At 38.1% G+C, this 72,089-nt stretch overlaps 1 long non-coding RNA gene across 1 annotated transcript; it reads left to right on the top strand.

Annotated features, from left to right (window-relative positions):
* The first annotated feature begins 20,642 nt into the window (after window positions 1-20,642).
* Window positions 20,643-49,623, top strand: LOC137851511 (uncharacterized). Its single transcript, XR_011093255.1, has 5 exons — window positions 20,643-21,368; window positions 26,719-26,832; window positions 37,457-37,562; window positions 37,915-40,975; window positions 46,799-49,623. It is a non-coding gene; the product is annotated as an uncharacterized lncRNA (long non-coding RNA).
* The last annotated feature ends 22,466 nt before the right edge of the window (window positions 49,624-72,089 follow it).

The following is a 72,089-nucleotide window of genomic DNA, read 5'->3' as shown; positions in this document are numbered from 1 at the left end:
AAGTGCAGCAGGCACTGCTAAGGTGAATTATGAGAGGTTAACAATGAAAAGTAAGCAATGTGTACTGAGCCGATGACTCATACAGATCCTTTCAAGAGATGCACATATTAAAAACAGCTGGAAAATATCAGACAACATAAAAAATACACCATCTTTTTTCTAACCTCAGATATTGTAAATATACTTGGGATTTTAGTACTGATCATATCTAATTTCAGAGGCAATGGTGGAAAATATTGCATCAAAATAGTTACAGTGTGACTTTTGATTTATCTCACTGACACCCATCAGATCCTTCAATGCCTTGATGACAAATAAGCACACAAGAAGACAGATACGCAAACTACAATTCAAGTGATTTATGTGGAGTGTGGAAGAACTCCATATGTGTGTATAGTCATATTTTCATTTTGGCTTCTATATGCTTATCTGAAACTATTTCTATGCCTGATTTATAAGGCATCCAGTAGGTTTCTGATTGGTTAGCATCTTCGAGGCTGACTTAACTTTAGAAACACATCCATATCCTTGGACCATCCTACAGAGTTCACAGAATGTACATTCTTCATGCTCTGCCTCATTATGAGTGTATGTTCCCCATGTTATATCAAGAATTGGAAAACGAGGAGGAAACAGTTTAACAAGAGGTCATTTGATTTGAAAGGAATGTCAATATATTTCTGCTTCAAATGTATCTCTGAAATGAGAGCTCAAGCTTCAGAGACACTTTCCCAGGAAAATACGTCCCAATTAATCTTTCAGTAATGTTAATTGGCTAGATATAAATTTAAATGTAATAAAATAATAATACCTAAAAATAAGCTAAGAGGCCTAATAACTTTTATTGATCAGGGTTTTATTATATATACATCTATTCAATTCTGATGAATGTCAAATGAAGTAACTAATGCCCAGTTACTAATTCTGTAACCAAATACCAACTACAAAGCAGTGATGCAAAGACTAATTTCCATGTGTGCAGATGAGAATGTAAGCCGATTTTGTGACTCACCGAAAATCATGAAAGTAATTATCTGAAGAGATAGGATTGGAATGCAAGAACTTCTGGACCCCAGGTCCACCCTTCGACCACATTCAGATTTACTTTGGATGAATGGTGAGGGCTATAATGGGCACTTATGCAGTTTGTCATGTAACACAGCTGCAGAAGCCCATCTCTGAATTTTCCCTGCTTATGTTTGGCACTACCACGATATCCTTGAATTAAATAAACAATAATTAAACATTATTAAATAAATAAAATGATAGCATGGAATATATATTGCTCGGAATGACTAATGTAGGTACTTGTTACCATAGATATGATTGGGTAGAGAAGTACGTCCATGGCATGAGTGAACTGCCAAAACAGCCTGCAAAAAATAACAACCAAATGAACACCTACCTAGCTCCTAAAACCTGAAAGCACCCAACCCCCCAGATGTGGAATGTATATTTAACTACACCGGACAGTCATTTCTTGTGACTTAATGCACAGATATACCATTGCAAAGGTTACTTTCCTTAATTAATCATAGTAGTTCTCCTTTGGAGATCTTTTCCTTGTCACACCATTCTCCATTATTTTCTTGCCTTAAGCAACTTTTGAACCTCCAAATGTTCTTGCAGTCTCTTCCATTTTACTGCAACTCCCTACTCTGTTCCAAATTGCTTTAAATTTAAGAAAAAACCCTCACAGATCTGCATTTTCACATTCAGAGGAGAATGACACATAATGACTGTTCCTGTACCAACAAACAAAATTATATGGAAGCAATGCCATGTCCTTAAAACCAAATGGACTACAATGATTCACTTCTATAAAGCTTTGTTCTCCGTTCCTTCCCCTGCAAGCAACAGGATGGTTTTCCAATCTGTCCCCAAATCATTGACTTTTGCTAGCTATCAAAATATGTTTGGAATTGTTGGGGGTGTATGTACTGAGTCTGGCTGGGATGTTAACTTTCCCTGCAGCAGCCCATACAGTGCTGTGCTCTGCAGTTGTAGCTAGAACAGCAGTGGTATCACACCAGTGTTGTGTCTGCTGCTGAGCAGTGCTGGCACAGCATCAGGACTCTCTCTAACCCTCCTAGGGGGTGGGCAAAAAAGTGAGAAAAGAAACATCACCAGGGCAGCTGACCTAAACCAACCAAAGGGATATTCCATACCATGTGATGTCACACTCAGCAATAAAAGGTGGAAACAGGAAGAAAAGGGGAGGGGTGGGCTCTCGTTGTGAAAATGTCGCTCCTCCTCCCGAACACCAGCTACGTGTGTTGAGGCCCTGCTTCAAGGATGTGGTCAAGCATCACTCATTTGTGGGACTTAGAGAGTAATTTCTTTCCTCTGCACTTCCACATAGCCTTTATTTGTTTTGTTTTGTTTTGTTTTTTCTTTTTTTTTTTTTCCCTTTCCCCCTCCCTTTTCCCCTTTCCTTTTTTTTTTTTTCCTTTAGTTAAATTGTTTAGTTAATAATAATCTTTCCTTAATAATTATTTTTTTTCCTTTAATTAAATTACCCTTATCTCAACCTGTGAGTTGTTCTTTACTTCTTCCCCTCCTCATCAAGGGAGGGGGAGTGAGAGAGCAGTAGTGGTGTTTAGCTGCCTAGCACGGTAAAACCACCACAGTGTAGTAGTTGTCACAGGACAAAACTACATTTGATGGCGTTAAGGGATTTTGGAGCAAGTTAGCTGGTAGCAGATAAATGCTATTCAGTTAAATTGGCTTTATTACTTTCTTTGAGAAGGATGATATTGGAATTGATTTGGTTCCTTGAGGTTTTAGCCATTCTTCTCTATCAACTCTATCTCCTCTTCATCTCCTCTTCTTCTTCATCTTTGGTGCAATCTTTTTTTCTTCCCTCTCCTTTTACTTACCCAAGACTTACAATACTTGTCTTATTTGTTTTCATTTCTTACTCACCTGGTTTACCATGACTTTATTTATTTATGTATTTATTTGTTGCATGTGTAATCTGACAATTCTAACTGTAATGTCTACTTTTGGATCCTTCCACCCCTCCCTACTTTATACATTAAAGAGTATTCTGATCACTTCTACAGGCTAGACTATGGATGTTTGACCAGTGATTTGTCAGCAGAAGAGTCTCAAAAGAATAGAGTGAGGAATCAATGGAGAGTCATTACTTATTCTTCCTCTCTGGCATTTATCACTTCTCTTCTAACACAAGCATATTCACATGCCACCATCCTATGCTGCTGTCTTTGCTATGTTTGGTGGATGGGTGTTTCCCCTATAGAATAGGGAAAAGCATTAAATGATCAGTGTAAGGCAGTAAGATATTTCCATACTATCATGTTCCCTACCTATGAACAGGAAATCCCTTTACAACATTTCAAACAATGGATAAACTTATAAACATAAACCATATAAATGTAAACCATATGAAAAACTCCACTAAAGCCAACCCATGAGACTGCTGATCTGCTGGTATGCCATGAAGTACACTCTAAGACTTCAGTATAATAACTGGTCTCCATTTAATGACAGATATGCTGTCTCAGCTACTTTCCTCTCCATTATTCTCACTCATCAACATAATGATGTTATCTGGGTACCAGGTATCAGTTGTCTTAATCACCCATCTTCTTTGAGCAGGGTGGTGGTTATTTGATCTCACTTTGTATAGGTGTAAATCTATCCAGGTGCTAACTATGTTTGTGTGAATTTTGACCCAGAGGTGTAGAGGTGTATGAACTTGAAAAACAATGTAGCTCACTTTAAAGACCAATGACCTAGATTTTTCCAGGGTTGGCTGGTGATTTTCATTCTCATCTGAAGACTCCTTTCAGACTTAAAAAAAAAAAAAAAAAAGAGAGAGAGAGAAAGAGATTATGTGGTTCTTTAAAATGGTTTTTAAAATTTTAAAGCTGAACACTGAACAATCAAAAGTAGCAACTCAGCATTACTCAGAATTATTATTCACTTTGAAAAATGTAAGCTCATTGACCAGCAGCTGACACTCAGCAGTCTGTTAATGAGGGTGGCTGGCAATCCTTAGCACTCCTTTGTACTTTACATAGTATGTCCCTAATGGGCAGTCTGCCATTTTAGATTAAAGTGGGAACTTCAAAGAGCTTTAGAATCAGAATCATAGAATCATAGAATATCCTGAGTTGGAAGGACTGATCCCACAGGGATCATCGAGTCCAACTCCTGGGTCCCCAAAGGACCACCCAAAAATCAGACCATGTCTAAGAGCAAATGCTTCTTGAACTGTCAGGCTCGGTGCTGTGACCACTGCCCTGGGCAGCCTGTCCCAGTGCCTGACCACTTTCTGGGTGCAGAACCTTTCCCTAACCCCCAGCCTGACCCTCCCCTGTCCCAGCTCCATGCCGTTCCCTCGGGTCCTGTCGCTGTCCCCAGAGAGCAGAGCTCAGCGCCTGCCCCTCCGTTCCCCTCGTGAGGGAGCTGCAGGCCGCCATGAGGCCTCCCTTCAGCCAGCTCTGCTCTGCGCTGAGCAAATCAAGAGACCTCAGCTGCTCCTCATATGTCTTCCCCTCCAGATCCTTCACCATCTTTGTAGCCCTCCTCTGGACACTCTCCAACAGTTTTATATCCTTTTTGTATTTGATGCCCCAAACTGCACACAGTACTCGAGGTGAGGCTGCACCAGCACAGAGTAGAGCAGGACAATCCCTTCTCTTGACTGACTGGCAATGTCATGCTTAATGCACCCCAGGGTATGGTTGGCCCCTTTGGCTGCCAGGACACACTGCTGGCTCATGTTCATCTTGCTGTTGACCAAAGCCCCCAGATCCCTTTCTGAAGAGCTGCCCTCTAGCATCTTGTCCCCCAGTCTGTACGTATAACCAGGGTTGCCCCATCCCACGTGCAGAATCAGACACTTTCTCTTGTTAAACTTCATATTGTTGACGATTTCTCAGCTCTCTATTTTGTCAAGATCTTTCTGCAAGACCTCACTACCCTCAACAGCCAACAGTTCCACCCAATTTGGTATTGTCCATGAACTTGCTCAAAAAACCTTCAAGTCCTTCATCCAAATAATTTATAAAAACATTGTAGAACTCCCAAAATAGTGACCTGGGGAACTCCACTAGTAACAGGTCGCCATCCTGATGTAACCACATTTACAAGAACATTTTGGGCCCAACTCATCAGCCAATTGTTCACTCGTATTATTGTGCCTATATCTAACTGCATTCTGGTCATTTTGTCCAGAAGGGCACTGTGAGAGACAGTATCAAAAGCTTTACTAAAATCCAGAAAGATTACATCAGCTGGATTCCTTTGGTCAACTAATTGGGTGATCTTGTCATAAAAGGAAATTAAGTTTGTTAGACATGACCTTCCCCTTATGAACCCATATTGGTTGTTACCAATGTCTCTGTTGTCCTTCAGGTGTTTTTCAATAACTCCCAGAATAATCTTCATAATTTTACCAGGCACTAAAGTGAGACTCACAAGCCTGTAATTAGCAGGACCTTCTTTCTTGCCCTTCTTGAAAACTGGGACCACATTTGCTAGCTTCCAGTTGACTGGGACCTCTCCAGATTCCCAAGACCACTGAAAAATATTTGAGAGAGGTCCTGCAATGACTTCAGCCTGCTGTATGTATACAGAGCTGAAAATCTGTGTCTAGATGTCTTACTGGGCTCTGGCTCAGTAATGTCCACAGAGGGTCTGTTAGAGCTTGGGTAATACGCATACAACCAGGCTGTCTCTGGTGGGCTTCAGCTTGTGCAAGGATTTGGACCTTCAGCAAGACATATGAGGTATGTTGCTGTTGCAGCACTCAGCAAGTGTCTGCAGGTTGAAGTGCAAAGACAGCACCCTGTTTTCTTTTTTTTTCTGGTTGGGCAGATAGTGGACTAAAACAATAGACTGCATAAACTGTTTCAATAAAAATATCCCAGAATGTGGTCTTCTGAAGAACTTGAAGCCTGGGTGAGAAAAATTTGAGGAACTGGTTACTGCTATCACCTGCATCACGGTCATTCTTCTTCGAGTTTTCTGTGTTTGGAAGAAACTTCAATATTTATTTATTTGTTTGTTTGTTTCCAGAAATGCCTGTGTCAGATGGGGGTATGTGAAAATACTTATCAGACATTTTTTGGAAAAAAAAAGATTTCAGTGCGAAAGGAAGAAATAGCATCAAAGTGCCTGTGCACGCACATCCCCAGGCATGCCCTATATGCACAAAGGTAGTAAGATCCCATATAACTCTCTATGTTTCCCTCTTGGTGATAAAAGAGATAAATAAGTATTTAATTAGGCATGTCAATGGCAAATGCCAGATCTGATGCCCACAGTGGTTCCCATAGACTCACCGTGGCATCACAATGCCACGCAGAAGGCAGAAGATTCCCCAAACTGGCACAGCTCTGACAAGCTTTTCAGGTTCTGTATGGACTCCTTGCAGTAACTTTCCTCCCAGCAGGCATTCCTGGTGCATGTCAGGTTTAGACCATATTATGCGCCATCCCCTCAGGCGTGACTAATATAGCAGTGTACCAGCCTTGGTGGGAGGTCACAACACAGAGATTAGCATGTTGGGGCAAACATGTGGAATGGTGCCATTGCAAGCAGGGGAACAAATCCTTTCTTTTTCTTAACAGGATGAAATAAAACAAGCAAAATTACAAAAAGTTACTCCTGACAAGCATAAATTTGCACTTTAATTTCATTTTTTATTTGCATTCTAGAAGTGGTGCAGAGTTACTCTAGACTGGGGTGTTTTGGTGTGAACTGAAGCAGAATCTGTCCATGTCTGCAGTTGACTGGGTGGTTCTGCCTTTCTGTGTGCCACAGAGTGACTGCATAAATCCATTTATACACTGAAGATGAAGCTCACCTGCTATGCACTTGCTTGGCAGAGTGAAGGCAGCCTCCTGCTAAGTAATCTTTCCCAGGTAGCAGAATTTTTATGGTTCCTTAATGCTTCATCAGGTGTTAATCGTAACGTTTTACTGTCTGAATAACACACGTATCTCCCTCAAGAAAGTTTTGGTTCACATCCAAAAATTCTGTTCCCAGAGTAGACAATACACTTTGATAGCAGTGACCACATTTTGCCCCATGCACAATTTCTGGGCTCGGGAACTAAATAAGAAATAAATTTGTTAGCTGCTGCCTTTGATATTACTGAAGTGCCTGTATTTTATTTTCCAGGATACTGCTGCTGTGGAAATCAGTAATTCCAGAGAAGAATAACCTAATTCCTCTCACTCATTCCTACATGAAAGTGTAGCTTGATTAAGGTTAAAGAAGGTTAAAGGGGTGCATCTGGGGTGAAAATCAATGCCTTGCTCATGTGATCCAGAATTGGACTGATGCAGAAGGGTTCATACTAGCTTGAGCAAATTTCTCTTCAATCCTATAGAAAATGGAGCAAAGTATATTCCCTTCCTCTACACCATGGACTCTAAACTGATCCATGTCCAGGCTCTCAGCCAATATTTTTAATAGGTCACCTAAATGACTTAGAAACTAAGACCTCATTTTCAGAGGAGATGGTTTATTAAGCACCTTTCTTTTAAGTGCTTGCTGAAAATGGGATTTAGTCTCCTAAAACATACAGTAAGTTCTAAATATTTTTTTCCCTCTACAGTATGCCTTTACAACATTCAGCTGGTGAAGCACTGCTCTGTGAAATATTCCAGGCCCAAGTTTTGATTTGTCTCTGGAAGAGCTGTTTTGCTCTGTATAAGGTCAAAATAAATTCTTCTGTCAAAAAAGTCTTTGAGGTAGCTATTCTCTGTGTTTTCACCTGTAAAATAAACATAATCTTATAATGGCACCCTTTAGTCAATGTTCCTCAGAAAATATAGGAAAAAAAATAATAACCATCCCTTTCATCCCTACAATTGCAATTTTTAGCCTTTTTTTTTTCACCTTTTGATCTCAGAATGTTTTATGAAAGAAATAAGAGCAGTGAGTGCCTAGCCCCAGAATCATTGTGGTATCAACTTTATGGGCTTGAGTTCAAAGTCTCACTGTAAATATGCCATTTTCACACATGGATGATGCTGAAGTACACAAGTGCAGATGCCAAGATTTTCATCTGGTGACTCCGGGGTTTCTGGCTGGGAGTGTGCTCCAAGGAGAAGTCACTCTACGGTTTGGATGTTATTGTAGCCAAGTATATGGGGTAACAACTTCAAGACTGAGCCTCCGAGGGCCACAGAGAGAGCTCATGGCTAATGGTCTGTGAGCACCAAAGAGTACATCATGATTTCTCAAAGTAACTTACACATGGGCTTCTGGCTTAGTCATGTCAAGTTCATGCCACTTCCTATGACGCAGCCATTGCCATTGCCATTAGTCATTGCCTGTTGTATTCACCATACATTGCGGACAAAAAAAAATCCTTTCTCTTATGAAAGATGGGTAAGAGAGGTGGAAGAAACATTCCCACTTTATCCACCTGGTATGTGCAGTTGCCTTTTGTGTGAAACAAGTCATGTAAAGAACAAAGCTGATGTCACAGCATTACAGAGAGGAATGGGGTGCGTATGCCACTACCAAACTCAGAGGGGATGTCAAAGGACTCTAAGGCTGAGAAAATCCATCTCCAGCATTAACATTGTGGAGGCACAAAGGCACTTCTCTGAAATCTTTTTGCTGTCTAACTAGATACCACAGGTTTAAATGCAGCATCCAGGAGAGGCTGTTTTGGATAGCATGATATACTGTGGCCATACTGTGGTTCTCTTGAACCTACGTGGAGATTTCGGGAAACTGCCCAGAGTTTTACCCTAGTTTAGTGCAATTTGCATCATTTTTGCAGCCATATTAACTTCTGGCTTTGTGTCAGTAGATTTTTTAAACGGAAGGGAAGTGCTAAATTCAGTGCAGTCCTTCACATATTTTTCAAGTATCTTGAAAAACATCTGATCCTAGAAAAGGCATTTGTGTAAAGTACACCCTGAAACTGAGATTGATCCAGGCCTTCAGCCAGAGGGTCTTGAGGGCTTTTAGAGCTAAAAGAGAAACTAATCATGTCATGCAGAGACAGAGGTATGAAGATGAGACATGTTGCAGGAGACCAAAGAGACTGTTTATATTTTAACCTTAGTTTTTCCTGGCAGGTTCAGATTGAATCTTCTTTTTTTCTTTTTTTTTTTTCCTTCTTTCTGCCTTCACTGTTCTGACAGAAACAGATAGCCACAGCCCAAGAACTCTTACAGTTTTTGCTGTTTTTCTTTAAACTATGAGGATGTATTAGGAATGGTGTATTTTCATGGATGTCTCCTTTGTCATTATGCAGACTACTTTCCCATCTGTTTGCAATCTCAAATCACTGTAGTGGCAGCAAAAGTATGGAAGCAGCTGCTTTTTGAAAGCCACAAAGTCTCATCATTATTTTTTACTTAATCTTGGCTAAAGAACCTACCTGACTCTGTTCCAGGTTAAATCCTGGGGCAAAACTTTTCACAATCTGTGGCAAATAAAGTTATTTTGTCTTCCTATCAGTGTTGGCTTAGCTGGCTGCTAGCTGTTCAGTCTCCTAGCTCTCCTTGCTGCTGCCCCATATGAAGGCTCATTTTGCCTGTGCAGTTATTTTGCCTGTGCAGTTATTTTGCCTGTGCAACCACATAGTTCAGTCCCCTAAGGAGACAGCTCCATTACCACCAGCTTTGCAACTCCTTGTGTCTTTGTATTATCAAAAATGTCTGTCCTGTGTGGAAGCCATTGACCAATGGGAAAGATAGTAATGACTTGTCAATGAACTCATTACAACAGCTATTTTACTTTGGTAAGTGTAATGGTAAGGGCAGTCCACAAAGAAATATCACTTTTTTTTTTTTTTTGTCCCTAGCTGCTTATTGGAAAATTTCTTTCATCTCCCAGAGCCTATGAAAACTTTGTCACCTGCTACATCATGCAGGAAGAGGACCTCAGATTCACTGCATGATCTGTGGAGAAATACTTTTTGATTATTCTCAATCTCCTTCCCTTCAGTCTAATTTGATGTCCATAGTTCTTTTTCTGAAACAGGTTGTAAATAATCTATTTTACCAAAATTTTCCATGTCAACAATAACTTTTACAGACTTCAGCTCTGTCTTATGGTACAGAATGCAGTTTCTCACTTTGATTGCACCTGAGATGATTCTCTAAATCTTTTACACACGTATATAACCTTACAAGATGGGAATACCAGAACTGTATATAGCATTTAAAGTGTGGGAAAAATATGGATTTACACAGCAGCACAGTAATATTCTTTCTTTCATTCTCTACCCCTTTTCCAATAATTTTTAATATTTGACTTGCTTTCCTGACTGTTGCACCTGAAGTTTTCACAATACTGTCACAACGTCAGGATCTCACAACTGAATGTTAAGGGACAGCTCAGATTCTGTCTTGCTAAACATGCAATGGGGATTTATTTCTATTATCTCATGTATCACTTTACGCATACATCCATGGAGATTCACCTGGCAGTCACTGAGTCTTGTGATATCTACATATGGAGAATAGCCCTTTTTTTTTTTTCTTTTATAGCCCCAAATATTTTAATATTATCATCAAAGTTTGTTAGTTCATTGCCTTTCCCAAACCATCTACAATTATGTCCTAATATGGTTAGAGTAGAAAGCATAAGAAACAGACAAGGTGCAGTGAGAAGAATGGTTCAGAGAAACCATTGTAGACTTTGCCTCTGAACTAAAAGCCCCCATAATTCCTCCCATGATGGCCTTGAATCTGTCTGCTTGTATTTTACAACGGTGCTTACTTTATGGTGCTGAGGGACATGGTTTAGTGGGTGACATTGGTAGTAGGGGGATGGTTGGTCCAGATGATCTTGGAGGTCTTTTCCAACCTTCATGGTTCCATGATTGTACTGTGAGGGAAACAACCAGTGCTTGAAACTCTCACAAAGTAGAAAATTGACTCCAGCAAGAAGAGATATCAGAGACAGTGATTAGTTTGGCCCATGCGGGTGTTCAGTGGCAAAGGAGGGAGGATATCACACCACAAACAATTCAGTCTCTTCCACCTGCTGAAAGACAGTGGCCATATCCAGTGTTATTTTCTAGCATCATCCAGAAAGAAACACCAAACGTACCTATAATTTGTTTTCCTCAAAGAAAGACCTGCTCATGGGATATTCATATCCAAGGATGTTTGAAGGTAGTCTAAAGCAAGTTTAATTCTCAGGCTTCCTGACTCATGTGCATAAATCCTCAAATCACATTTTTTCCCTGGACTGAGTAAAACTCAGTTCTTGTGTCATATAATGGCTGCTAAATGTAATTATGGGAATAATACCATGCATGTTATATGTATTCTAAATCTAGCTAAAATACTGATCAACCAAAGTAACAATAATAATGATATCACAATAAAAGTACTAAACTACCTAGCTTCTGCTTAGGGAAAAAAAAATGCTAATTCCCAGAAATTCTCTGTATTGATACATTCAAATAACTGCTCTGATAAAAGAACACTTTGAAATCTGCTAAGTCAAGCACTTAGAATTTAAGAGAGTATAGTTCAGGTTTCTTTCCCTTCGTTTCCTTGTGCAAACAGTCTGGAATTAAGCACTTGTGCATGTATTCTACACAAAACCTTTTTTATTCTTGCAGGAAAGCTGTCTTAGAGCCTTTGCAGAGCAAGGATCTTGAGGTGTCTGTAGAGAGGAATGAACAAACTGAAAAAGCCATAATTTTGTTGCCCATGTGAACTACAGCAACAGAAAATGGCCATCCCTTAACGCTGGATATGTACAAGATTAAAGGTCTGTATATCAGTATATTTTGGAGCTGAACCAGGGACTTGCTCCAACAGTCTTTGCTCTCCCCTCTCCTGACAGGTACCATAACAGTATGATTAAGGTGACTGTAGTAGCCCATATATAACAATCATGACAACTTTCATAACCTCAGGATCACTGCAATTTTTACACTGCTTCTTCAAAATACTTTCCTAGGGCTGAATTCATGCTGCTGAGATAGCTAAACAATACAATTCCATTTCTCAGCTGTATTTCTTTCAGATTTAATTATGGCTCTGAATTCTCTTGATTTTCAATTCTTGTTTATTAGGTAATTACAATTCCCCTGGAATATCTGCAGTTATTAAAGTGTACTCCCAAACTTGCTTCTAATTTAATATAAATTTTAATGTAGAGACTTATGTTGTTCTTAATAGTTAAACTTTTATACATGAGCAATATAAAAAGACATCCTAGAAAAAGAAAGCTAAAGACCAATTTGGTTTTATGTGCCACAAACAGAGAAATATTACCGTATAAATTATCCAAATATCCAAGGTATGGAGTGCGCCTTTGCATCTTTGGGAGTTTAAACTTAATTTTGTAGACTGGATTTACAGATATGCTCAGAATGAGTCTGGAAAAGCTGATGCAGATTTGTTTTTCTCTTAAAACTGGTTCCTATGAATTTTCCCTCGCTCTTGCTCAGCGGGGAGTTTGTCAAAACAGCAGACACACAGAGACTCCTCTCTGTTATGTCCTCCACCTCACACTGACCTTCTTATCCCCCTCTCATCAGCCTCTTCCTCCTTCCCACCATATTCCCTTCATCTCTTCAACATCTCTGGAGATTGCTCTTTCTTGGCTTCTTTCCTGAGTAGACTTGATGAGAAAGAGAGTTGGTGAGAAATGTGTTGTTTTTCTAATTACATTAATGGTCAAGTTTTGACCTTTATTGTCTGCTTTTGAAGATTTCTTCCCTAGATGTAGCGGCAATTTACTTTCTCCTGAAGTAGACCCTCATACAGAGTGATATTAATTCAACATGCCTAACTCTTCTGCTCTCATAGGCAGTCAGACCACCTCTGCCCTTAGTAAGGACATTTTTTTTTGCCCAAAATGCTACTGCTTTTCCTCTGCAGAGGAAATGTTACTTTTGAATAAATAGTTGTCAGAATCATTATTATTTTTATTATTTTGCACATTCAGAAAGAAAATGGATTTCCCTGGGAAGCTTAGTTTCCCTTTTCTAACAGATTACATTTGGAATTTAAAATTACATTGTTTCTTCTCATTCCATTATAACAGCTTCTTTGAGATTTACTATATATATATATATATAATTCTTACATGGAGAATATATATATGTGTGCGTATAATATATATAAAGAAATTCCTTTACAAAGAATTGAAAAATATATTAAACAGTCCATAGATATCTCTAGTTCAGTTGGTTGCTAACTGCATGAGGAACTCCTCTCTTCTTTTCTTTTACTTTGTCATTGTATGTCCCTGAAAAAATTTACTTCAGTTCTCAGATTCCAGTTTGGTTCTGTTATTTTGGGAAGAGGAAGGTGGGGGATGGAGTTCCAGTTTAGGAAAGGGAGCTGTGGAAATACCCATACTTCTGTAAAACTCTCTGAGATCTTTGTGTGAAATGTTGTGAAAACCTTGAACTCTTCTTGGATCACTGACCCATTTAAGAATGCTATTACAGCTTACTGAAGGAATGTGGAATTTCTGTGTGTTCCCAAAGATTTCCACTTTATCTGGTACAGCTTGTATGAGTTTACTTCCTTCTGGGCAGCTGGAAGGCAATGTCCAGGCTTCCAGAGAACTATTCAGCTAATAGGATTATAGGGAGGTAGACAAAGGAAAAGCCTGTTTTTCAAGGTATTTAACAAGCAGTCCAAAATAGAGTAAACATTCCCTCCCTCTCTTGCAAACTGCTTTGTTCAGATTTCAAGATACATTCCATTTTATTGAATGATATTACTGAATCTAACAGTGATAGCCAAGAATTTTTCTTTAGATATGTATAGTTCACAAATCTCTAGAGGTACAGACTTTCAGGGAAAAGAAGAATTTCCTTGGACTGCTGCATCTTGATACATGAATCCTGACATTTGTGCAACCCTGTTACAAATCATCTGTTTTTATTCTACAGAGGTAATTAGCTCTCCCTATTGGGAATTCCACATGAAAAAAAATAAAATTCTCTCAAGGTGATCTGGGACTTCAGAAGAATTCATCTTTTTCTCTTGTCATGAAGTCATTATGATACAAAAAGTCTGTCTCACTGAACACTGTACAGACCACAGGAGCCACAGTAGTTTGATGGCACCCTTGAAGACTGAGATCCCATGCAATAACATCTCAGCATCTTCTCCATAGCCATCCATTTAGGATGACAGTTTTTCAATAGGATGACAGCTTTTCAATAGAGACATAAAGGTTGTCCTTCTTCTTGCCTGTCCTTTTGTAAACAAATAAGAGATTTCTATTGCCTAATTTTAGTGGTCTAAAAGCAAATTTTCTAATCTAGATTAATCTAATCTTATCCATATTCACATTGGGGTCAAAGAGATACAAGACCCACTGAAAACATAGCTCACTGCACCTTGAGGTTGATGTCAGGTGAGAGGGTAAGTGGTCTTCTCTCCAGTGCTGATGCTCTTCCTTACCATTAACTACGAAGGGAACCTATATAAATACCCCACACTTTCTTCAATTTTAAAGAATAAGACAAGGTATTTATATCTCTATGAGCAAAGTATGCATTTGCAGTGTTTAACTTTGAAATGACACCAAATATGCTCAAAATGTTAGGAAAATCCTGTGCTTTGTGTGCCCTTCTGTGAAACTTTGTGACTCTAGTAATGCTTAAAAGCTTGTGGGGCACTGCACAAAATGATGGTGGAAGAGGAATTTTCAAAAATACTAGTTTAACATAAAAGCATACATTTTAATAGCACCTTTAATGTCCTTTCCATCCTTTCCCTGGGTGAATTTGATCTATGCAGAACATGCTTATCAAATCACATTCCTAAGTCACTTTGGATGGGTGTCGCAGAGCAAACCTGACCCTTCTCTTTCTCTGCCACAGTTCAGAGAAATCAGTAAGATTAGTCAGATACATTAACTTAATGTGCTTGAATAAGTATTCTGCAAGACTTTGTATAATAAAGAAATAATACTAATGTGTAGGTCCCAGTGAGACAAGCACATGGCATAAGAGCATTAAGTCAAGAGAAAGATGACCCAGAACCACTCACAGCTGAAAAACAGCTGACCACATAAGAGGGTGCATTACACTTAGAAGCAAATGAGCCCCCAAAAGAAGTTTTCTGCATAAATACAGATACAACGTGATACTCTGTTCAATGTCCAGTACAAATATCACAGATTAACTAATGATAAATTGCCCTTTTTCTTCTTAATGATCTCTTCTCATTGGTCAATTTGCTAAATCTTAATAATGCCTCTCACTCCTTGTCAACTTAACATCATGAGATAAACTATAACATTTTTTTTTTTTTAAGTCAGATTTCCCCACCATCCTGTGTCCAGCGGCTGCTAACAAGAGTTATCTGTAGAGAATATAAGGAGAACTCATAGGAGAACTGCAAAAATAGTGACTCTTCCTCAGAATACTCTCCCAATTCCTGTTTGCTGCAGTGAGAATTAATAGAGTTCAGGAGTTTGGTAACAGCTTTAACAGAGGAGTTGTAGTACATTGGGCTCAATTTTTTCAAAAGCACATTAAATTTCCAGAGTAGGATAGCTTACTATAGCTTACTTTTCATGTTTTAAATGCAATTTATTTCAAAAGTTGCATTTAGACTTTTTTTTTTTTTTTTTTCCCAGCTCCTTGTATTTTACTTTGTGATTTCAAGAAAGGATCACCTCCTCCAAGCTCAAGAGTAATACATCCCAACAAAGAAGAAGTTAGGCAAAGATGCCAGGAGGCCTCCATGGAGCTCCTGGCTAAAACTGAAACACAAAAAGGAAGCCTACAGATGGTGGAAGCAAGTACAGCTAACCTGTGAATAATACAGAGGCATTTTCTGAACATCCAGGGATTGAATTGAGAAAGCTAAGGCCCAGATAGAATTGAATCTTTCCAGGGATGCCAAGGGCAACAAAAAGGGTGGAGCATCAAAGCATGGAGCACCTCTCCAGAGGCTGAGAGATTTGGGACTGTTCAGCCTGAAGGGAATGTGCAATGAGAACAGAGCCAGGCTCTTTCCAGTGGTGCCCAGTGCCAGGACAAGAAGCAATGGGCACAAATTGGAACACAGGAGGTTGCATCTGAACATCAGGAAGCACTTCTTTAATGTGTGGGTAATGGAGCACTGGCACAGGTTGCCCAAAGAGGTTGTCTCCCTTCTTGGAGCTCTTCAAAAGCCATCTGTCCATGGCATGGGCACCCTGCTCTGGGTGCCTTTTCTTGAGCAGGACTGTTGGACCAGATGAGCTCCAACCTCAACCACTCTGTTATCTTGTGAGTACATGATTTAATAATACCTTAACCACATTGCCAGTTACTGATTCAGAAAAAAAAACAACCCACTAGAGAATGAGTAACAATGATGAAACTGTAGAAATATCTTGTTTTCTTTAATTCACTGATATATATATTAGCTTATAATACATTTAAAATATCTTATTTTAAAAATAAAAATAAAGTTGAAATTCAAACTAGATACATTGACTGGAACAATTTTTAAATTAATTGTACAGGAAATTGTAGCAAATCATTTTCATGAAAGGACAAAAAGGTTTAACTGTTGGCTTTTACCATAGAGAAGAAGAACAGACTTTTTCCCCCTTGTAAAATAAAATAGTCTTTTTTAACAAGCACTTCAAATTGAATGATTACTTTTATATTTCCAAAACATAATTTGAAATGAAATGTTCTCAGCTTGATTTTACCTGAGCAGAGCTAAAATGAGTGCTTTTCCTTCTTTTATTTGCATGCAAATTGAAAAATAATGCTCAGCCAAAACAGCACAGTGGCAATTGGCCACAAATGATATCAAAACACATAAATTTATACTGTATCATTTTGATTAAAGTACAGAATAATTTTGAAAGATCTTATGAAAGAATCACAACTTTCTGACAATTACACAGTATATTTGTAAACTAGTTTCTGTAGTTGAAAAACTTTTTTTTTTAATTTTTGTTTTTTATTTAAAGAAGCTTTATTAGACAGTTTTGCAAGCATGACCAGATGCAAGCAAGTACTTTGTCTTGTTGAACTCCTTTTTTTCAGACACCCAATGCAAGAAAACATACCATTAATATTCTTTTTTTTTTTTTTTTCTTAGTTCTCCTGCCTGGCATTTAACATGTCATTGAACCTGATGGTTGACTCTGAAGTGTTTTGCTGTTCTTATGGATGTTATTGGTTATGAATATTTATTACTTTTGGACAAAAAATAAAATCTGTACCTCTCAAGAATGTGGCTCTGTGAGCATGTTTATAGAAGTATTGTTATAGCAACCACTACAGGTAATTGGAACCAGAATGTCTTGAGCCTGTGAGTGATACATATTTTATAGTTTGTCTTCTATGTTGTAAAAGGTTTAGGGATTATGAGCTTGTTTGCTTTCTGTCCTACAGTAGAATTGCAGTGAGTGAAATCACAACACTCAAAGGTTTGGGGGGCAGGGGAAGGATTGCACAAGCAGTGCAATAATAAAATTGGATGAGGAAATCGAGGTCAAGAACAGAAACACACCGAAAAAAATCGTTTTGGTGGTATTGTTTATATTCAATATTGGAGTCCAGATGAGGATGATACGGATCAAGAACATGGTTGTAGTATGGTGCGTTTATATACAGTGAGAATGAAAAGAGAAATTCACAGGCTAATACTTCAGTACTGTTCTTGCAATACAGGAAATGAATCTCTGACAAGTAATATACTCATTTCAGAGGGCAGGTTTACTTGTCTACTGTATTATGGTTTTCTAATTGTGTCTGAATTTAGCTGCTTCTTAGCCACTGGAAACAGATCATTCTGCCCTGCAATTACAAATATTGATTTACAATGACATTTGCCTCTTGTAAAGTGTTTCAGTAGCATCTGCAAAAGCAGATGATGCAGAAGCATTAATCTCTCCATATCTCTGATTTTATTTATTTATTTATTTAATTTTATTTTTGCCTTGAAATGGCATAAGCAACATAACTGTGATGAGTAATTCAAAAAAGGTTTATATTTCTAAAATTCATTTGTAGAGGCTGTAGGCATACAAATTAAGATTCTATGAGACCCTAGGAACACAAAAGTATCCTATTTTTACATGTTAAGCAAATAGAAGTAATAACCCACAAGCTGAACATCCCATTTGTTGGTAAAAAATGGACCTTGAAGTATAATTGAAGTAAAACTCATGTAAGCTACAAGAGTGTTTTTGATATACAAAATAAACTAGATGAGATTCATTAGCAAATTTATCAGTGCTCATGTCCTGTATTCAAGTCTGCAACCAGATCTGAAACCAGCTGTATTTCACATTCTTTTCTCTTTCATTGTGAATGTTTCTTATATTTATCTCTATTTTTCCTATACAAAACATGTCACACAAATAGCTTCAAAATAGCATCCAGAAATAAAATTCACCAAAAAGTTTCAAAATAGCATCCAGAAATAAAAGATCAGATTTCCAAAACACTACTAAAAGAAACATTAAATAACAATCTAATACTGGTAAGCCAGGGAAAGAATGGATTTTGAGACCTCGTCTCTGTGTAACTGATTATTCAAAATTTCTTCTCTCATTGCTGAGGGTGAAATGTCCCCCATTACTTTTCATAATTTCTTACTTCTTGTAAAAGCAATTGATATGCTCAGTTTAATGTATTTTTGAAAGCCAGAATATTTTGCAGATGATACAACAATAAATAATATTATCTTCAAAAATAACATAGGAGAAAAATCTGCTATGCAAAATAACCATGTAATATCTAGGGTTCTTCCTACACCATTTATTTCACTGACTTTGAGATTTAGATGTGTTAATATTAACTACGTGTATGCTACTGATCTTTTGAAAGTGGAAGCAAATTCATTGTATTCCAGAAACTCCTATTTCTCCATTTGAAATGCCCCAAGAATCCAGGATATCCATACTGGGGTGGCAGATAATATACAGGACTATGTGTTTTTCTGAAGATGGAGTCCAGGAAGAATACTTATGGTGTGCTGTAATGTCTTGGGTGCTAATACACAGGACAAAACTCAGATAATGACTCACGAGCATCTGAATTTGTACTGGTCTGGATATATACTGGACTAAATCCCCATTGTCTGTGCTTGCCATGGAAGCTCAGACATGCAGATAAAGATTTAAATTTAGATTTCTTAATGTGGAGCAAAGACTTAATCTTACCGCTGGTCAGATGAACCCCATCTGGAATTATTAACTTTCACACTACAGCTCAGGTCTGCCAGGTGGTTTGCACGTGGCCATAAAACCCTGTATAAAACACACATGGTACCTGCGTCCTTATGAAGTGCTGTGAAAATAAATACTTGTAATCTTGCAGGATTTAATGGTAATTGAGCCTTTAAACTTAAATATGTACTGACTGCAATTTTAGAAAACACAGTATTTATACAAAACATCACTTCCTTCACAGCAAAGCCATCATTAGCCACAGAACTGGGAAGCTTTGTTACTGAGAAGCTGAAACCTTTCCCTTTCAGTTATATTCATGCTCTTTATGGTCTTGAGCAACACTTATATCTCAAGTGGGAAAATTCTAATATATTTTTAGAAGCTTATTTGCATCATTCTCTCTCTCTCTCTCTCTTTCTCTTTCTTTCTCTGTATATTATGCACTGCCTGAACTTGCCAGCTCTGTGTTATAGAAATCACATCCTCCCTTCTATGCTTTTTCAGAGACCAGCAAGAAGTAAGGACGGCATTGCGAACTTGCACTACCATTGCATTTAAAATCTTTGCAACCAAACTAATATTGTGATAGGCATATATAGCTATTTAGCCATTTTTGGAATAAAACTTAAGAACATATTTAAGAGCAATAATCACAGAGGGGTGAGAGATGTCATGTCTTCAAATATTAGATAGATGTTTGCAAGCAGGTTGGTACATCCCAAACTGTGATAACACAAGAACAACACCTGGCAAGCTGTCCCTCCAAAAAGAGCCACCCAGCTGGGCTGAACAGTTGTTTGAAATTGGTCTAGTTTGAGACCGCCAGCTCCCTGCTTTCACTGTGGCTGCTGTGATCAAATTTGCCACGGCTTCCATTGCATTTATAACGTCGATAAATGGGACAGATGGATGCCAAAGTAATCTCTGTCTCTGTGGCAGCTTATCTAATTAAACATTTAGACAGAGAAAGGTATAATTGCAGAATAATCTATCTGCTTTTATCATGTGCTTTCCCTTAAGACACTCCTGCCTTTCCAAGGGAGCAAATAAACTTTGACAGATGTTTACTTTCAAAGTAAAAAGATAGTGGAGTTCTATTAACACAGACTATATTCAATAGCAAAGCTATTTTTTCTCTGCACTCGATGCCAGCATTCTTTATAGAACAAAGATTTTGGTGCTGAGTAAAATTTGATTTGCATGCCTGAGGGAATAATAAAAGAAACCTATTACGGAATGAAATGGACTGTAATCACATTGAGAGGATAGAGATTGTTCCTTGGGTGGGGAGGGAGGGAAGGCTACCGCCTTGTAAATGGCCTATTGAAGAAGAAAGCACAATGTTATCCAAGACACAACACGTGTCGATGTTTGAGGAATGACATACAGAACTGCTTCCCAGCAGAGACTTCCACTGCCTTCAGTTGGAGTCAACGTGCACTGAGCAGTTTTTTAAGGACAGAGAGAGAGAGGCACTGTCAGACACTGCACCAGAGATGTTAACACTGGGACGGAAAGGAAGAGCCATGCAGCCATTCTCACTGGATTATGCCTTAGCAAATGTTTACTCGAAAGGAGAAGGTCAGCATCCAAGACAAGTTTTGCCTGTGGTGTGAACAGACCCTCAGTCTCTTGTCAGTTGCTGAAGTACTTTTAAGTATTTACTCTTGTAGGCACAATGAGGAAACTCCCTCTTCTTCCATTGCTGGTTTATTTCCAGGGAAATTTCTGGGTGAAAGGAATAACAGTCATTTCCCCATGTGAAATAAAGTCTGTGCTAGAACTGAGCATAACAAACTGACACTGAAACAAAGGAGACCTTGGGCAACAGGATCAGAGCAGTCCCCATAGCCTACAAAGCTTCTGGAGCAGGACTCCACATCTGCTCCCCTGGCCAGGATCCAGACTCAGTGCAAGCCAGACAAAGATTTCAATTACTGAAGGAGCAGCTGTTGCTCCAGAAGACAGGGGTGAAGCCAATCCCTTCTCCACATGCTACTCAAACTGCACAAAAAGCTGGCCAGCGGGCCAGAGCACAGCTGTATGGTGTAACTTAGCTTTTCAAGGAAAGGACACCAGTTTAATTAAGGTCTGTGCTTGCAACAGAGGGCTGAACAGTGCCCAGTTCTCCTCTTCTCTGGATCAACAGCAGCAGCACGAGCTTCTCATGTGTGCACGTACCTCGCCTCTAGCAGGGACTGGTCTCCGTTTCACTGCATCCCCTTCTGGCTCTGCTAACACTATTCTCAGTAAGTGACATAGTGCTGAAAATTATGGATGCTTCCTGCAGTCTTAAGAATATACAACAACATGTAAGCCCTGTAAGCTCGCTGTCACACTGGCTGTTCTTGTTAATGGAATTTTTGCATGGTTTTGTAGACAGACATGCTGAACTCTTAAAGGCTTTCTAATTCTTCTTGTAGTTCCTCCAACTGATAGTCCTGGTGCCAGTCCTTCTGCCAGCTTATTCTGCTGTGATATTCTAAGGAATTTCCCCCCCAAGACTGTGCAATATGCAAATGTAATTCTAATTGTATAGAGATCATTATTTTGGTTATATAACAATATACATTATATTCCCAGGCAAATGACTGATATTATAGGAGACGTCAAAAAAGCTAGTTACAAAAGAAGTTCAACAGCAAACATTAGAGAAGAATAAATAATACCAAAGCAGATCCTTTGTGATCTGAGGATTTGAATTGTCCTTGTTTCCAGAATGCTACATAAGTGATTGCAGTTGACAGCCACACTTGTAGTGATGGGCGTAATGCCATTCATTGCTTTTATACTTGAATGACTTGGATACTACACAGTCTGTCAAGTCTAAATCTATTTAAGTCATGACAATTTATGTTACACTACAGTACATTACTTGTTTTGATCATAAGACTAAAACCATTCTTGCATGAAATAAACCAAAACTTTTCAAAGAAGCAAACAAACAAACAAGCAAGTGGTGCTCTTTTTCAAGCAACTGACATTTTCCTGAGTATGAGTATGACCAACTAACTATGAATCCAGAGGGGCAATGCAGAACACCAGACCTTCCTCTGTTCGTATCCTGAAATGTTCAGATGAGTGCTGTCAAGCATAAGCAAAATCCTGCACACTAGCTAATACAACTGGTGTGAGATCAGACCTGCAGACAGCAGGTTCCCTTTGAAGTAAAGTGCTTAATTTATTGCCTTTTGCCTGAATATGGTCACTGCAGTATTCGGTTTTCTATTTTTTAAGGTGGGAAGTAACTGAAAGATGTGTATAGCAGATGTCTGGGCTGCTTCTTTGAAATGTCAGCTGCCAGAGAAACAGGGATCACTCTCTTGGTCAGTCAGGGGAGAAATGAAGGAGTGAAAGACATTTGCCAGAACAGCAAGACTTAACCCTAAATTCTGTGTGCAGCCATAAAATGAAATTCCAGCAGGACTAACTCTACTCTTCACCGATCCAAGACAGAAATATCAATAATAATTCTCCTCTTACACCAGCTCTTAAAAAACAAAATAAAACCTTTTCTACCCCACCACAGGTTCCTCCTGCCCTGTGTGGACAAGGACACTTTCATTTACATGAGACTTGGTGGATGTCCCTGTGGGCTCAGCCACGACTTTCTCACCCTTGTTAAATATCATGCTGGTTTGGAGATTCTCTCTGCTCCTCAATGGCAGGTGTCTTGTGATACTGATATGTCTAACAGCCTGGCCCTCAGAACATGAGTGCTGAATGGAAACATGTGGCCCTTCACAGCTGGTGAAGTATAAATGTTGGCTGAACACTGATCAGTGGCATGTAGGAAGAGTAGCGTTGGCCTTCATCCTGCATGGTGAAGAACAATGAAGCTTTGCAATGGGACTATGAACCATATCCTTCACATGGTTCTCTATGTGTTGTACTGTATCTTCTAAAGAAAAAAACAGAAAGGTAGAAAATCAAATGATAATTGATCATTAATATGATAAGTAATAAACTGCTTACTGTTCCAATATATGTTGAGAGACATTTTATTAATTTTTTTAAAGTCTAATGTGGAGACTTTGAAAAGAAAAAAAAAATGAAAGGCCTGATTCATTCCTTTATCAAAAACTGTAAATAATTTCTTAATCTTCATTTGCACGATAAGTTTTGACATATAACTTCATTATTGGAACATCCTGTTACACAGTTATTCCCAGACATGATTTAAGAAGCTTTAACAAAAAAAAAATAAATAAAAAAATAGAAAGCTTCACTTTTCTATGATAAATCCCCCTCTAACAATTTTCATATTTTCCAGATAATCTTGTTCTTCCTGTACTTTTTAAAAATAAATAAATAAATACATATTTTAAAAATCGGGATTGCAAATTTGCATGTCTTTTTCTCTCTATTTTTTTTCCTTTCTTGATTGCTACTTTGTTTTTGTCTAGAATCTTCTTTGTGTCTCTGTTACAAATATGCTATTCCAGGCACAAAGAACTCTGTGAAAAATCTGGTTATATGCTTAGCCTATAATAAAAATGTAAAGCTAAAGATTTGGATGAATTTGGGAAAACTAATACATCCATGAAATTTCTTTGTTTAAATAGAAACCTGGATTCCTTGGCATGGCAGTGAGATCAGTGGCAAATCCTATTAGCTAGTAGGATATTGAGTTGGGGAGATGGGAGGAGAGGGGCTATGCTGTATGACTGCTTTTAACAACTGCAATGAAATGGAAGCTCAAGCAAACAGCTGCAAGCTGATGAAAATTTGCAGGCCGTGCTGAATGGAGAAGTGTTGAGAATACCCAGGGAGCGAGACAATTAAGACAAGCACCTCCAAAAAGACCAGAAAGAAGTCAAGAAAGAAGTCAAGAAAGAAAGGAAGAAAGGAAGGAAGGAAGGAAGGAAGGAAGGAAGGAAGGAAGGAAGGAAGGAAGGAAGGAAGGAAGGAAGGAAGGAAGGAAGAAAGAAAGAAAGAAAGAAAGAAAGAAAGAAAGAAAGAAAGAAAGAAAGAAAGAAAGAAAGAAAGAAAGAGGATGAGATTCAATTCTTAAAATTAAAAATAAAATAAAAATTCAACATGACTATATGTAATCAAGGAGCAAAACCTGACAATAACATCTTTTGCAAAAGGATTTAGGTGAAACTTAGAGAGCAGTGAGTTCAACATGAGTTTATAATATGACATGGTTGTTAAATACAAAAATCAACAAAAAGCTGGCATTTTTTGTTCCATAAAGGCATCTTTTCACCTAAGGATATTGTTATCTACCTATCTACACATTTTCTATTGAAAGAAGAAGAAATACTCTTCTGTGCAATACTACAGTGAAAGCATATTCAGTCTGCTTTTCTCATTATTGGAAAATGTGCTGAAAAATTACAGAGAGTTGAGAATAAAGTGCTGACAGTGGTTAAAGATGTGGAGGAGTGGCTTGTGAGAACGCTTACACACTCCTAAGGGGGTTCTTACACGATCTTGGTTTTCTTTGATGGCAAAGCTGCTCAAGACATTTGTTCAGTCCTCCTGGCCCCTGACTGCTCATTTTCTTTCTCCATGCAGCAGGTTCCTGCTCCCTCAGGTCTGCCAGTGCAACTGTTTTATGTCTGTGCTGGAAACCAGATCACTGAAAACTTTAATTTAGAAAAAAAGAACAAGGAAAAAAAAAAAAGTTTTCTTCTTTTATAATAGTCTTTTCACTCAGCTGCGTTTACTTCTCCATGGGTTCAGGACTGGTCCCACAAATTGTTGTAAGAATACATCCAAAGGAGACCATTTATGGGATCATGTTTTGGGATCGCAGTCAAGAGCATAAGGAAAAAAAAGACTCTTGAGAAAGATTTCACTGCTTAGGGAAATTTGGATGGCTTTACTAGGTGTAGTGACCTCCTACTGATGTTCTTGTTGTACATGAAGGCAAAACCTAGAAGAGGCAAAGTATTTGGTAAAAACTGAAAAGCAAGGGTCATAATAGTCTACAGATGTGTGTATAGTATGAAAAAGAGATCTCCCTGATATAAACAAAAACCTTGAGACTAAAACTATGATGAAAATTGCACTTTGAATATCATTCAGCATTTTAAAATGGACATGATTTGTCATGGAAAAGAACTATGAAATATTTGAAAATTGGCAAGGGAAGTCTCAAGAAGAATTGTCTACAGAAAAGGATCAGGTTACAGAAATTAAGGATTCTCTTTCTATCTTTCTATGTTGGCCATGATGTTATATTTCCCAATAAAAATGTTTGCTAAAGGATTAGCTTTAGATTACAGATACTGCATTTTAGATGCTAGAAGTACTTTAAAAGCATGAGTTCTTTTTTGTTTGTTTGTTTGTTTGCTTACTTGTTTTTAAGTACCTTTCTACTGCATGCAAGGGAATATTGAATTGCTAAATTCTGTGCTTTTCTGCAGCAATAAAGATTAAATTAAGTTGTTTTATGAAGGAGTGAAAAGTTCTCCCACATTTTAGTATTCTTATTTTTTATTAAAACTTGAGATTGACACAGTGTTTTCTGAAACTGAAAGATAGAGATCTGGAAAAATCTGTGGAGAAACATCTCTGAAGAGTCAAATGAAAATGGAGGAAAGGGAACAGTTTTAAAAATCTATATATTTAAAAAAATTTTTTTTTTCTTGGATGATGCTTTAAAAATTGCTATGGAACCATTGATGAGAATTAAAGTATTAAGAATATTCATTCATCACATTAAATAGAGTTCCAAGAGTATGGAAAGAACTTGTTTGGAGTTTGCTTTTAAAGTATCTCCAGTTAGATTTACCTCACAGATCTAGTTGGTAAAAAATGGCACATTTTATATTTGCTGTCAATATGAGCAGACCCATTAATGCCAGTGCTGCATAGCCCATGAAATAATGCAGCTTGTACACAATGAAAACAAAGCCCATATGTAGCCCTTAAACATGGCAGTGGATGGTATGGGAAAAAGGAGTGTTTATAGTGAAGTGATAGAGTGGCTTCTCTTCTACAATCCCTCAGTCAATGCAGGCACAACACAGGCATCACAGCTGCACAGACCACTCTGTACTGCTTTGCAAGCAGTCTGCGTTTTACGAGGCTGTTTACAGCAGCGGCTTAGAGCCAGGCTATTTTTACACTCCTTTCTCCACAAAAAAAAAAAAAAAAAAAAAAAAAAAAAGCATGTGAGAACATGATGGACAATTTCATATGCATAGCTGAGTTAATACAACTGAGCTTTCTTTGGTGTTAATAAAGAAGAGAGGAAGTTGGGAAAAGGAGGAATTTGTGGGACATGCCAGGCAGTTTTCAGTCATTAGCAAAGAATTTCTCTTCTTCTACTCCTGTCTCCCACAGAAGACTGTGAAAACTATAGGTTGAGCAAGGTACAAGTTACAGATAAATGGATAAGTGGTTGTACTGCACAAAGGAAAGGCTGTTCCTCCGGGTATTTACTGGAGAAACCTCTACCCCATTTCATAGGTTCCTCTTCATTTTCAAGTGTTGAGGTATGGGCCCTGTAAGCCGAATGTTTAGAAGTAGCAGTTTCCACCTTTCTGTCTTACACCACACAACCATGTAAAAGTACCCTTCTCTGTTTTTAAGTGGATATTCATATGGCCCTTACACCACCAGGCTGCCCTTTTCCATCACCAGGTTGCCGACCTGTTGTTATAGGCACAGCTTGGCTTGTGTGGCTGCTTCAGCTGAAGACTCTCCAGGGACTGTTTGACCTCAGCATGGAATATAAGGCTACACAGCGAGTTTTGGGTGAGAACTGATGGTTGCAATGCTTATGAGATGTTAATACTGTCTAAGAGGCAAAGAGCATTGCATTATTGTAAAAGCAGAAATGTGCTTGAACGGATACTGTTCACTGGCGTGTAGAGCATTTTCCAGCTCCTCTATTAAGAGTGACTAGAAGCATAGAGGACATTATGCTGTATGAGGATAGCAGAAGATTTACAAATTCACCATTACCTTGCATAGCTCAAGAAAAAAAAAAAAAAGTAAAAAAAAAAAGTATATTGATGTTACTGACTTTATACACGTTTAGCATCTGTTATGACTGCAACCAAAATTTTACTGATGTTCTCTTTGGAGGCAGACAAAAGAGGGAAGGTTGGGGGCAAACTTTCAATACAAAAACTATCCTATAATAATCTGTACTGACTTACTTTTCCTTTGAAAATAAATATAATTAAACCATGGAAAGGTCTCTCTGAAGCATAACTAATGTCCTCCATACTTTAAATATACTAGCTTTATGAATGAGATTTGCTTCACTTACTCAATTATACAATTTAAAAATTTGGGGTCCATTTTACAAGTCACCTAGATTAGTTCTATCAACTGTAGAAACTGCTTCCACGGTGTGAGTCACACCATTTTCTTTAAGCTGTCTCTAGATGGGATGAACTGTAGAGGAAATAATCTCTCTCTATTGCCCACTAAAAGATTGTTGTTGACTATCTCATATGACTGAAATTTGGAGGAAAGGAGCTATGCTCCAAGTGTCTCTATAGTGACTCATTAAGATAGTAAGAAAATAGACACATTTTCCTTTTGGTTGTTTTCACCAACACTTTAAGCAGTTTTAAAAATTCAAAACACAAATAAAGAAAAAACAAACAAAAAAAACACAACTTGTAATAAACCACTAGCTTCCTGTTGAAAATATAAGGTTTTTGAGAAAAGAAGAAACTTTCTACAAACATTTTTATTTAGCTCCAAACTGAATCATTCATAGATGCAAACCATAATGTGTTTATAGAAATATTTCTGAGAATTAGAAGCTAATACTGCCATTCATTTGAGATAGTTCTATAACACGAAATTTGAAACTGATCAAACAGCAAGTTTTTGCATGAATAGCGAGCTTGTCTAAATTCAGTTCTGTAAATTTAGTTGACTGTACCTTCTGCTGAGTGAAATGCTGTCCTGTAAATTGTAACTACCTATGACTGAATGGCATATTCCTCTGTTATCTTGAACCATGTAGAAGTACCTTGATAAAGGAAACTGAAGAATTAGCAGAGCTGCCTGGCAGAGAAGGACCTGGGAGTATTGGTTGATAGTCGGCTGAATATGAGCCAGCAGTGTGCTCAGGTGGCCAAGGCCAACAGCATCCTAGCTTGTCTCAGAAACAGTGTGTCCAGCAGGACTAGGGAAGTGATTGTCCCCCTGTACTTGGCTCTGATGAGGCTGCAACTCTAGTTTTAGGCCCGTTGTTACAAGAAGGACATAGAGGTGCTTGAGTGAGTCAAGAGAAGGGCAATGAAGCTGGTGAGGGGTCTGGAGAACAAGTCCTATGAGGAGCGGCTGAGGGAGCTGGGATTGTTCAGCCTGGAGAAAAGGAGACTCAGGGGCAACCTTATTGCATTCTAGAGATACCTTAAAGGAGGCTGTAGCAAGGTGGGGGTTGGTCTATTCTCCCACATGCCTGGTGACAGGACGAGGGAGAATGGACTAAAGTTGCGCCAGGGGAGTTTTAGGTTGGATATTAGGATGAACTTCTTTACTGAAAGGGCTGTTAGGCATTGGAATAGGCTGCCCAGGGAAGTGGTTCAGTCACCATCTCTGGAGGTCTTTAAAAGACGTTTAGATGTAGAGCTTAGTGATACGGTTTAGTGGAGGACTGGTTAGTGTTAGGTCAGAGGTTGGACTAGGTGATCTTGGAGGTCTCTTCCAACCTAGGTGATTCTGTGATTTTGTGATTCGCTTTGATCTGACTGTTCCTGACCCAGCAGTCATTCAGGTCTCACAGAACCACAGAATTACAAGATGGTTGAAGTTGGAGTGAATCTCAAGAGGTCATCTAGTCCAACCATTCTGCTCCAGAAGGGTCACCTAGAGCAGGTTTCCCAGGACCATGTTCTGACAAATTTTGACTTTCTCCAACAACAGAGACTCCACAATCTGGACAGCCTGGGCAGGGGCTATGTCATCTGCACAGTAAAGTGCTTCTTGATGTTCAGACAGAACTTCTTGTGTTCCAGTTTGTGCCCATTGCCTCTTGTCCTGGCACTGGGAATACCTGAAGAGATCCTGTCTCTGTCCTCATTGCATCCTCTCTAGAGGAATTTATTTACCTTGATAAGATCCTCCCTGAGTCTACTCTTCTCCAGGATGAACAGTCTCAGCTACTTCAACCTTTCTTCATAGAAGAGATGCTCCAGTCTTTTAATCATCTTAGTGGCCCTACGTTGGACTATCTACAGTAGCCCCATGTCTCTTGGGTACTGAGAAGCCCTGAGCTGGAGGTAGTACACCAGATGTAGCCTCGTGAGTACTGAGTAGTGAGGAAGGACCACTTTCCTTGATTTCTTGGCAATATTTTGTCAAATGCAGTCCAGGATCCATTAGCCTTCTTTCCAGCAAGAGCACATTGCTGGCTTACATTTGACTTGATGTTAACTTGATGTCAACTTTAACATCTTTTTCGGTGACATGGACAGTGGGATTGAATGCACCATCAAGTCTGCAAATGACACTAAGGTGAGTACTGTGTTTGACACGGAAGAGGGAAAGGATGTCCTTCCTTGACAGGCTTGAGAGATGGGCCCAGGTAAACTGCATGAAGTTCAACATGGCCAAGTGCAAGGCCCTGCATCTGGATTGGAGCAATCCCAAGCACAAATATAGGCTGGGTGGAGAATAGATTGAGAGTGGCCCTGAGGAAAAGGACTTTTGGATTTTGGTTGATGAGAGACTCAATGTGAGCTGGCAATGTGCCCTTGCAGCCCAGAAAGCCAACTGTATCCTGGGATGCATCAAAAGAAGTGTGGCCAGCAGGTCGAGAGAAGTGATTGTCCCCCTCTACTCTGCTCTTGTGAGACCCTCCCTGCAGTACTGTTTTCTGCAGTACTGAGTGTAGTGATAGAACAAGGCATAATGGTTTTAAAAAGAAAAAGGTTAGATTTAGATTAGATAACAGGAACAAATTCTTCATTCATAGGGTGATGAGGCACTGGCACAGGCTGCCCAAAGAAGCTGTGGATGCCCCATCCCTGGCAGTGTTCAAGGCCAGGCTGGATGGGGCTTTGGGCAACCTGGTCTGGTGGGAGGTGTCCCTGCCTATGGCAGGGGAGTTGAAACTAGGTGGTCTTCAAGTTTCCTTCCAACTCAAACCATTCTATAATGATTCTATAATTGTATGTCAACTAGGACCCCCAGGATATTTTCTTCAAAGCTGCTTTCCAGCTGGGTGGCCCTCAGCATGTCCTGGTACGTGAAGTTTTTCTTCCCCAGATGCAGAACTTTGCACTTCTCCTTGTTGAGTTCCGTGAGTTTTCTGTCAGCCCATTTCTCTAGCCTATCCAAGCCCAATTGAATGGGTGCATGATACTTTGGCATATTGGCCACTCCTCCTAATTCTGTGTCATCTGCAAACCTGATGAGGGTACACTCTGTCCCAACATCCAAATTGTTAATGAGGATGTTAAAATCCCATCTCCTGTGGAAAGGGTTGTTTCTGACTTGTTCCTCTAAACTAAGGCTGTTCAGCATGTCTTTATATCAAAAACACACCTTTTGGGAACTGCATCGGTTTCAAAGGAACATTGTTTTTTGAAAAGAAAATACCTGTAATCTAGGACAAGTCTTGTGGTTATATCAGAAATTAGAGACTAGATATGAATCTTAGAACATCTTTCTACAATAATCCTATCAGGAGAAAATCCTTTTCCTCCTCCAAAACAGGTAGACTAGACTTCAAGGCAGTAACATGTGTTAGCCAAATTCCCTGTTTTCTGGCTGTTACTGGGAACCTCTCCTTCCTTCAGATAATTTTAAAAGACAGCAAGTCTGGACTATAAAACATTTTCTTGATCTGCACTAACAAATTATCCAAAAGACAGGTAGGTGCAAGTGAGTGCAGGCTCCAGACCATGTGAGCGCTTAAATAAATTCATCTTTACCCAAGGACAGCTCTCATTTATATCCAGTGTGGGCTGAACTTGCTTACTCAGACAATACTTTGTCCTTAACTTTCCCTTAAATACCCTCTCAGAAAACAACTTTCCTTTCTTACTCATAAGCCAATTTCCATTAAAATGCTACATTGGTCTTTATAAAAAAAAAATAGCAAAATAGAAATAAATTTGGGGAAGGATGGCATGGCACCACATTTGACAGAGCCATGAATCACACTGTTCAGATGAATGGTTATCCAAAGCCATTAAAAGTGCTTCCATACCCCAGCACAATGCATTGTTTAGAAAGAGTCATACTGGGCTTAGGTCTGCTCTCTGTTTCACTTATTTCATAATGAGCTTTAGCAGAAGTTACTTTTGATTTATGTTGGATCAGGGTCAGACTGGGAACTTTTCTATCCCTCTGTAGTGTTAGCTTCATCTCATAAATAACTTTAGCACCCAAAACTACAGCAGAGAAGGATCCAAACACAGTTACTACAGTATAACCCTAAAATGCAAAGCTGCTCAAGGCAAATCAACAATTATTTTTAAAAGTACACTATTGGAAAATCATTATTTCCCCCCCATAGAAAGCAGTAAAAAAAAAAAAAGTCAACAACAAAAAAAGACAAAAAGTCATTGATGTTTAAAACAGCTTTGATTTTTTTTTTTTTAATTTAAAATTAGTTACAGAATTTCAGTATCATGTGAGATATAGCTCTATCTGTCATAGACCTCCAGCAAATAAACTTCAAATTGACAGTCATAATATTTGAGTTACATCTCCTTCGGGAATTTATTATTCACAGTGAAAATCTGATCTGAGACAACAGTCAATCACTTGAAATGCAACATTTCATCAGGTATGTGATTTTTAAAGGGAAATTTGGGAAACATTTTTTCTATGAGGCAGGAAATATCTGTAGAAGAGTTTAAAGACATATAGACAATGATGGTGGAATTCAAGTGAAAATTAGAGAAATCTGTTGGCTTGAGGAAGTAATTCAGTTGAACAGATTCTTCATTCATTATGTTGAAAAGCATTGTGTAATGATTTGGACTCTTTCTAAATCTATCAACACCATATATTTCAGCCATAAACTAAACAACTTTCTAATGAGTACTGACACATATAATGCTGTTTTAAATTATTTCCAAAGCAACTTAGGTTCAGAAAGCCTTCCTAGGAAACAATCAAATAACAGGCTATCAACACAGCTGCTTTCCATTGGCTTTGTACCAGGATGGGGGCACAATTCTTTTAAAGTGTTGTGAGCCCATGGGCTATTCTATTATTGCAACATAGTAATAGAAGTGATAGTCTTAAGTGACAGAGGAAGCAAGGACATTATCAAGGTTAAAAAGGGGACTTTAGAGATGCTGAGAATAAAAAATAATAATAATAAAAAACCACCACTGTGTAACATGAAGAATTCTATTTCTGTTCTCTTTCACAGTTGTTGTAAAGGCTACTGTGCATCCTTAAGGAATAATGAAATATAAAGATTTATTTTGACCACTGTACTTTATAAAGAAAATATAAGCCATAGAAATGGATCCTTTCTTGGAAGGTAGAAAAAGCTACATGCACAGAAGTGAGTTCAGGCTCAGAAGCAGATAGTGTTTAGTTCCAATTATACTTATTCTGAAATCTTTTTCATCCATTTGTACATCCACTTGGTAAGTTGTTTAAACCATTCAAATTAAAAGAAAACTCTTCAGTTGTGAACACTGCAGGCTATATGGAATAGCTGGGCCTAAAGACCAACCCTGGAATACAAAATGAGTAGGACCAATGCAGTAAAGGCTCATGAGTCCAGATTTCAGGAATTCAGTGCACAGAGATCATTAGCCCTGTTATGTCTTCTTAAGCAGACAGCTTTATTGCTACTTTTTCACTAATTAACAAGTTAACAGTGTTAGCTCTTTTTAAATATGTTGAGTACCCACTAGGAGGGATAATAACCAGATCTGGTTAACTTTAGTTTGTTTGCACTTAAACTGCACTGTATGTGTAGCATCACCAACGAGGTCAACATCTTACAAAATGTTAAAGATGATTCACCATCTTCCCAATAAAACATTTAATCTCAGAAAAGAGTATTTTGCCAAATATAAAATTTCCATGACTCTTATTTGGACTTCTTATGAAATTTACGTAACAAAGAAAGCCTTGAATTTTCAAAAGTGTTTTGCATCCCCCGTTTCAAATTTATTTTGAGTACACAAACAAATGGAGTAATAGTTCCTGTTTGAAACACTCTCTGTATATGTGCTTTCATGGATTATATATATTATATCATATATATATATATCTTCTGTGGTTCAAACAGGAAAACAAAAAGTGAGGAGTATGAGGAAAGAGAACTGTTTCAATATTTTATGAATTCTCCATAAATAATAAATTTTTGAAAGGATTTTCTATGAAATATAATATTTGTTGTCTTCTTTAGAATGCAGACTATTTAATAATACAGGCTCATTGTTCTAATTTTTTACAGGTCAACTTTGATACTTTTGAGAAGAATATGGTCCATTTATTTGATTTCACATTGATCTATACCCAGAGCACTGATTTATGATTGTGTAGACATGACTTGGCCCAGGGCAAGAGCAGGATGTTAGCAGCATTTCTTCAGCCTACTTCTCTCCATTACACAGAAGAAAAGAGCTTTTAGTCCTCACAAATAAATCAATTGAAGCAATTTTCTTAAACATTTATAAGGTGGCTAGTTAGACTGTTTTTCGTTCCCTGTAGGTTGTGAGTTATCATATTGTTTCCAGGAGATTATGACTAGGATCAATCATTAGATTGTTCAATCAGAGTAATTAAACCTCAATTCACTCACCTCAGAGAATACCCTCAAAGTAGTTATACGAGAGCATTTCAGTCCTTCACTTACTAAAAGTAAGGAAAGTGTTGAAGGATTTAGTATCATGGAATCCTAGAATGGTTTGGGATGGAAGGGACCTTAAAGATCATCTAATTCCAAACCCTCTGCCGTGTGTAGGGAACTCACCCACTAGAACAGGTTGCTCAGGGCCCATCCAACCCGTCCTTAAACACTTCCAGGGATGGGGCATCCACAGCGTCTCTAAGCAACCTCTTCCATCACCACCAACACTAGCGGCTGCTGCAGACTCTTGTATGTCATATATTTCTATACTATCCCAACAAACAAACTGGACATGTATCTGCAGAGAAACATTAACATGTTATAAATCCTATTCAGTTAGAACTGTTTAATGCTTCCTAACATGAAATCTGATGAAAAGAGTCTGAAGTATCCAACTGGGTATCTGATATGATGACTAACTTATATGACAGTGCTCTGACTTAACCAGACCCATGCCCTTTGTTTTTATCTTTCCCAACTCCCACAGGCTACCAGCTAAAAGACCAAAGCATGAGATCACACATCCTTGATACTAGACTTGTTCCCCTCCCACTTTGTTGATGACAGCTGTGATCATTCACACTTTATAAGGGACTGGGAATGTCTCTTAAAACTCTCACTTTAGCCACAGATCCTAAGGAACTAAGCTTCTGAAAGCAATTAAAAGTAGACATGAGTCCACTAAGTGAGTGACCAACATAAACAGAGTCACCCTGGCTGAACATAAAATGTCCTGTTCTGTTCCCAACAGTGGGAACATTCCTGGGCCTCAGATGATGACTGCAGCAATAAATATTCCAGAAGAAATTCAGCCTCATTAAAATCAGTGAATTAAATATGTGTCGAGGGTTAAGTCAATAGAGTAATACAGGGATGTGTTTGGCTGGTATCTAGCAAGATGGCTGAATCTTTTTTTTTCTTTTTTTTTTTTTTTCTTCCCAAAATGGCGCCCTACAGTCATAAATTCAGCTACACTTTCAGAATTCATATTATGCTACAGCCCAGTCTCTAATCATTCATGTGACAGTCTCCTTTGCAAAATAGGCCTGAGAGCAAACTAGAGGTTTTATAGTTATGCTTAGGAGTTTTCAGAAGCTGCATTCTTCACTGCAACAACCTAATATTTTATTATCTGCGATAACAATACACATCCTGCTTTCATTTCCCTTCTGGTTACTGGATTTAATCTTCACCTAAGGGATATGAGAACAAATGAACTTGCCCTCAAATTTATCCCTCAAATTTATTTTATCACTTGAATGCAGTAGATTTTAGTAAATTGTTTGGATCCACATCTCCAGACGCCTCCAAAATGTTTCTTTCCCCATACAGTCAGACTAGGTTCTGCTCCTTCAAATCAGTGTTGTTGCCTCATATTTGGGTGTGTGGGATTCTTTCTTCCCTAAAACTAAGTGAAGGAAGACCTCTCTATATTATAACATCTGTTAATTGGATACAACAAGCAATTCAGAGATTACAGCTTTCTGTTTTTGCCTCTTTATGTTTTTGAATCTCTCCATATAGGATGAAAAAAAAATGGCTACAGTATGCTAGAAGAAAAAAAAAATTAACCTACGTCTGCTTAATAATTTACTCTCTGGCTGGAAAATAGTTCATCCAGCTTTTTCAGCCTAGGTTCAGACCCTGAGCATGACTGCTATTATCTGGAAGCTGTCCTCATGACAGTCCTTTTTCTCATACCTACATGTGGCTACCACTCCAGAAGAGTGGAAGCTAGGAAGAAGGGAAGAGTCAACCACTAGGTTTGTGTTTAAAGATATATTAAGTGTAATATGAGAATTTTAGTGAAAACCAAATTCAATTATTTGTTATTGAAAAGCAATCACATGCCATGTTCACGGAAAGCCCTGGACTGACAGCCCTGGACAAAAAAATACAAGTCTTTACTGACAGAAAGGCAACGTATTTGGCAGAAGGATTCTTTATAGCATCTCAGCAATGACATAGAAATTTGTGAAAACATAATCTCCAAATCCACTCAATCACTAACCTTTCCACAGAGCTCCCCTACAAGGGTCTTAGGCAAGAGCTTTGGTGACATGGACACTTGAGAAGTGAAATTTTGGTGAATCTTGGAACAAACTTGTTCTCTCACCTGGTTCAACTCACAGTTATCTTCTTTATCCCATGGCCCTCATGAATTTTTTACTGTCTTGCTGCTTGTGTTATTGAGAATGAAATAAAGATACAAAATCTCTTGAGTCTTCTGCTGCTTCGCTTCTGCAGTGAAACAGCTTCAGTATCATCACAAAAACAGCTAAATATACTGTCATAATTTGGTCTTACTGGTTAGGTCATTAAAATCCTAATGGAATCTTTATTCAATGTAAATAAGTATTTTTATACTTAATGTCTGAAAAAGAACTAACTTGCATGCTTACAGGGTTTTGTGCCTTGTTTCATTAACAGTTGAGAGATTCTGGGAATTTTCATCTAAATGTCTCACAAGAGCAAACCAAATGACTAGAATGATAAAGTTTCTTTGGTCATAAAATTGTATTTATTACAGGAAAGTGTGTTGACGAAAGGCTCTAAAATCCATTTTTTATAGAATTCAACTGTGCTCTGACTTTCTTTACTATTTTTTTCATTACTTTTTGAAAAATGCACATAACCACTTTTTGAGATTTTTGTCTTTTATGAAATCATTAATAGAAACTGTTAGTTTCAAGGTTGCAAATATACCGCAAATGTCAGGTCATAAATCATGGAAAAGATACTCCTGGAAGCAATGGTAATGCACATGCAGAACAAGAAGATGATCTGAGACAGCCAGCATGACTTTCCCAAGAACAAATTGTGCCTGACCAGTCTGGTGGCCTTCTATGATGGAGTGACTGCACCAGTTGACAAGGGAAGACCGACCAATGACATCTACCTAGACTTCTGTAAAACCTGTGATACGGTTCCACATGACATCCTGATCTCTAAATTGGAGAGAGATGGATTTGAAGGGTGGACCATTCAGTGGATAAGGACTGGCTTGAAGGTCACGCCCAGAGAGTGGTGGTCAATGGCTCTCTGTCCAGTTGGAGGCTGGTGACTAGCATCCCTCAGGGGTCTGTCCTGGGACCACCAGGGTAGTGAGGCACTGGCACAGGTTGCCCAGAGAGGTTGTGGATGCCTCATCCCTGGAGGTGTTCAAGACAGGTTGGATGAGGTCCTAGGCAACCTGATCAAGTGGGTGGCAACCCTCATGGCAGGGGGGTTGGAGTTAGATGATCTTTAAGGTCTCTTCCAACCCAAGCAATTCTATGATTCTATGATAAATCCTGGCATATTTGGTCAGGAGGCAAACAAACTGGTAACTGTTAATGTCGTCTGTTTTTAGAAAAAAGCAGGACAAATTTCACAAAGAGTCAGAAGACATCACAGGTATGATCTTACCTTTGGGGGAAAAAATATTATTTTGGAAAACTCCTAGCTAAGAAAATTAAAATATGTAGGGACATTTTATTCAGGATGCTTCAGAAGGGCTTCTGCATAATGGATATTATTGCTAGCTATAAAAACAAATCATAAAACTGCTTCTTTTCCTTCATCTCTCCTTATTACCTTCAGTGCAATCTACACTGCAATGTGCAGCTGGCTCAGGAGAAATGAGTTTTGGCGCTGGAAGCAACCAAACAAGCTGAGATCCCAGTGCAGGCTTATTTCTTGGAGCAGTGTAAGCATATAAAAGCCTTGTTAAAAATAATTTGGTTTTGAAGCATTTAAGCCTTTACTGTTAGAACATCATGAGCAAGGATTTGTTCACAAAAATATTGTTTTATTTCACCAAGTTATATCTTTTCACAGAGATAGGAAGCTTGGTGGTCTTTAAGAATTAGGCTTTTCTGAGCTGTGCCCTTAAATTTATATATATATATATATATATATATGCATATTCTTTTATTTAATTGAAGTTCATAATTTTTCATGTATATACATAACAGTCATACAGTGCTAGGAATGTTTACTCATGTAACAGCTTCAGGAGTAAACATGGATATTAACTTGGTAACTTTTCTTGGTTACAGACACAACCTCACAGAAGAAAGCTTCTGATAGCAAGAAAAAAATATTATCATCTGCCAGGGCTATTTATGTAAAATTGTAAAGAAGCAAGTTTAAAAATAGTTATGGAGAGAATAAAGGTATTTGACCTATTTGAAACAGACTTTAACCTTCTCTAAGCCCCTGAGAAAACTGAAGAGAAACCTCAGAAAAGTGGGTTAAGCAAAAAAGACATTCTGAGAAATTCCTACCACAAAGGCAAAAGATTAATTTCACCTCTAATGCATATGTGCTATTAATTCACCTCAAATTGTTAATAAGGTGAGTTAGCGAAGTGTTCTACCAATAAGCAGGTCACAACAATGAATTTCAAATGTGGAAAAGCCCCCCAAAAATAAATTTCTCTCTTCCCATGATGATATGGAAAATGGGTTATAAAAGCGTCTAAAGGTGCCCTTTGCTTCCTCCCGAATTTTACCTCATTATCACAGCCTCAGATCTCTGCTCAGCCTAACTCCAGGCATAAGATAGGTAAGAAAATAACCTCACATAGAAATCTGGAGGAAATATGCTGCACGGATAGAATACAGTATTTGTAATATATTTCTGAAAAGGCAACATAAGATTGGACAGAAATTTTATTTATGTTTTTCCTGTAACAAGTTGAAATACTATTTTGTTGGAAGATAATGGAGTCTCTGGTTAAACACCACCTCTAATGGTTTTAAATTATGTTTTTCTTTAAAAGGAGGTAGTATAATATTGGAAATAAGAACAACAACAAAAAAAAGTATTTAGTATAGGCTTTAAATCTGTGGCAAACTTAGGATGCCTCACTTTGGGTGCAACCGACTTGAATATTATTTTAATTTTCCAGATTACTACAGTGACTTAATTATCATAGTAATTACTTATTTTTGCAATTTATTAATAATTAAATTATCCATGCAAAGCATGGGAGGCCTAGTATGCTCATTTGTAAAATATTTTTTTTTACCTTACAATCTGTTTCAATTCTTTACAGTAGACCATGTCATAAAATATGGACCATTTTTAGTGGAGGAATGCTCTTTGAAAGCCCTCCCCACCAGGCAATGCAGAAAAAAATTAGAAACTAGGGTTCATAGTATCTATTGTCCATCCACTACTTTTCTAATTTCTTCCTTTTTTCCCCTCTATTTTATATGAAGACAATACAGTCAAGACTAGTGAGTTAGGACACTTTTGGCTGTCTTTAATTGCAATTTCCTTACACATCTGTCAAGGAATCTTATGTGAGAAAAATAGAGGAATTCATTGCACCTGGCAAAGGCTTTCCAGCATCATTTAGAAGATATAATTGTACGTGACTTGTCCTGTGCATTAGGGATCTTCAGCCCTGTAGGTAGTCTTCCTAGAATAAATGCTGTCGGATTAGGTAGTCTATCCAATATGCAGTTTGGCTGAAAAAAAAAATAAAAAATAAAAAAGATTTTCTGCTTTATACTCTGTATAGAAAATGAACTGGTTTTGCTTGTTGTATTGCATTTCTTCCACGTGAGCACTGAAATAAAGCTAGTTTTTCTTTCTGAAGCATTTATTGTTACCTCTTTGACATAATGGGCTAAGGGGCAAGCGAAGTTAAAGCATCTGAGCTAAGCAAAGGTGACATTAACCAGTTTTAGTGAGAACAGCTTGTCAGACAGTATTAAGTTCTGCTTGGGTCCATCCGGGTTTCCAGCATGTTAATAAACATTGCCACTAAAAGAAGGGAGCAAAATTTACTAGAAGACAATATTCATTTTATTATTATTATATTTTTTTTTGGCAGAGAACACTACAGTAAGTCAAAGATTTATTACTTGTGCAGTCCAGCTATTTATTTTGCATGAAAGACAGTGGAAAACACTGGTCTTAGCAAGAAAAATTTCGCCCTCAAATTCTTCATTTTTTTATTCTTTTTTTTCCCAAGAAATTTAAACAGTAAATATGACAAAGTGGTTGGAAAACTAAATTAGCTTTGCTGCCAGGATGCCTAAATCTCAGATTACCTGTAAAAACTGTTCATGACAACACATTGTGCTTTTTAAACTCCCTGAACACATCACTTTCTGAAATATCTCTCTGTTCCCAAGATGGAGTTATCTGACGCACTCTTCCTAATGTGTTTGAACAGTTAAACTAGCCTAAAGCACCAGAACTTAAATGCATTATAAATGAATCACTATGGATACACGGTGTCTTGATGATCCTGAGTATTTGCCTTTGTATTACATTTTGATATCTGTAGTATTTGCCAACCCAGCAGAAAAACAAGCTTCATAAAATTTGATTATTTTATTAGAGCAGTCAAATTAAAAAGTTAAGGGGATGTTGAAATATAAGACAAATTGAAATAATAAAATTTGCCATCTGTTGGCTCTAACAGGTGATATCTTCACAAAACCCTGAAGCAAAAGAAGAGGGATTGACAGGTTGAATCCTGCAGCCTGTACCCAGGGCCAAATCTTCTGCCTTTGGTACAGAGGTCTTTTTCAGTTTCATTGCAAACACATCTGTCCCCCACGCATGAATGACTGAGGAAGACAGGAATGGGCCATGCAATCTTCCAGCTATCTTGCCTGCTGTGTGCTGACACTACTGCTAAATGCCATCTGTCACATAAGCAATGTTTGGAGTTGATTTCAATAAGAAAATGCGGTTAAAAGGCAATTTGATCTCCACTCTGACTTTGCATTTTCTTATTTAGAACTTTCTCTGAGTTCAGCGAGAGGTCTGGCTGAATGCTAATGAGGCAAGGATTGCAGGACTTGGCCCAAGATATCATAAAAATCAGGTTGGAATACTTCATCTACAATTACGGTTGGCAAGGCAAAGCTAGTAGCTCCCTCTTCTTTCCTCCTAGAACCCCCTTGTTACTGTGGATCAATGCAGTATGCACACCTCTGGTCATATAACAAAATAGCTCTCATTTACCTGGGTAGCTTATTTTTCCACAGAAATCAGGACTGCTTCATTTACTGCTTTGGAAATTAGTCCCTTAGAAGTTGAACCAACATCCACTAAAATTCATGGACTACCTCCAAGGGACTGCAGCAGATTTAGGTAAGAGATTTAAAGGTTTGTTCAGTCAACTGTATTCCCAGGGCCAGAAAGCAAATGGTGCTTACATCTTACAGTATCTGTAGAATGGACTGATGTTTTTACTGTATTTTTGGTGGACTCACACTCCTTTATGAAGGGGGAGTTTTGTTGTAAAGAAAGAACTACAGGCTGTGGATGGGTGAGCCTTTATGCAAATTCCAAACCTACAGAGAGATCAGGGAATGCAAACTGATAAGTAGATTTTCTTCTCATCTAAAATCAAGCAGACATCATGAAAAGAAGCTTCAAATCCAGAATTTCTCGTGTTATTCTTCAGATGATCCAAGAGTTACAGCTCCCAATATTTTCAGGCAGGATCTCTTACTGTCAGGATTTATATTTAGTTAGGAGTATGCAGTATGACAGGATAATGGTTGTTTCTCCTCTGTAACAATTTGAATCTGACAAAAGTTGGTATTAAGTATGTAACGACTTCTTTAATGACCAGTTTTGTATTGCTCCTTATCTTTTCCTCAATCCCTTCCAGCCTATCTTCTGTTGAAACATCTGAAAACCCTCAGAGGTTATAACTCCATGTATACTTAAGCCTGTCAGCTACTTGTGCTGGTTTTTACCATTCAATTTGATCTATGATGTTTTTTAGTCCCTTGCATTTTTGGAACATTTATTCTCCAGAGTAAATGGGTGTGAAATCACAGATTAAGAGAATTTACTCATGATCTAAAATGAGGATCTCATGAAATGCAGCCACTCCTTTTGGGGTGCGCTCTTGGCAGGTATTCCAGGGTGAGGAGCACAAACGCAGAACTAGCAAGAAATGAGCTCCAATGCTCATGTTTTTTTCTGACCCTCTGGCTGTAGAAAGAAAATCTTCGCTTCCACAGTAATGGTCTGTGATCGTATTTTGTTCAGACTTAGCACCCTTCCCGTGTAAAACAGCCTTTCTTGGGCTCCCCAGGAGAAACAAGGACTGACTGAGCAAGTGAAACACAATAAAGAGGACAATACATGACTTCTGAGATGAAGCAGAAAAAAGGATGGGAGAGAGGGAATATAATTATTGCAATTTCTTAAATAGCTAATTGAGCCCCATGAAGAATTCAACTACTTATCTGTGCCTGTTTTCAGTATATCCCTTGGTGGTATCTTTGATCCTCTGGGACAGGAGGGAGATGAGACTCAGTAGTATTTATTTTATATAGGATCTATATACCTTTATTCTGGTTACTGAAACCTGTTCCACTCTGCTGGATCTTTTCCAAATCACCCACACTTTCATGTATATGATGCCTTCTCGTCTTGCCCTGCACAGCAAACCCTTTGCTGCCTTTCTTGCTTTGTCATCAGCTCTGCTAACAGTGTATGACCAAGAAGTTCAGAGAAGCTATTGAAGTGTATATGAGGATTATGCTGGTTTACTGCTCAGTTGCCTCAAACCTGTTTTTAGTGGGACTTGTCCTTGTCCTTTATTATTTATTTATTTGTTTTATTTATTGAAGAAACCAATTATATAATAAAGGATATTCATGTTTTCTTTAGCTTAATGGTTTCTTTCCCCCATTATATTTTCTGAGATTTCCACTCCATTAAAAAATAAGGCAGAAGCTAATGTCCTTCATAAAAGTCAACAGGAGATAGGGAGAGACTGTCCAATTAAGACATCCCTTAGAGAAATTAAAACTGTCAGGAGTACTTTGCAGCCAACTATGTTTGTGGAGAGTGACAGCTCCCCAGGTGATATGTGAGTGATCACGGTTGGACTCAGCTCTGAACAGTGCTCATGTTGCTGCTCTGTTGCAGGCTCAGGTGGCCTCTGGTTCTGCACCGGCCCTTCATATATCCCCATGGGAAGGGGAGGTTGTGCAAGTGCATGTCAAAACAGAAAGGGCGTTTAAAGATTAAGTTTCCTGCATATTAAATGCCATCAGATCAGCAGCACATTTGGGAGTGCTTTCCTGGGACACCTGCAGTGCTGCAAGTGCTCTAAACAGTTCTTTGGTGGATTTCACAGAAGTTAGACCTCTCACTGCTTTGGATAAAGTGTACAGGCCACTTCAGCTGATTCTACGTCTCCTGTTGTAGGAAAGCCACGTTCAGAAGAGGGTTCTAAATCCCTTTTCAGCAGAAGTGTTTTACATATGTTTCAGGTGAGAGGAATGTTAAGAGGATTGGTCTAAGAAGGGCAATGCAGTCAGAGACAGGGTCAGGAGGGTTGTGGAGCGCTGCTAATGACTATACGAGAGATACTGGTAACAGTCCGTGGGCTTCCCAGCACCTTAGCAAAGTCAAATTAAAAGGCTATAAGATATAATCACACAAAAGCAAACCTATTAAGGTTAAAGCAGTGTGATGAAAGAAGTAATCAATTCAGGCACCAGAGGATTTAAATAACTTGTAGAGAAACCATTATTTGGTTTTAGTTATGTTTTGCACATAATCTAGCAATCATAAACTATTTTACATTCCTATGCGGTCTTCTCTGAAATTTTCTTATTTTCTTCATTTTCTTATTTTTCTTTAAAGATGTTTTAAATTGTTACTTTCATTTTAAAACACCTTTTGTACAGGGAATAGCACCTTCATCTGCCAAAGGCTGATGTGTGCAAAGGACAAGTTTGCCTTTAGAGCATCCCATTCATGAGTAGGGCACGCAGGTATGGAGCCTTCAATGAAGTCTCACACAGCCCAGATCTATACTTGAAGAATGAATCAGCTTAGCTGGCCACAGAGGCCGCCAGGAAAGGCTTGAAGAAAGTATAATCAGGAACAAAATTTTGTCCTGCCCTGGAAAAGTGCGGAGATGAATGGTCATATACTATTCACCTGAGATCCATATGCTGCTTTGACTGGTTTTGGTGCCTGAATCTGTGCATTAACCTTCATCTCTTCCAAAATTAATCTTTGCTGTAGGAGTTCAGTCTTGTGCTATCAAAAATCCTAAAAGCTATTTGTTTTTCATTTAAAAAACAAATTTCAGTTGTTATGCCTGCTGTAGTAACTAATACTAGTGAACATTATTAGCCCAAACAGGAAATTTATTGCAAGCTGAAATATTTTCTAGCAAAGAAATTACCTTTTCCAGGAAAAGGAAACTACCTAGTGATATATATAATCTTCTGTAAAATTCAAATAGTGGAAGTTTTAAAAGTTCACTAGATCATTGGATAACTGTTTACAGATGACCTTTAACTTTGAATTCTGATGGATAAGCAATAAATTATTTCCTTTGAGTTGTGATTTGTGTTCAACTCATTTGCGACCTGGAGAAGTTTACATTTCTTGATTGAAGTTACTTGTAACAAACAGTTTAAACAACTGTAATCATTGTACTTTTCTAACAATGCTAATTGCATTCTAGATCACACTATTTTGCTGTGTTTAGCAAAGAGAGAACTGGTATCCTGCTTCTGTGCAAGCTGTTCAGTATGCACCGAATCATTAATGTGAAATACTGCACAGTTGGTTTGCAATTCATCTTAAAGATGAACTGTGGTGCCTTAATGGTCTTGAACTTTCAGTTTAAGAAAATAAATAATATAAATCCTTTGATGTAGGGCAGAAGGGAGGAACCAAAAGTGTCCATTCCTGGCAGCGAGGTTATATAAAAAAAACCTCTCTGCTCGAAAATGCCTTCCTTCTGCCTAGACATTACTTATTACCTGACATCATTTCTTGGAGTGGATTAATCTCCACTGCCCAAATGTTTTGCTCAACACAGAAGGTGTCAAAGAATTATCTGAGCATGTACATCCCTTCTAAAAAAGAGGTGATGGCTCTCTCACTGGAAGTGGTCGATGTAACTTAAAAATGCCACACAAAGTTCTCAAGCTAAAGCGATAGCATAATAATAACAGATCAAATCCAGTTTTTTTTTTTGTTTTTTTTTTTTTTTATTTATTTAAGTATGAAATTAACACTTCTATATAGCCAAGCTCTTGTTTGCCATGTGAGAGCCATATTTCACAGCAATGGCAATAAACTGGTTTGGAATTATTATTTTTTTTCTCCTTCTATTAGAACATTTTGAGCCAATGTGTTAGAAAATCATGACTCATGACCAACACATTAGTGGGGAGTTGCAGTTAAATTTCTGCACAGGCCAAAAACAAAAACAAAAACAAAAACAAAAACAAAACAGCATTTCACTATCTGCATAAAATATTTCTATATGTTGCTTCCTATTATTTGTGTCTGATTGCACCATTGATGATTGATCATTGATGATTACAAAAAAAATCTCACTGATTTCAATAAGATACAAAGTTAAATTGAAAGTAATCTGTTTAATGTTGCAAGTCTCAAGAAAAGTATTCTTCTGTCTTGATCTGAAGACAAAATACCAATATTTTCACATTCTTGTTGAAGTCTAACAGACTGTGACTGGGATATCAGCAAAACTTGCAGGGTCTCCTGGGAGACAGATTTGTAATGTGCTCCATAATATCAGAACAGGTTCAGTTAATTAAATGAATAGAATGGTAAGTTTAAAAGATGTGAAAATCTCTCTCTCTCTCCTTTTTTTTTTTTTTTTTTCATATAGTTTAGTCTAGACTGTCAAATCCATTGCACAGGTCAAATACTATGGCTGGCTATTTAAAGAGTATGGAACGTAATCTGACAATTCACATTGCTGCGCAATGATAATCAGACACTGCCCTGATGGTCTTCAGGTTTCAAGAAAGACAATTTTACTCCTCTGAGCTTCTCTGTGCACTTTGTGAGTTTTGATTCAGTTATGAGGGCCAGTACTGAAGAGAGTCTCCAAGGTCAAAAGTATAGTAAAAAGTAGAGTAACATTACTATTCCTAATGAATTCCAATGGGAGCCAGACACCAAACCCCTAGTGTTGACCCTGAATTTCTCCCGTTATGTTTTGACTATGACTAAGTCACATGAAATTGAAACCCTTATGAGAAATCCCATGCTCTGCAGGAAAAAAAATATGGAAAGGAGAAAATGCAAAATTTAAGGAGTATAGATAGGAACAGGAGCATGGGCTTCAGGACAGAGTTTTCAGCCAGTATAGCCTAAGTAGGGATGAATATACTCCTTGGAATGCAAAGATGCAGTTGTAGGACAGGGTACCTTCTAACACACAGCACGGAGGTCAGTGGTTGAAGAGGACATCTGTGCCATTCCCAGCATCATTCCTATGCTCTATAGGATGCCTGTCAATCCCTTAGCATGCCATTCAGAGGGTGTTTTGCTCAGATGGTTTGGTCCGCACTCCTGGATAGGTGCTGTATTACTGGCACATTCCTATAAAACTGTTATTGTTCTATTTTTTTTGTTTGTTTCCATCTACAACATTACTCTGTTGGAAAGGTTTTGTTTGTTTTTAGTGTAAGGAAGTCAGTGTATGATGAGGGTGAAACACAAAATAGAGGTTGTTTTATGCTTCAAGCTGTACAACGGAAATAAGAGCACAAGTGGGGAAAAAGAAAAAATCTAGGAGGAAAATTATGTAGAATGAATCAAAAGATACCAGGAAACACTTTGCAAATCCAGAAAGGAAGTAGCTACTTGGCACTTAGGCAACTAAAAAGAAAACTGAAATTGATGATGATGTCTGGATGTGGTTTTGCCTTTGATAAGGGGTTTTGTTATAGGAGGATCTTTATTACAGCTGGAGGGTTTTTACTATTAATAACCATATCACAAAGACAGGGGCCATTTGGGATTCCATACAAAACGTGTTTGACTACCCTATTCATAAAACCCTACAGTGATGCAGACTCCCTCTTAAGCCAGTTTGTACAAGTGCTTATGTTCTTGTCTTTGGAAGTGTTTCCCATAGACTCACCATTGTCTCTATTACTGCAGGTGAAACCCAACATATCTTTGTGTAGGAAACATGAATATGGAAAGAAGATTGCTCCGATCCTTTTTGTGTGAAGAGGACAGAAGATAGTTTGGCTTTCATATACCAGGCTGAGTTTGCATCCTTTCAAGTACAAAATCATCTGTTTCATTTTTAAATGCAGTGAAGCCAATTTACCATCATTCAGTCACATGGAATTCATTATGTCATTTTAAAATATCTCCTTTCAGATTACAAGCATATCTGAAAAATGTGGCTGCTCTGTAACCAAACAATAAAAAAGCCCAAGCAAAAAAAGATCTGAAAAGCTATGTTTTGAGACTTGTAACATACAGGAATTTTATGGCCTGGAGTTCACTGAAGCAGGAAACTAGCTGGAAAAGACATTGCAATTGTGGAATTTTCTCTATTAAATTTTCAAATTGCTGTGACAAGACATGCAAGCTTAAAAAGGGAAGGTTATAGATCTCTCAAGCTGTCAGCGTAAAGAAATATTTATATGCACACCTCTTGAGTATTTGAATAAAATAGGAAACCATTCTGCAATGTTAAAGAAGTGCTGAGAATGTTCTCCTCTCTTTTTATTACCGGTATTTTCTGCTCCACCCACCTATTAAGTTTCTGTATCACTGTAGCATGCACAGCTCTTTCTTTCCACTCATTCAGCTGTAATCTATACAAACATCTAGATGATGGGATCTTTCAAAGGAGACCTCTTATTTTTGTAACAAGAAACCTGACCAGTCAATTCCTACAGGACTTAGACTAACTTCTTTCTCACGGTCAAATCCAAACCCTTCTGTGACGTACTGGAAAATGAGACTATTCATACAGCACCATGTCACCAACTGTTCACAGCAAATGAGACAGGCAGGCACCTCTCCTGCCAAATACTAACACCCTGTTTACTCTCCTCAGCTCTGCCTGGAGCTGGCACTTCTTATAACATCTTTCAGAGAATAAGGCCAGAAGGGATCATTGTGATTTAATAGGGTAAATATTTCATAAGTGAGAAAGTGATTTAGTTGCCTCTGCCAAGCTGAAAATCCTGATAGTAACTATGAGTAAGTTGAAGTATCAGGATAAAGTGCTGCATTTAGGTAGAGTTCAGATACTGCTTTTAGCATGTTCTTAGATGTTCATTAGTAAAGACAGAGGTAGATGCTGGCACAGACCTGGCACTTCTGGGTCTGAAGCTAGTTTGCAGGCTGGCATATGGCAGTGTACCAAGCCCTCAAGGTTGAGATTAGATCTCTACACTTTGTGCTGATTGCCTAGGGAATGAGACAACACAGCTTAGCGGAAGGGGGAGGAGAGGCTGGACTGCATTATGAGAAAAGAGAGAAAAACCCCAAACAGCCAGCCCTAACATGGAGCTAATTGCTGTGAGAGCTCCTGCCATAAAGTGACTGACAGCCTAAGTCAGCCTGTGTGGAGCGGTGTCTAGTCCATGAGATGGGTCCATCCAGCACAGTGTTATACCTGAGAAGAAGCATGACTAGACATATTCATTGACCTTTACACTGTGCAAAGGCAGGACTTAGACCTACAGGTCCCCATACTTCAGTAGCAGGGGCAAAAAGCTTCTTCCAGAAGCTTAAACTGCTGTGCAATGGAGGACCCAGGACTGTGCTGAGCATCAGGAAGCTGAACAGTATTTCATTCTCACTAACTGCAGAATAAACACCAGAGAAGACTGGGAACTGGCTTTGTGAATCTGGAGGCACAGCACTTGTTGAGAACTAACACTGTATTTCCATGACCTGGATGTGGCCTGGAGGAGGCTGTGGCTCAAGGACAGCCCCTGCAGGAGCAGGCCCCGGGCCAGAGCTGCAGCCCGCGGAGAGGGGCTGCACAGGAGAGGAGCCCACGCAGGAGCAGGGGGTCTGGGGGGAGCTGCCGCCCACCCGTGGGGGACCCGTGCTGGAGCAGTTTGCTCCTGGGGGATGGACCCCGTGGGACTGAGCCGTGTGGGAGCAGTTCCTGAAGAGCTGTTGCCTGCGGGCGGCCCCCCGCAGGCTCACTTTAGGAAGGACGGCATCCCGTGGGAGGGAGCCCACAGGGAGCAGGGGCAGAGAGGGACAATGACTAGCGGCAGAGACGAAGTCTCAGGGACTGACCGCAGCCCCCATTCATCGTTCCCTGAGCTCAGAGGGGAGGAAGTGGAAGAGGGTGTGGTGGGGGAAGGTGTTTTTAGTTTGCTGTTAGTTTCTCACTGCTGAGCGATCTCCCTGTCCTTATCTCAACCCTTGTGTCCTTTCCATTGCATTTTCTGCCCCTTTCTCCTTTGTGTAGGGGAATGAGAGATCTGTTATGGAGTTCAGCCGCCCAGCAGGGTGAAACCACCACATGTTAACATAAGGGAGAAACAAGACCCTTTCATTAGCAGGGCAGTGGATTGTCCCTTCTCTATTTGCTCAGACACCAAGGACGTAGACATTATGGACCACTGATTACATGCTGTAAAATCCAGTCAGTCTAAAACACAGGGCTGTAACATCTCCTCCTCTGCCTGTGTTCCCAATGAAAAGGGTCATTGTCTGTTACCCATAGCATGAATATTTGTCCAGACACACCCAATAATTTGGGGGGGGGGAACCACTCACTTTCTGCTGGTTACTGTTTTATACTGGTCACCTCATCCCCATATCTCATGAGGAACAGACCCCAGATGAAATCCTACCCTTATGACAGTGCAGTTTTGTCTCTCCAGGAGACAGCTTGACTCACCTACCAAAAATAGAACCCTTGTTGGTAGAACTGACTGCCTTCAGTCATCACATCGCACAGAAAAAATGATGTCTAGCTAATGAAACCCAGGGGCTGACTGTGGATACTATTCACAAAATATTTTATTTAGAAATATGAAAAAGGACTTGTTCTATTTACTATTTTTTAATTTTTATTACAAAGACATTGATGTGTTTTGACTTTTTTTTTGTAGTCTCACTTAGAAGACTGATATCTAAAATTTAAGCCGCTTTTTAAGCCACATATTTTAAATAAAACAAAAACAAAAACAAAAACAAAACATAGCAATCAAAATTGAAATAAAATATTTGAAAACAGTCAAAACATCTAAAATTGTTTATTATTTTTGGTCATCTAAATTTTCAAAATTTTTAAGTTTGTTTCTGAATTATGATAGATTAATGTTTGCACTATTTTTCCTCTTCTTTCTTTGTAGTACAGGAAAAGTAGTTCTTTTGACCAACTCAGCTGGAAAACCTGTGGCTTCTTTTTAAACAGAAGCTAACTTCAGCAGGTCTGTAATTTCCAACTCAAGTTTCTTACGTGTTGTCTGCAATTTTCTTTTGACCACAATAGTGATCTTTACATCATTAGAGCAGTGGGAAGCCTGGAGAAGAGAAGGCTGTAGATACCTTATCCTTTTCTTTCCAGGTTTTCAGCCATTTAATGCTGCATTGCTTTCAGTCTGCCTTTCCTTCCCACTTTTACGTATAACAGTCCTGAACAATCAGAAGGGACTTGGGTATTAATCGTGTTCTTTAACTGTGATTAAGTCTGTTGGAAAAAAATACATATTCTGCAGTTCCTTGTGTTATTTGTTGGAAACTGCCCTGATCCCTGAATGGGATGACTGATTCCCATTCTGTATGCATTACCCCCAGTTTCATTTGAGTACTAACACATTACTCAGTCTACAGCAGTTATTTTGGAAAGGTGTGAGGCACATAGCCATTGTCATACTATGAGAATAACCTGAAAAAAGAGGCTTGTGTGCCTGAGAGCTTTTTTTGATTTATCTCCCAACTCTGTCACTTAGCCTCACTAAAGATATTACCTCTCTTCACAAATCATACTTTGCTCATTGGAGCACTACAGGGCATACTTAATTATTGTACGCACACTGGGGATGCTGGATTAAAAAGCCTACACACATTTGAAGCAGGATTAATGTCTTTGCATAACAGTGGAAACTGATGTAACTTCCATGCTACTAAGATGCGAATTTGCAATCGAAATAATGCCAATTTATTGCCAAAAAGTTTGAATGTCTGCTCAGTTAGAGGAAACATCCTGCTTTGTACATTTTTCTTCAAGGTTCTGGAGTCTTGTAGAAAAATCACACGATAATTGGCTTTTCAGACTCGTGTCCTAAAGAAATGAAACTTTATGTATTCCTGCAGTCTGTTGATTGGTCTCTCACCTTTTCCCTAACTTTTGAATCTGCTAGACGATTTCAACCAAATTTCAGAGAAGGGTAAAGTTCAGAAAGATATTATGTTCCTAGAGCTGTGCAGAAATTGGGAGCTGAGTAGAATAGAAAGATTTAAATTAGTGCTCGCAGAGACAGAGGCAAATGACTCAGGCATTATCCATAGTGCCTGGCAGTAGTCCACTGAGGCAGGAGCAGGTAGACACAATCTGCATCCCTGTGACTGTATTTGCTACAGTCTGGTGCGGACCCCCAACTAATCTGCTGTGGAAATGGGAGGGGAGGTGGGATTATTGGACCGGGGTGGATTTAGGGGACAGAGGACACAGATCTTTAAGCGAATCAGTTTGTCTGTTGTGCTGCTCTGTTTCCAAAACAGATTTTTCTTTGTCTGTTTGAGATTTTTGTCTGTAGACAACCAATAAATTTTACTGGTTGTAATACATAATATGAATAATGAAAATTCCATCCTTGGAATGGAAACTTTTCAAGACTGAACTGGGTAAGACACTGAGCAAGTTTATCTGATCCTATACCTGACCCTACTTTGAGCAGCAGTTGAGGCTAATCCTCCTGAGGTCCATTCCAATCTGATCCATCCTGTGACCCTACAAAGGCAGAAGTTTGCCTTGCTGTCTTGCCAAGAACAGAGTGGAGCTCTGGGAATAGATTTGATTAGCCTAGTTTTAAACATCTGTCAACTACCTTTCAAAAAGCCTTTAAGGTTTTTCAATACGAAAGAACGCATTGCTAATGCTTAATATTTACAGTGTGCTAATAACCTGAAAGGCTAGCCAAGGTCAGAGGCAAAACAAAGAATGGAGGTAATTTAGTGACTAAATCATTAACCTACAACACAGGAAATTAGAGTTTATTAGAGCCTTCTCATATGAGTTTATACAAGTAACAGTGGAAGGGATTCATCTCACGTAATTTTAGCCTTCCAGAAGTAAACTAGTTAATTTAATGTAGCTCGTTAGATTCCTTCATGGGTCAAGAGAGAATCAAAGAGCTCAAAGCCATTTGCTGCAGTATGTTCTGCTGGTGTGGACTCTTCCATTCCTTCTACAGAGAAAGGAGGAGAGATAATAGCATTCCTAGGTTTCAGAGGGGGTTATGCAGATAAATCCATCCTGAACTGCAAGATGCTCAGATTCTGTCTAAGTACCTTTGATAAATCTAATAACTAAATCAACTAATCTGTTTGTTGCACTAATAAATAGGAGGAAGTGATGATGGTAAAAAAAAGTGTTGAGGGCAACAATGTGCACATGTATGTGACTGTAGTGCATATGCTAAAAGAAGAAAATAGTTTCTCATAGTTTTATGTCTTGCTCAGTAAATAAAATACCCAAACACACAATGGTAATGTGTCTTTAAAGATAAATTTTGTTGAAAGAGATTCTTTTCACTTTTGAAGTCTTTTCTTCCTCCTGGCAAACCCATTTAGCCTTGCTCCCCAGACAGCCAGAAATAAGCAACTGAATACAAGATAAACAGAAAGGTGATCCAGTTTGAGGAATTAAAAACAACCTCCCTCCTCTCCTCTCCAGAAAACACATACACACACAAAATAACCGGAATAAAACTGGTTTCTATTTACCAGTTTTCACTGTTGACTGCACCTTTGGGGAGAAGGTGAACATAATCAGAGAAGAAGTGTGGGAAATGAGGAAGATTAAATTAATCATGTAAACTTTCTTGCTGGCTGGCTGGTATGAGTGTTGCAAGTGAGAGGTAAGAAATTCTGCTGCAAATTTGTAAAGCAGCACCCAGGTTTCATTAACTTTCTCCATGGAGCTCTGACAGTGTAGAAAGCCCAGCACCTACCAAACTTTGCCATGTTCAGAAGTAACTTGTTCTCTAACTACTTGCATCACTAGAAAGTCAGCTGCCAAAAAATAAGAGGGGCACTTTCATTTAATCCAAGTCCTGTTGTGAAAAGCACCGAGGTATTCTTTGAAGTGCTGAGGCTTAGCAATGGTAAACCTCAGCCTACTTCAACACATGCTAATCTTCTAACAGGCAGCACAGCACTTGATAGGCATGAGGAAGGATTTATTCACAGATTTCTCCCCTAGTAGTTTGTAAGAGCACAAACATTTTGAAAAATATATGATGAAAGTGGTTCTCTCTTAAATCTTACATAGAAGGGGCAGAATTCTCTCTTTAAAAAAAAAAAAAAAAAAAAAAAAAAAAGGAAACAAATGCATTATCCCATTTTCTTTCCATATAATTTCCATATAATTGGTAGTCAGGTGTTCTTACGGCAGCAGACCTCTCTTTTTATTTTATTTTATTTTATTTTATTTTATTTTATTTTATTTTATTTTATTTATTTTATTTTATTTTATTTTATTTTATTTTATTTTATTTATTTCATTTTAATTTTATTTTTACTTTTGAGAAGACAACTAAAGCAATCCTACCTTTTTGTCAATGTAATGTGATTGCTTATAAGAGCATCCTCAAAGTTGTGCTTCCCTGAACACAGTAAAAACAGACCGTATGCAATTTCCTGACTCAGAAGTGCTGCAGATACACAGAGTAGGAAGCCAGATGATGAACCTGTGCCATGGTGAGAAATACTGTCATTCTGTCTGCACAGAGGATTAGAGGAGAGAAAACTGGCAAAAGTATGGAAGATACTGTAAAGAAAAGTCCTAGATATGATTCAAGAGTAGAGAAGGAGGTTACATCTATTTCTGGAGACTATGTCTATTCTGGTTTTGTAGATAGGAACCAGGAAAGAATCCCAGACCCAAACAGTGCAGACTAGCTCATGTTCACACTGCATAGTCGATGTCTTCTCTTAGCCCCTGTGTGACCACTTTGGTCTCGAGGCATAGTTATCATGTGTCATTGTGCTTTTTTTCCACGTTGAAGAAGTTCACTGAAATAATGAATTGATGCTTTATATGATTTCACAGCCTGGCACTGAGGCCATATGTTGGAGCCAAAATTGCAGAACAAATTCATACTGCTCAGAGCATCTGCCAGAAAAAGTTGTCCCATCAGGTGTGCCTTGTTAAAAGCAGCCTGCTGCTACGGACCTGGAGCTGGAGCAGCCTGCATGTGGTTTAGATGGTCTGCAAATATGGTTTGTCGATAGGTAAATAAATAACTTGTGATGTTTTGCTCAATGATTTTTTTGTGCACTGGAATTTAGATTCACCAGACCAACACTATTGTGGGTGTTTAAGGTATTCTTCACTTTGGGAACCTTTGTGCAAATTACATAGTGAACATTTCCTAGATATCATTAACAACACAGGGAGCAAGATGAACTTGGGAAAATCAAATTAATGAAGTCTATTTTGTCTTTATTAAATATAGCTAAGTTACACCAGAGTCTAAGAAGGTGATGAATTAAATAACCTGGTCAAATGAGAAAGACTTAAAATATCTTTCTTGAAGGCTTTTCTTCCCTAAAAATAAAGAACTCTTCAGGTAGTCAGAGATCAACATCATTCTCCTTCAAAACTGTTTCATTACTCTGATGACTGTGTAGACTGTGATGTGCTTAGACTCCTGGGAGTGCAGATACAGTTACAACAATTGCTCATAATTTTGATGAGCCATTAAAGGTAATGTAATGTTTTGTAATCTGTAAGTGGGAAATTAATGACACCCAAAAGCTGCTGCTACAACAGATGTTCAGATCCTGTGTTAAGTCTTTGTGTGTTCACATGCTTTGAGTTATATTTAATATTATTTAAGAGAGCCATTAAGAAGTGGTAGCATTGTTCAGAGATAGCATTATGTTTTTAAATATTTTAAAGGTTTTTTTTTTAGATTTAAAATTTTACAAATGAAAATTTTGTTAGATAATGCATATATTTAAATCTACATTCATATACATACTTCTTTTTTATCTATAGTTATATATGTTCTCTATATACACACATATATATGAAGCATGTATTGATTTTCCACCCTAAATTCCCATAAATAATACAGTATTGGATACAGTGATGATAAGGTACAGCATCAGTTGGTAGTCAGGTTAGAATCTGTGAATATAATGTATTAATATCTGATTGTTAAATTAATGATTAGAATAAAATGTTCTTAAGAGGAAGGATTTCTGAGTTGTCTTGGTGCAATGTTAGCTAACTATAACTAGTTTGTTCTCACATGTTCCAGAGATGCAACATATGCCTCAGAGACTAATTATCACCACTGATTGAGTAATGATTTCTGGAGCTTCATGGCCATTCCTGTTTAAATGACACTGCAAGTTGATTACACTGCATAATGCTAAAGCAGGGAGGGGAAGTTATCCCAATAATCCCAGCCCTGAGATATACTGTGAAGGTGTATAAGAAAGGGTCACATAACCAATTAAGATTTTATAGTGTAAAAAAAAAAAAAAAGATCTTATTATTAAATTAGTATTATCACATTTTGATTGAAAGAAATGAGTGGTTCAAGGGTATTATGGAAGTCTGTTAAATTATTGCAGAACATAACTGAGATAAAAGAGATGCAGCTGACCAAATCCAGACTTGCACATAAGAAGTGTGTTGTTCCTTCAGTCAATAAATATTTTTTACATAAAGTTCTTATGGAAAACAATACGTGTTTTTATAGCAAGGTGTCTTCCTTGGTGAAGAAACAGGTGAAGCTATAATTCGCTAGGACAAAGTAGAAAAATATGCCCAGCTATGCATGGCTCTAATGATATTTTTAATAGATTTTTCTTTTCACAAAATGTATATAATTTCTATGTCTGTTTTGAAGATTGTAAAATTTGATCCCAGAAAAATTCACTAAAGAATTGTTCCACTGAGTAACTGTACAAGTTTTCTAATCCTAAAATAATCTAGTTTTGCGTGTGGGTGGGAGAGTCGGGAAACTTCTGTGGATTTGTAAATCCATAAAGTGCTTTCTGTAAGTAGGCAGCATCAATCACTGAGATGTCAGGCCAAAATTAGTTCCCTAAATTACCTTCCAAGTCAATGAGTAGGCACCCACATGTTTTGAGTCAACCACCTATAAGAGAGACTAAACTTTTACTCAGTCAAAATCAACTGACTCTAAGCTCAGAATCTCAGGTCTTGATATACAAGTATTTCAACATATTCCAATGGCTTTTACAGCAGTTTAAATAAAAACAAATTAAAGAAAAGGAAAATAAACTTTAGAAATAGCCTTGCTATTTCTAAATTTCTTCCTCTATCTGCTCTGAATGCAGATATTTAAGTCTAAAGTTCACTGATAAAAACTAGACTTTCCCCAAGAACTTCACTTTGAGTTGGGTGAAAATGACCACCTCATGAAGTTTTAATTATCAGTAGCTCTCATAAGTAGGTTGTGGGACTCCTATGATGTAGGCTTCTTGAGTATAGGATATAAATGCTTCCAGAGTCTATGACTTTATTCACTAGCAACAACACCCTTGAAAATTGTTCTCTCTCTCTGCATAAAACATTTCAAGGTTTCTGATTTTTTTTTTCCTACAATTAGAATAGAATTTATTTTTTATACTAATGGTGTGTTTGTAATAAAGAGCTAACATATTTTTGTGGGTAATCTTTTTGAAAAAGAAAAAAGTGAAGAAAAAAAAAAGCACTGTCTTGGAGATATTGTTCTGCTTTGTATCTTTTTGTTCTTAAAATAGAAAAAAAAAAAAAAAAAAAAAAGACATGCTGTTTTTATTGATATATAAATGATATTTTGGTTTATTTCCCAATTTCAAAACTCAAATGATCCATTTAAGTTTAAAGGAGCATGTTTTATTGTTCTGTGGAAAAACTGTTGTTATATATTTGCACTGTTGAATTAGAGAAGTCCATGTAAGTTCTTATTCATTTTATTGGCAAAGTATATTAGTTTATAACAGATTTTTATAAAAAAAATATATATATATTTTCTTCCATAAAAGAAAAAAACAATATATGTTTTAATTATCTGTATTTGTGTCTTTATTTCAATCAACATGATCATTTGAAATATGATAGCATATTATTTTTATCCTCAACAATTTCAGCTTCATGAAGTCCTTTGGCAACTTGGTAATAAACCATAAAAAATAGACTTGCAGAAGTATATAGGAGAACCAAAATATACTATTGCTAAGAGATGTATTAAGAGGGAGAAATATGCAAGTTTTTCAAAATCGTTTTTTTGGTTCAAGTTAGATAATTGATTTTCTGAACAGCCTTTTTGCAGCTGAATTTTTCTCCTTCCTCCCTTCCTCCCTTTTTCCTTTCTCTCTTTTCTCTCTTTTCTCTCTTTTCTTTCTTTCTTTTCTTTCTTTTCTTTCTTTTCTTTCTTTTCTTTCTTTTCTTTCTTTTCTTTCTTCTACTTTCTTTTGCTTTTCTTTTAATATAAGCCTAGGTGAACTCTGCAAGAACAGCAAATATGGAAATCTGGTATGTGATATTGAAATGAACTTATCACTTTCTTAGTGCATGTAGGTCCTCAGTACATATGAAGCACACCAGAACAGAGTAGAAAGCATGGCAAAGAATTACTAGTTTACTTGGCTAAGCAGATCATTTTTTGGATCAGTTTTTGAAGTTTCCGTATACAGTTGGACTTCCATTCTCTGCTCTACTAGCATGCAATTCAGCCTTACCTAACATTTAGTATTTTTACTGCAGTTTACAAAATTTGGGGCTGAAGAACTGGGATTACAGCAGTGCACTCCCTTGGTGATGGATTAGTACAGAGATAGCCAGATATTCCTGGTGATAAGAATGTCTCTCTTCTTTCTTAAGCCTGACAGAATCATGGAGTGGTTTCACTACTCATGGAGTAGTTTCCCAAAAGCCGCCTACAAATACAGCTAATTGAAGTCAAAATCTAGACCCTATGTAGTCAATTGACAGGCATTCCCTTCCAAATATATTTGTTTGCAAATGCAATTAAAATAATTCAGTAATACTACACTGCAAGGAGTACTTGTGCTCTGCTCTACTGATGCATACTTATTAGACACAGTGCATGCACTGCGTTTCCAACTGGTAATGAGGATACTCTTCAAGTAGTCATGACTTTTTAATAGACCTGTGAGATTGGGTTCATCTCACCTAATTTTGGTTCCCGAATGGTCTCAGTTGTGGTCTAGGCTCCTCTATTAAGAGTGATCTGACAGAAATTAACATGCAAGTAAGGATTCCAGCACAGTCACCTTGAAGCCAGCACAAAGGTAATTATTTCTATTTTGATCCCTATTCTGTAATATTTCCTGAGTGGGGAATCTGTCACAGCAGTAGGAATTAATTTCCTTCTACGTTAGCATTCTGAAAGCTTGAGAGCACCAAATGATGGGATTCAGCTCAGAATGCAGATATTTAAATCTAAAGGGCAGATTCATTTGCCTAAACGTAACCATCCAGTAGCATGCTGGGTACATGTGGAACCCATTCAGACCTTGGCTGGTTATTTAGTCACCTAAACGGAATGTCTCCAACTACAGCCTCATAAGGACAGGACAGAGGAAATATCTATGCCTTTCTGGAGTGACAGATGGACAGAAAAGACATCCCAGTTGCCTAAGGTGTGACAACAAACAGTAATTAACCAGCAGTCTTATCAGCTGTGATCCAGATACATCTCCTGTAGCAACACACAGTGCAGTTATTTTCTTAAAAGTAAGGACCTGGTGCAGTGCCATTTTAGGATCTGCAGGACATTACACCTTATTTTCAGCTCTTCCAAATGACCTCTGAGACATCTTCATGAGGTTGGATCTGCCTGAATTAGTAGGTGGAAACCAGAGAGGATACCTGTCATGGAATGAGGTGCTTTAAATACTTGTGTTTAAACAGATGCATTCAGAGATCTCAAAGTGACATCCACCTGAGTCTAATTAGTAGTATATAGAAAAAAAAAAATGTAGTCTCTTTACACTCGGTGAAAAATACTAAAATCTCCAAAAATAAGATTAATCCCAGGACCAAGTTTAGAGAAAGAAGCTGAAGAAGGTGTTCTCTGGAGACCAGTTATTCTGAGGTTGTCCTTTTTTTTTTTTTTTTTTTTTTTTTAAACCCAGTGTGTAAGAAAGGGTTTGCAGAACCTTAAAATAAAGGAAGGAAGGAAGGAAGGAAGGAAGGAAGGAAGGAAGGAAGGAAGGAAGGAAGGAAGGAAGGAAGGAAGGAAGGAAGGAAATTGATGAATACATCATCATAATTGATTAATTATATATCATGTCAGTACAATACACACCATCTGCCTATACATTTTATAAATGTTTCAGAAAATAATGAAAGATCAATAAAATATTTTTCATTACCTTGCTTCAAGTCTCTCTAGATAAATGAGTTTTTAAGAGGATTTAAAGATCTAATTCAGCTTCCACTGAATTTTCCAAAGTGCGGGTTCTGGATCAAACCCTGAAAGGAAGAGTAAGGGTGGCAACCTTCCAAGAGCATAATAAATAAATAAATAAATAAATAGGTGTGAAAATGAATTTGGAACCAGGCAAACAATTTTTATAGGCACAGCAAAGGACAATGCTAGACGAGATGGTTACAAAAATAGGATATTAAGTAGTGATTTTACTTTCTATATTGATGTTTAAATATTTGGCTATATTATTACCTGAAGTAGATCCCCCTACCAGATCAAGAGACAAGCGATTTTGAGATACTGTCTTTAGAAGGAGATACGGCTTGCTGGAAACATAAGGAAAGCAAATGGAGTGATTTTCGGTATGAGTGCTACAGTGCTTTGCAATCCAGCCTTTGCTAGGGAAGTCCTGAAGGCTGATATTATTTTTAATTATTATTTTATTTTTAATTAAGGGACCAAACATGAACAGGCTTGAAATCAGTAAAGTGAGAGACAGCTCTGTGTATTTAATTGCTGGCCCAGTAAGTCTGGCAGGGATGGTAATGCCGAACAGACCTAGCACAAGCATCTCACTAATGTAGGACTGCAAAACTGTCAGTAGTGTATCTGGAGTGTAGTCAGTGCTGGGATCAGGTTTTTACTTTCTGATCTGAGTTACCCAAATATATGACCTGAACTCCTAGATGCTGGAGCAGTGACTGTCATCCACGTGTTTCTTCAGGGTTCGAGGCATTTCAGCCCAGAACAGGTTACAAGAAAGGGTCCTATCCAGACATCATCTGTATTGATTTCACCTGGTGATCCTGCCTGCTTAGTCATGGAAATTGTACCACAAAAGCAGTCTGATGCGTTCTTCTCACAGCAGAAAGGACTGTGTGTTGTCACCAGTGCACTGACTTGCGTGAGTCTGAGGGGATCTCAAATAGAACAAAAATATCCTTTGTGAGAGTACAAACACAATCAGTTTCTGTATCTGCAACAGGAGAAAGAGTGCTGGCTGGGTATTATTTAAGTCACTATTCAGCACCTTCTATCTAAATCCCTCCCATTAGTTTCTTCTTCGATATGGAATTGGCAGACACCTTCCTCAAGAGCATTTCAGGAGAGATAATCATTTTTTTTCCAGCAAAGGAGTCAGCCCCAATGTGACATGCAGAGGTCCTTGTGCTCATCACTTACACACCTGCTTTTTCATCTGGGCAGATTGGGTGCTCAATAAACTATTCTGCTCAACTGCAAGGGAAAGTACTGATCTGGCATGAAACAGGAGCACACAATGCCCTGTGAATACATTAAGCTGCCTGCTAGCTCACGACAATGGACTTTTATAATGAACTGGATGAGGCGATTCATAAGTGCCGCTTCCAATTAAAAATAACACTTCTGCAAGGGCAAATGAGTGAGGTAATGACTGTACTTCTAATCAAGCAGGAGCAGCTGTCTCATTAGTAGCTACTCCTGGAAGAAACTGCCTTTGTAACCTATGCTAATGCACCTTAACCTTTTCCTTCTGGACCAAAGCAAAACTTGTCCTCACAAGAAGCACTGCTGGTTCTTCTGGGACACACATTTAATTCACACTTATGTTAAGCATATGTTTTTTGCTTTGAGACATATATTTGTACAGCAAAATGGTGTGCAGTCATTTTAAAGGAAGATTTGATGGAGGTCAAAGGCATTAACTTCAACATTTTTTGGAAAATGTACCTTTTCCTTCAAATTTCTGGTTTGGGATGAAGAAAGCTAAACCATTTTTTTTCTTCTTGTATTTCAGAAAATAAGAAAGATAGTTTCTTAAGAGAAAAGGTAAGAATTTTATATTTCCAATCACTTCCAAATTTTCCACATGGAATGCCATTTTAATAACAACTAATCCTTCAGGGTCTGTAACTGCAACAATGTTAATGTCTCTCTCTCTCTCTTTTTTTTTTTTTTTTTTTTTTTTTTTAATGCCAGATAAAATCCAGTTGCTAAAATCCAGTTACATCCAGGTGTGGTTTTCTAAATAGAAACAGAGAAACTCTGAAATTATTTTGTTGTTGTTGTTGTTTTTCATTCTCATTTTGTGTTGTTCTTGCAGTTTAAAGGACATCCCACCTCCAGGTGAAAGCTGAGGGTCAACCCCCCTGCAACGATTGAAAGGTTTGCCTTTGACCTGGTAGAAGATTGGGTTCTTCATGTCTTTGTGAGAGCATTTTAACAGCTAGCCCATGTGACGGCAAGTTGGGGGTGGCATTAAGGAAGAGGAAAAAAAAAAAAAAAAGTTAATTCATCGAGTGAGGAGTTTGTTTAACAGATATTTAAAATGTTTAAAAAGTAGCACTTCTTTAATGGGTGTTTAAAATGACAAAGCCCTTCTTAAGCCACAGAGTTTGGAAAGTTTATTCAGCAGATGAAATACGACCCAATGATAACTGAACACTTAGTAAATGGTAGACACACCCTAGACTCCTGGTTTGTGTTCAAGCTGGTAAAGTAACTGTTCATTTTTACTTCCATCCCCCCACACCCCCCGAAAAAATAGCTCTGTTGGATGTATTTGCATTAAATCCCAAACTTCTCCCCCACCCCATACTAGCAGTAGCCGTTCTTCTATATGCCTCAAAGCCCATGGGATCAACGTGGCAAATGCTATCAGTCAGACCTGTGTTCAATTTTCTGTAACAAGGACATTTAAGTCAAAATGAAAGCTGATCCTATTAGTGAACTTTCAGCCCCATCTTTCAGTATACTTACTTCCTAACAAAAGATCCTTTCAAACTGGCAGGTCTACTCGGCTTAAAATCTTATTGTATTTAATTCTAGAGTATTTGAAAATAGAGATTTGTGAGATTTTTTTCTTTTTTTATTATTATTTTTTTTTTTTTTTAACACAAATCTTTAATTTAACAGATCAAACTCTTCATAGCTTTAGTTCAAGGGATTTTTGGAGATGAGTTGTAACAAAAGCAGACAGAAGTAGTGTTACCACTTTCTTCTGAGGTGTGTAGGTCAATAATTATAACCACAGCTAGAGTGCTCATCCCACATTATCTGCATCCTTGCTGTGACTATGGGGGAAGCAGCACTTGACCAGGAATGGGTACTGAGCCAAACCTACACGTTTTCCTTTACCTAAAGCCAAATATCCAGGTGCCTGCATCTTCATTAATCTGGGTCTGCCATACAACCAACAGGGTGCCTGCCAGACCTCTCCCCCCATCAGGTTTCCTAACTTCTCTCACTTTTCTTCAGTGGTACTTCCCTGTCACAACATAGGCGTGTAAATCATTGGAAGCCAACTTATCTTACACCGGTTTTGTAACAACCACTCAATCATGAGAAACTGATTTTTCCAGCTTTGAATTTGTCCTCTCCTGCCTTCTTCCTCTAAGGATTCACCTGTTTTGTGTCCCATCTGAGCAACCACCTGAGCATCTGTCCCAGCTGAGCAACCTCACATTTCCAGAAACAGCATCAGCAGTAGTTACAAAGAGGCACTGCCTTGTGTTAGTTTTTCTGAGTGCCCGTGAATTTTGCTGGTGATGCACTTTTGTCATTGGCTCCATAACCTTTAAACAGATAAAGCATTGAGTGAAGCAAAGAATGACCACTTGTCCATGATGGGCAGATAAATATAAAGAATGAGATTAACTTAATGATCTCTCTCTTGTCAGCAGAATACTAGCCATACTTAGCATTTTCTACCATACTGGTTAAAAGTTTAAACCCTTTAGGTAGTCCTGCTTCTAAAGTACATGTTTTTTTATTATTATTATTTCATTATTATATACATTATATATATATATATATTATATATATTTTTCTGCTGCTGTTTTTCAATCAGGAAAACAGTGTCTGCACAGGTGAAATAAGCTTCAGTGAATCAGTGTCTGCGAAGGGATTTCAAACAAATATGATTTATTTAAGATGGTATGGGCAGAGGATCAGCTACCTCAGCCCTGCTGATAAACTGGGACTTGCTAGATTGTGGTAGGATTACTTGCATGTATCATTTATACCACTATAATTTCTGACACAGCCATAAAAGGAGAATTTTACTCAGGCATTTGCATGCTATGACATTGATTCATTAAGGTTTCTCCATTCCATCCATGATTTATATTCCCCAGTAGAAAATGGAGCAATATCAATTACAACAGTGAGATTTCTACACTGTTATATAATCTTCAGCACTGAAGTGCATATTGTTTTTTTAGGCTCATGCACAACATATTCTGCTGACATAGTATGTGAAATGGATTCTTGATCTCTTTTGTTGTTATCATTTCATCTCTGGGAAATCTAAGCTATGCCTGTGTTAAGAAATTAAATGTGTCTGGATTGTTCTTTAGCACTAGAGCATGGAAAAACCCACATTTATATTATTAAATTCTTTTAACATTCAAATCAGGGTAGTGACATCTAAAGTGCCTGTGGGAAATGGACCTGATCTATCTCCCGGGCTGTGTCTAGGAATTTCCCAGGGGAGGGCTACATGACCTCACCACAGCCATGCTGGGGTCCAATCTGGCAATTTAGCAGTAGAGATAAGTACCCATAAACGTTCCCTGGCACTTCTGAAGTTAATAGTATAGACACAGTCCCAGCTTTCAAACCACTGAAAGAAGAAAAGAGACTTGACTTTCAGGCAGTTATAGATGTTCTCTATAGGTAGAAGCTGTATTGGTAGCATGGCACTACTGATACTGTTAACCACCCATGGACCTAGTGGCTCTTGTAATCTAATTAGCATTTCACTGCTCGTTTCATCCAAGAGGGAGCATACAGAGATTTCAGGTGGATTATGCAGTCCAAGAAGGGTTTTGATGAGTACCAGTGAGAAATTTCTGGGGCTCATTATAAGTCTCAAGACGATTTTTTGGTGACGTTGGTTACCTGCTCACAGGCAGAATTAGAAATGATCCCACGATGGTACCTGTTTTGGTGTGTGATAGCTAGTGCTGCCCACAGAGACAGCCTGCAACCCTGGGTAAGATGCTGGGGACAAACATCTTTCTTTGTACCTGGAAGCCCTGCAGAGCTGCACGGGCACCTAGGACCTTTCTGCCACCGGGGAGCTCTGAGCTGCTATAATTTTTAGTGGTTTATCACCTTCACTGAATAAAGCTGCATCAAAGTTCACTCGCATTGGTAAAACTGGCTGCAGGACGAGAGCCGGTAAAAGATGGCAATCCACATTTATCTCAGGTTCCTTGGGTTGGTTTTACTATAAGCAAGAGAGGGAAAGTGCCATTTTCTTTTTTTTTTACAGTCAACATACTTCCAGTCAACATATTCCTGACTCTGTCAACATACTGCACCCTGTCCTTATCTTTGTCCTGGACTTTTGGCAGTCTCTGGATACTTTTCAGACAGGCCAGAAGAACAAAGCCTGTTGAAATACCATCCCAGCTACAGACAACTGCTGCCTTCCTTTTAAAAAGGGGGGTGAATATTGACTGACTAGTTTTTAAATGTGAGAGGGTTTAATCCCAGACAAAATATGATCTGGGATCTTGCCTTTTTTAACATAATACAGCATTGTCTTCCATTGTTTAATTAATTAATTAATTAAATATTTCTCTGCTTGCAGCATCACCATCTTATATTGCAGTGTCTCAGGTTTGTCTTCACTGCAAAGACATGTACTTATTTAAAAGGTCATTAAGTTTGGATTAATAACTGACAAAAACCTCAAAGTAAAATTGATTTCACTAACTTCAATAAACCCCAGGTGTGCACACCTATACCGAAGTAGTACTACAAGTCTTGCCTTTGCTAAGGTTTTGTGGCTAGCAACTCGGGGCAAAGATTCAAGATGGTGTTTTTAAGACAAGAAATGGTTTAAAGGGTGATTAGCTCTATAAATAAATAAACCAAACAGTTTGGTTCTCCATCATGTAAAGAACCCAATCAGATATCATAACCTTTTTTGCAGAAACTTTCCCTGTCTCCCTAAAAGAATATAAATATAAAAACAGGGAGACAATATGGCAAAGCTGCGTAAGCATGCAAATGTATGCACCAAGTTTTCACTAACTTAGGAGTTTGCTGACTTTAAGATTAGTAACACTTTTCTCTGCAATAGCGTGCATAAAGCATCATTTATTACAGGAGTTGGAGCCAGGAGTCATAATTACTCTTATGATCCTGAAAATTTTTAGCTGATTAAATCAAAAGTGAAGCCCCATGTAAAGGTCTTCACCTATACAAGAGAAGTTCTCCTACATAGATAAGCTCTCCATACATATAATTTGACTCTCACATTGCCCTGTGTGGAGCCAGGTGGACTTGATAATCCTCATGGGTCCCTTCCAATTCAGGATATTCTAGGATTCTCTACTGTATATAAATATACACTGTATAACTGTATATAAGTGTATATACTGTGTATAAATAACATTCTCTGCTCTTTCTTAGATTTAATTTCAGCCAGATGAGGAAATAATGAGGCAATGGCACTAAGAAATACTTTCTACTACTTGGATACATTTATGGAAATGAGGGATAATTAATTTATTAACTTTATTCTAGCAATAAAAAATATTTATTTGCCTGAAATGATTTGCATGATTTGATATCTGTATAACAATAAGAGTTAATACAAAAGGAGAGCAAAAGGTTCTGATTACTTTCTACCACTGCAAACGAGCAACCGTTCTGCTGTTATTAATGTATATACTCTGGATTTATGCCAGGAGAACAGACATCAGAGTCTGGCCCAAAAGAGGACTTCGGGAAAGGAAAGGTCACTGTCAACTCTAATTTTGTGCCCAGTGTGATGAATTATTGGCATGAACAACAACCACTTAACCTTCTAGCTTTCATTTCACTGCAAAAACATTAATGGATTTCTCTTTGTAACCTCTGTGTGAGGAAGGTCAGCGTTATCCCAGTTTTAAAGATGAGGAATTGTGCAGAGAAAAGCAAATGCATGGATTTTTATGATTCTGAGCCTTACATTGGCTGCCTAACTAGAATGAATTTGGCTCTCATGCCTCAGACCCATGTTACATGGTAATGATCTACAACCACCTCCTTTGCAAGAGGTCACAGGACCTGGAGCACGGGCTCCATAGAGATGCAGGCTTCAATGTGTTGTGGAGTGGATGCTAAACTTGTATTGGGATAAGTATACTAAAAGGTGTTAACCCTTTCTCACCCTTCTCTTTGCCTCCATCCCAGCTGGGTACATTGCCTTTATTCATGGGAATTGTTGTTTCGGCTCAGCTCACTGTGCTTAGCTGATGTCCCTGCTCCAGATCACCAGCAAAAGGTCTGAGCCATAGAAACCTGGATTTAAACAGCTAGCTGACATCCTGGTGGAAGGATGGCCTTGTACACAACGATAGAGATCTGTGTTTCGTTCTGCTTATCCACATTTTGAGAGTTGTTTAATTAGCCCTCTGCTTTGATCACCTGTGTAAAATGAAGTAGTAATTTATTTTCTACTGCCCTTGGACTTGTACACTTAATTAGGGGTTTCTCTAATGACAGGGCTGTATTAAACACTTTGCTGAACAAAATCTTTAGAATAATAGTAGAGCTTTGGGACTGCATTTGATCCTGGTTTTCCATTCAGCCCATAGCAAAGACACTTGTTTAATAGCAAAGATACTTGAGATGTTTAAGTCCTGGTTTGCAATATGAAGGCACCTTGGGTCACCGGGATACTTTGAACCCTGCCTTGTTTGGGGACCAGTTCACATGCAGCAGATCGTCCACTCCCTATGTCTTTAGGTATACAAACTGAATATAATATTCACAGACTTAAAAAAGTAAACCATCTGACACAGGTGGGTTTTCTTATTTGTTTGGCGCCTTTTTCTCATCAATGATCCATAAAACCATCCTGAAGGCTGTGACAATTACTCCATTAATGTCATCGACAGAGAGAAAGCATCCTTATCATGTGAATGAAAATGCAGCTTTGAGGCTTCCTACACAGCAGAGTATTTTCCAAATGAACAAAATCTCACAAAATCCCAATTAGAGATCTAGAGTACTGCCTCTGGCAATCTTAAAGTCAGTAAAGATCAGCTTTGAACTATCATGGTTTAAAAACCTACTCTTGTCCTTAGAGAAGGATTTGGGCATTTCTGTCTTCATTCTTAGTTTCTTACCCACAGCCCATGTGGTTGTTAACATCACGTCTTTTTTTGATGGCTGGTTCATTCATCTGCAGGAGAGCAAGCACACCCTCAAAGCAGGACTTTTGTTCTTATCTCTAGTACTGGAGTCTGTACAGTGACTTGAATGCACATGTTACCCTCATATACCTTTAAATAAAGGAAAGTTATTTGGAGATGATTCCTTTTGGAAAATTTCCTTTGCAGGAAGATGTCAGCACCAAGACCCAGTGTAGATTATCACTCCAAATAACTCCATGCATAGCCAGGATTGTTTGCAAAGATAGGAGCTCACTCCTATGAGTGAGTGCTAGGCACATAATTCAGGTTCTTCTAGACCTGGTTCCACTGCTTGCAGACGTCCCTTGCCATCTGCAGCTGCACTTCCCACCCTCCAAAGGAGCAGTCAGCACAGATGTGATTTTTATGTCTCAGTGTCAATGATATTGAATACATTTCCCTAGTTCAAGTAAAACGTCTCTTTAAAAAGTTAGAACAATGAGCCAGAGAATTGAAGAGCACTCAGACTAGATTAAATTGCTAAAAATAATGGTATTAGAGCAGATAATCATCAGGCTATTGGCAAGCACATAGAATTTGAGGCAATGTTGAGACTATACAGAAAAGGTTGCATTTAGTGATATTTTAAATAAACTGCAGTCACAAACAGGTCAGCGTTAGTACTAAAAATCTCCAGAGGTTGCTGTATGATCTAAATAATAAACTCAAGTAAAAAAAATAAATCTCAGAGCAACTACCTGCATTTCAGTTTTTCCATGTGTAGAACTCCTAACATATTGAATTCATTCTTGAAAGACTTGTATAAAACATATAAAGCTCAGTTGAAAAACAATACTTTTAACAGGTAAAGAACAAATTAAATGGAAGTTGCTGACTTTTTCAAGAGAGAAAAGATCTGCGTAATAAAACCCAACAATGGAGCTGTAACTGTTGTTACCACCCATAGCACACATTTTCAATGGCTACATATTTTTTCTGTGATTGTATAAGTGTGCAGAACTACTGGTAGTGCACAGTTTAAAGTTCAGTGTCTAAATACACATTTAAATGTAACTGAGGACTAGTTTATCATCCACTCCTGTCATTTTATCAACATCAGGTTTGTTTGACTTCACAAGTTGCATGGAAGTGCGCTAGTAAAAACATCAGATAAACTTCAGCCAAATGAGGAAAATGTTACATTCTCTAAGAAAGTTTTAAAGTTACTTAGGTGGTTTGGCAGAAAGACCCATCTGATAGGTAATGCTGTGATGATAGTCTGACATGTTCTAAATCCTTCTGTCTGCTGCATCAGCAAAATGAGGGAATGTGTATTAAACCACATCCTTGTAATATATGGGATGGCAAACAAAGCCACAGACAGTCAATGATTCATTGCACTGTGATTGTCTATCAGAATGAAAGGTTGTGAAAGCCTTGAAAATGAAAAGAATGTCTCCTAACATGTCAGGAGACAAGGGCAGCTCACTGAATACTCAAAGGCACATATACAATAGCAAATAAACTGGACTGTTTCAGGTTCAAAAACTGGGCCATGGTAATTTGTACTGTTTAATTGCTAGCATGCTCTCTGGCCTATATTTGCCCTGGGTCAATTGACTTTGTCTCAGACAATGCCAGAAATGATTTGAAAAACAGGACGTGCCAAGGACCATTCTCAGAAGGCAGACTGGTTACAACCAACTCCTTTTTGAGGGGAAGGTTAGCCATAGAAGGAGGCTCCAGCTTGTTTATTGAGTAATGTAAGTGTCTCATCAACCAAGAGATTGGGTAAAGACTGGGGTTGGCTTTCAAATATTTGTCAGCATCATGACTAATCTGCATATAGTAAGGAAAGTGTGCATTTTGCCATATTTTATGTCTCCCATTTCATAATAAAGACGCTTTCAGGAGAGTTTGAATCAGTAATTTAGAGTACTTCATTTGCAACAGCTAAGGATTCATAATGAAAAAGAATTACAGGAGTTCAATTCCTTTGTTATTAGATTCGTCTGAGCCTGGCTCTGCAGATTACAGGAAGAGACAACGTGACCCTTTACACTAGTTCTTTCTTCATTTCATGGTTGGCTAATTGTCATAAATATCAGAAAGAACAAAAATATTAAGAAGGGCTCAGTAATTTACAAAGTATCCATACTGAAAGAGCATAGATGACAATTACCATCAGCAACTCTTTCTGCAGAATCTGTCACAGATAGTTTTTAAAATATCTTGATGGATGAAGCCTTTTCACTAGAAGCCAGACACTCACTGATAATTATTCAGATATATTTTTCAGCAAAGAACATCTGTTTCTAGTCTATCACCACATTGTTTTATTAACCTGCAGATTTGAACAATACTAAGTAGATGTCTGCCTGAAAATAAATTCAGTCTTAGAGTAGGACTGAATGTAAATAATACAGAATGACCAAGTGTTCACCAACAAGATGGAGAGAAGCTGGAGCCAGACTCTTCCTCAGAAGTGCTCAGGGAAAGATGAGGCAGTGGTCACAGATTGCACCAAGAGAAATTCTGACTGGACATGAGGAAAAAATAGACAAAGTGAGAGTGGTCAAATGCTGGAGTAAGTTATCCTGAAGGACTGTGGTTGTGGCATGTCTCCCCTTGGAGATATTAAAAACTTGACTGGACAAGACCCTGGGAAACCTAGTTTAATTTTGGATTTGGAACTTGTGTACACAGGGTATTAGATTAGATAAGCTTTTGAGGTCTCTTCCAAAACCAAAATCAAATAAAAACTTTGATTTTGAATACAAATATATGAAGATACATTCATTTCAAGCTGTGATTAGAACAAACTATATTAAAAGTTAATCTGACAATTATTCACAAAGAAAAGCACTAAGTATTATAGCAGTTAATAAGAGCTCTACTTATACCATTGTGCTAGGGGCTGTATAAATATATCAAAGGACTGCTTGTGCTTTGAACAACTCATAAGTTCTCACTTATTCAGTGCTAACTAATATACAACACTTGAGTAGTGATTTCCTTTAATTAAAAGTGGAGATTTACCATGTAGATGACTACATCTGGTTATTAGACAACTTACAGTGTGAATAGAGCTAATTGCTACATCTAACAGAGTTTAGTGGGGGGCTCACCCCATTTTATGGTGAAAACCTTACTTTTTGCCTGAGATTTACATCCTAAAATTCACAGGCTGCAATGACTTGGGTTCTGATGATTGTAATGGGAGGTTCGATGTAGACAAATAGACTCTAAACACATAAAACTTGGATGAAGCTTCTCCAAAGTACTTTATAAATGAATTTAATCTTACGTCTAACTTCTCTGCAACAAGAAGAGAAAATGAAGCTCAAGATGACTTTGTGTCTCCCTCAAGCCACGTGCAAGCCATGTGAGAGTGTAACTAAAGATTTTCAGCATTCAGTCTCTATTGCCCTACCACAGACTGAACAGCCTAATAATACCAACTAGTACTGATAGTACCTAGGACAAGAGAATAGACAAGCCTTATTAATGGTCATCCATTGCTCATTGACATTAATTAAAGACGTGCAAGAGTGCATGGGATTTGGCTATGATTTTGAAGGAGACTTTGTTCATACACAGCAGACTGATAACACTGGCAAGCAGGAACAATAACAGATATTTCACTTGCTACAGTAACCTAGAGAGACTAACCGTGTCTTTTGTAAAAATGAGGTACATTGAAAATACAATTTTAACCAATCTGAATAAACAAAAGCTTGCATTCTAATGAGTATAGGGAAAATGATTAAAATTCAATATTAACATGCAAGTAAAGTCATTCTGAGATATTTGATACTCAGCATCTTCACATTTTTTACTCTTTTACCCTAATCTGGTTTGTGCTAGCCATCATTACATTTATGTGTGGTAAATGTGTCAACCCACTGCAGACTGAAATAGGCTGGGAACACATGGAATAGCCTTCTGCCAGCTTTGGCAAAAATTTCTTTCATTTCACAGGTTCTTCTAGGTTCAACAACACCGAGCCAGGTGTTACTCAAGCCCCTGCCTATTAGACCCAGTGCAATTCACAGTACCTGATGCTATAAGGAAATTAACATCCACTTTGTTCTCTACCTTCCCAGTAAATTATATTAAAAACTGGTGGCTTGTTCTGCTTTCCCTTATCGCTCTCTAGGCATCCAGGATTTTGATCAACGTCACTGGTATGAGCAGGATTTACTTGTATTATACAACTAATGAGACTTTATTTACACTGGGGTAACACAGCAGCAGTACTAGAAATCTCATAGCTTCAGTATACGCTAACTGATACTGAGATTTCAAAGCTTTTTAGAGAGCAGATACAACACACTGTATCCAAACTTTCCCACCAGCTTAAATCAAATTTTAAGTCTAGCAACATGCAGCTCAGCTTTTCTTTCTCTGCCCTGCAGGGAAGAGTCCAGTTTTTTATCCACCTGAATTACAAAAGATGGATTTGGGCCTGAAATCAATGCAAATTCCTTGGCAGGTTTTATCTAGGTCTAAATTTCTCATTATAACTTCTATCTAGAAATACAGGGAAGAAAATTAGAAATACATGAATCCAGGTGAAACCAAGTGAATACTACTGACCATTGAACTTCTACTCCATCTGTTCATCTCTGGAAGAACCTTTTCTGCTTGTCACTCAGTATCTTCATTAAGAGAAGTTGGTTTTCTCTCCTACGCTGTCTC

The sequence above is a fragment of the Anas acuta genome, chromosome 2 (assembly GCF_963932015.1).
Source record: "Anas acuta chromosome 2, bAnaAcu1.1, whole genome shotgun sequence".
NCBI lineage: Eukaryota > Metazoa > Chordata > Aves > Anseriformes > Anatidae > Anas > Anas acuta.
This window is presented reverse-complemented; position numbering and strand designations above follow the sequence as displayed.